Source organism: Mugil cephalus, chromosome 2 (assembly GCF_022458985.1).
Source record: "Mugil cephalus isolate CIBA_MC_2020 chromosome 2, CIBA_Mcephalus_1.1, whole genome shotgun sequence".
Taxonomy (NCBI): domain Eukaryota; kingdom Metazoa; phylum Chordata; class Actinopteri; order Mugiliformes; family Mugilidae; genus Mugil; species Mugil cephalus.
In genome coordinates this window covers 31,465,250-31,535,848 of record NC_061771.1, presented here as the reverse complement: position 1 = coordinate 31,535,848, position 70,599 = coordinate 31,465,250, and the positions used below count along the sequence as shown (strand labels likewise).

Genomic DNA, 70,599 nt, shown 5'->3' with positions numbered 1-70,599 from the left:
TCTGTCTGTCTGTCTGGTTGACCACAGCTCAGCATCTATAAGAGACATGATCAGCACATGACAAGATATAGCTTGAAACTATCTAACATTTCTATAAAAACCAACCACAGAGCTCACATTCTCACAGGACGTGTTCTCTGTGCATTTTAACCTTTGAGCGTCCACTCCTCCACCCGTGGAAAGATGAAGAAAGCAAACATGTTCAACAACAGGTTCAATTGTATGTGACTGGTCTTTAATTATTCAGCTCCTGTTTGTTTGAGTGGTTCACACACATAAAGTAGAGAACACATTTCACATTACATCACAATTCTGTGGACTTTATTACAGAGCTGTAAGTCAATTAGTATTTTAACAGGAAGTAAACACGATGATTGATTTAAAAATGGTGACTTTATAACTTTGATAAGGAATGACTTCACAGCACAGAGACAAAAATAGAAGCGAACCTTGTAGAAAGTGTTGTATGTTGATGTGTTGATGTAAAGTAGTGATCACTGCAGATTAGTTTTCTCTTACATTTAAAAAAGGTTGATTGTAAGAAAAAACAATGTCAAAAACTCTTGAAGGAGCTTCAGGTGCCGACTGTAGAATCTCCTCTCGTTCAGCTCCAACACTCTCCTTACATCTGATATTTAACAGCTGGTACTTTAACACCCAACAACTGATCACTTGGTTTCAATCTAATCAGCTCAGATTAATGGACTCACTCAGTTGCTCATCAGAGGTTCCTGAAGGAGCCTTGGGTTCATATAATAGACTGTTGTCAGATAACAGCAACTGGTCCAAGATGAACCTGAGAAATTCTCCCCCTGCAGAGAAAGAAACACAAAACACAGGAAGTAAGAGACGGTCCAATGTTCCTCAAAATCCTACATTCATTCATTCATTCATTCATTCTCCATCTGTTTATCTGAGATCTGGTCTCAGTGGCTACAGACCAAGTAAAGAACTCCAGATGTCCTTCATCCCAAAACATTCCAGTTGTTCCTGGTGGATCCCAAGGCGTTCCCAGGCCAGAGATAAATAATCCCTTCACTGAGTTTGGGTCTGACCCGGGGGTCTCCTCCTGACTGGCCTGCCTGGTAAACCTCCAAAGGGAAGCAGCCATGGGGGCATCCAAACGAGAAGCCAAAACCACCTCAGCTGGACCCTTTCAATGTGAAGGAGCAGTGGTTCTACTCTGAGCTCCATCTGAAAGTCCAAGCTCCTCACCCTGTCTCTAAGGCTGAGCCCAGTCAGCCTACAGAGAAACCTCATTTCAGCTGCTTGTAACCTTGATGTCATCCTTTCAGACACTATCCACAGGTCATGATCAAAGGTGACAACTGGATAATCCTCAAAAATTGATCAAATTCCAACAGAACTACAGAAAAAAGGGAAGGCCATCGACAGACTCCTTCATTACCGTCTGTACACGGGGGAAGCCACACCGTGTATTTATAGACTCCCCAAAATACACAAGGGAGGACTCAGACCCATTGTCAGCAGTATAAACTCTGTCACAGACTACATCGCCAAGCATTTGGCATCCATCCTGTCCCCACTGGTAAGCAACACCCCACACCACATCGAAAATTCCAAGGATTTTGTGATGTCAAAAACGTCACACTGGGCCCAGAAGAAACCATCGTGTCCTATGATGTAACCTCACTGTTCACCTTCATTCCCACCAGAGAAGCCACGGAGATAGTACAGAAAAGACTGCAGAAGGACGATACCTTGGCCTCAGGAACAAACCTCACCCCAGAACAAGTCTGTGTGTTACTCGACCTGTGACTGACAACCACCTATTTCCTTTTTAATGGAGGTTTCTACAGGCAGAAACACAGCTGTGCGATGGGATCACCACTGTCACCGATCGTGGCCAATCTCTACATGGAGGAAGTAGAGACCAGAGCCCTTGACCAGAGCCCCTGGTTCCACCCCACCCACTCGTACAGGTATGTGGACGACACCTGGGTCAAAATCAGGACAGAGGAGGTGGAACCCTTCACACAACACATCAATGCAGTGGACAGCAACATCAAGTTCACCTGGGGGGACATCAGGGGGGATAGCCTGGTCTTTTTGGACTGTTTGGTGCATGTTGAAGAAAACTGAAGCCTCAACATTGAAGTATATAGAAAACCCACGCACATAGACCAGCACTTATTATTTGATTCATACCACCCTCTGGAACACAAACTAGGAGTCATCAGAACCCTCCAGCACCGAGCACAGACTGGAACCACAAGACCAGATGGAAAGTACAAGGAGGGACAACACATCAAACAAACCCTCAAAACATGTGGATATCCCAACTGGGCCTTTGCCAAAGGCTCAAAAAGATATCCCAGGAAAGACAGGGAAGAGGAGCACAGCAGATGGAAGAACATCATCATCCCCTACATAGCTGGTGTATCAGAGAAACTGAGGAGAATTTTCGGAAAACACCGCATCCCAGTTTATTTCAAACCTGGCAGCACACTAAGACAGAAACTGGTCCACCCCAAAGACAAAACACCCAGACAAAACAGAGTAATGTTGTGTTGCTGCTCAGTGCAGTGAGGAATGTACAGACTTGTACATTGAAGAAACTAAACAACCCATCCACAAAAAGGAGAGCCAGCTCATCAGGAAATGACTCAGCAGTCCACCTCCACCTGAAGGACAAAGGACACTGCTTTGAATATACCAACGTCAAAGTCCTGGCCAGAGAGGACAGATGGTTTGGGGGAGGAGTAAAGGAAGCCATCTAGGTCGAAGTGGAAAAAACCTTCTCCAAACAGAGGAGGTGGACTGAGATTTAATTTACCAACTATTAATTATTCAGTTTTGATTTCTGTCCCCAAGAAGTTTCAACAACATTCACACTTTGAGCCTCTAGGCTCCCACTGACAATAGCCTCATTAGAGCTCCATTCATAGGGTAAGTAGCCTAGGCACACAGCCCCCCTTTCAAGACAGGTAAGTACCAGCCATTATGGAAATAGTGACCCCAGTTTCTGGTCAAGCAAGTTCGTGGTGAGTTGTACCCACAGAGTTTTTTCCTATTTAAACCTCAATTTCCAACTAGTCTCAGAACTGAAGAAGCTACTCGGATGAGTGGCGAAACGTCTTCAAGAAATCCTACAAGTCCAGTTGTCTTTACTCAACAGAATCAGACTTCAGTAGTTCCTGTTTTTAAAGTGGATGCGCAGTCAACTATCAGCAGGTTACTGTGACACTGAAAAAAACATCAAACTGTGATGATTCTCAGGTACGGTCTGAGTTAAAAGGAGCATTTTCTTCTAAATGACAGTGAGTGTAAACACATGTGAATCATGTCAGTATGTTCAGATTGGACTGGTTATCCAGAGGAGGCACTGACCTGACTGCGTCTGCATACGTTGACGTTGGTATACTGTACGTATGTCTTCATGTCCGCCCAATCTGTGAAGATACAAAGATGAAGTCAGACAAGTGCAACTTTATGAAGCAGTTTCTGTAGGTTCAGTATTACGATTACTCAGAGTTTGACAGTTACAATAAAGACAATAAAACATTTAGAAGAATGAGACTCTATTAGGCAAGAACGTCGTAATAAAAGGTGAACATGTATGATGGGTTTAAAAAAGATCAGAAATGTGACCAGATTTAGAAACTCAGAGAATAAATGTAGTCCAGACACCAGAGATATAACTGCATTATCTTACTGTGAAATATTATTACAACGGGATCAAACATATTCATTTAAAATCTAATCAGTGGTATTAAATAGTAACAGAGCTGAAACCTGCCTTGTGTTTGACTCATTGTCTTCTTTATGTGAGGATACTTGAATCTGATGAACCAGGCAGCCAGTCCAACAAGAACAACACCAACGATGACAGAGATTATAATGGGCATCAAATCTGTTGAATAAAGAAATAAAGTAAGTTACAACAAAAACCATTAAAAAATTGAGAGTTCATTTTTAGAATGACTCTTACGATGTCTTTGGTCTGGGTTGTCTGATCCTTGGCTCTGCTTTTCTCTGCAGAACATGGTCACATTGACTGGAAGAGTCTTGTTCTCTGCAGGGTTGGAAGCCACACATCTGAATGAAGAGCTGAAGTCGTGCTCGTGTACAGAGAGAAGCAGAGAGACAGCAGAGCTGCTCTGGTTCAGGATCTCCTCGTCTTTGTACCAGGACAGTGTGGTCTCTTCAGCTGGGTCCACAGAACACAGCAGGGAGCAGCTCTCAGAGCTCAAATTTAGTTTTCCCACTGCAGGAGATGGGACAGGGTCTGCAGAGGAAAGAGACATGAAGACCACTGACTTTACAAACTACACTTCACTCACTGCCTTTACTCAGGTTCATCAGGGAAAGGTCAAGAGGAAACGTTTTCACATTGATGTTTGTTGTCTGGAGGTGCTCAGTCATCCAAGTCATGGTGTGGGTAAGTGTTGATGGGTAAGTGGCACAAAGGGAGAAACGGTAGGAGGGCAGTTCGAAATGTATCACCATACACGATCAGGAATGTCGGCTAGGACACCGCTTCAAGGCCAGGATGTTCAGGCAGGAGGGAAGAAAGCTGGAGGTGATGCAGGAATGCTTATACCAAGATCGGGGATCAATAACAGGGAAGAGAGATAATGGGTCTTTCAGGATTTGTTTGTGTGGTTCTGAAAACAAAGGGAGTTGATAACAATGAGCACACGGCTACAACATAACATATCTGGATCTATGTCTCCATCTCCCACCACGGTGCCCATTCACACCTCTGCTGTGGGTTCTGCTTCCCTCCCCATTAACACCCCGCCTCCCTTCCCCTCCCTCCAACCATCAGCAGTCTCAGTGGACAGTCCCACCTCACCCCACCAGCCCATCCCCTTGGATATCACCACAGTCCCCCCATCATCCACCACCCATGGCCTCACCCTCACCTCCTGCCAGGGACAGAGAGAGATTTCCATCAGTCCCAGACTCCTCAGGGTGTGTGCTGGGCAGCTGGCTGGAATCTTTCAGCACCTCTTTAACCTCTCCCTGAGGTTGATGAAGGTACCCGACCTCTGGAAGACATCCTGCATCGTTCTAGTACCAAAGAAGGGACGTCCCAGTGCTCCCAATGACTACAGGCCAGTGGCATTAACATCACATGTCATGAAGTCATTTGAGAGGTTGGTTCTCCTGCACCTGAGGGATCTGCTGTCTGTTTTCCTGGACCCTCTGCAGTTTACTAACCGGCAACACATGGGTGTTGTGGATGCCATCATTTTCCTCACTCATAAGGCCTTGTCTCATCTGGAGAGTGCTGGAAGCACTGTGAGAGTCACTTTCTCTGACTTCTCCAGTGCCTTCAGCAGCAACCAACCCATCCTCCTGAGAGACAAGCTACTGGACATGCAACTTCACCCTGACATGGCTGCCTGGATTTTGGACGACCTCACAGGACGATCGCAGTATGTCAGGGTGGATGGCTGCACATCAGAGGTCCTGACGGGAAACACGGGGGTGCCCCAAGAAACGGTACTGGCACCATTCTTCTTCACCCTCTGCACCTCCGACTTCTACAACTCCGGCACCAGCCACCTCCAGAAGTTTTCCAATGACTCTTCCGTAGTCGGATGTATCACCAATGACGACGAGGAGGAGGACAGAGGACTGATCGAGAGCTTTGTTGAGTGGAGTGCCTGGAACCACCTACAACTCAACATCATCAAGACTAAGAAGGTGGTGGACCACAGGAGGAACCGGAGGAGTCCTGTCCCAGTCACCATCCAGGGTGATGAGGTGGAGATTGTGGACACGTACAAGTTCCTTGGGGTCCACATCAACAATAAACTGGACTGGTCTCATAATAGTGACGCCCTCTACAGGAAAGGACAACGCAGGATGTTCTTCCTGAGGAGACTGAGGTCATTTGGCGTCTGTACTAGACTCCTCAAGACCTTCTACAGAAGCAAAGCGTATATGAGGCTAACGAGCCGCCGCTAACTTAGCATGCTTATCATACAGCTGCTAATTCAATGTAACATCACCGTTATCCACAGATAAACATTAACAAGCGAACCGATGCATTTTCACAGACACAAACACTCACCTCTTTCACAGACGCACACTCTTTAAAGCACCGGTTCCGGGAATGAACGTAGACGAACGAACTGTGTATATCAGAGTTTGTGATTGCTGCGGGTGCACAGCACTGTGGAAACATGACCGCGCGCTGACACGTGACCACGCGGCCGCGCGTTATATAGAACATGCTGCGGACGCGTGATCACAGTGCCCCAACGGGATGTGGTGCAGAACACATACAGAAAATAACACAGCCTTTTGTACACATGGTTTATCCAGAACAAGCAGAAAACAAGACAAACTGGACTTGGAGAGTTTCTTGAAAATGTTTCATCCACGTCTTCAGGTCTTAGTCTGGTGGGAGTTTGGGTTTAAATATGAAGAGAAACTTATTTGACCTGTAGTTGGAGTAGACTGTTTTGATCTGGTCTTTCTCCAAAGGTCTTTTTAAGCCACTTTGGGAACATAGTGAGCAGCAGACTGGCTGATAATCCAGCATGAATTTATGTCAAACAAACGACCCACGAGCCAAAAGTGGCCCTCCAGAGAATCTGACCTGGCCCACAGCAGAAATTTACAAAATGTGAAAAATTTACATAGTAACAACTGTTATCTCTAATTTATCCACTGTTTCATTCAGAGAAGTGAACAGAACACATCACTGAGACTCAGGACTAAACAGCAGACAGACATGAGCCCAAACTACACTTATTTCTTAAGAATTTCATTGTTATAGTGCAGCTTATTAAATACCAACATTCTCTGTATTTACTTGTTCTTTTTTGTGCTCAAGTTAATCAATGTAAGTTACAGGTTAGAGAAACAAAGTGTGGATCTCCAGTGGAGAGTGGTGCATGGGGCACATATAGAACATAGAACAGGAAGTCAAACTGAAGAGACTCCTGGTTCAGTTGTCCCAGAGTGGCTCCTCTCTTCTCTTTACAGTGGTTCATTGGTTCAGGACATGTTTTAGAGGAAAGATTTTTAATTTATGGTGCAGGATATGAAACATCTTCTAGAAACTCTACAAGTCCAGTTGCTCTTGTTTTCATCTGTTTTTCATTAGTGACGCTTGTTGTTGGTCTGAATGTGATCACTGACATTAAAGTCTCAAAGATTTTCATTTGAATAAAAGTCTGTCAATCATCAAAGCATTAAACACAGAGATTAAAAAACAATAGACAGACAGATCTCTGCAGCAGTCATTATTAAGAACAGAGTAGAACTTGGCCTTTACAATCAACCAGAACCAGAAACTACAGGTGTCACCAAACCAACCAGGACTGAAGTGTTGACTCTAAGTGGAGGATTCCCAGATCAAGCAGCAGCATATGAACTGGATATGGATGTTATTAGAACAATCACAGCACCAAGACACACAAACTGGAAGAAGAAATGGAACTTACCAAACACTGAGAGTTTATAAGATGTGGTGGAAGTTCTTCCTTTTTTAGAGACATAATAAACTCCTGAGTCGTTCTTCTTCAGACCTGTGAGTGCAAAGAGTCCAGTGGTTTGGTCCCAGTGAAGTCTGTTCATGTAAATGTGCTCTTCTATCTCATATTTCCTTTCTCTCACTAAGGCAATAGGCTTTCCTCCATATAACAGAAATCTGGTATTGTGATGTTTCCTCCCACAGTTCCTGTCAGGTTCTTCTTCACCTCCTCAGTTTCAGACAATCTAATCACTGTAAAATATAGAGAGACACGACAGTAAACATCAAGTCTCGGCCTCTGATCAACATGAACATGAAGTCTGCTGCAGCGTTGTCAGGTTCTGTCTTTAGCAACGTCCTCGTTAGGTCTGACCAGTCTGAGCTACTTTCAGCCTCTTCCTGAATCTCTTTATTTCACCATGATGAACGATGTCTGCAGCAACAAGCACAGCTCCAGGTTCTAATAATCAGTCTAGTGTCTTGTTGCTTGTTGTTACTCTCTTTCTTTAAGATTAAAAACAAAACAAGTTATGAGACTAAAGAGAGAAATTCTCTAACTTTATTCAGTGATCATCTGATGAGATTTAACAGACACTGGCTTCATGTTTCATTCACATGTAGAGGAAGAAATGTTGATCAAGTTGATCATTGATCTCAAATCCCCAGTAAAGAGAAGCAGCAGAATGATCTGTGATGATATTTATTCTAAAGCCAGAGAAGCTCCTCATGTTTCTATTCTGTTTTCTTCCATCAGCTCAGGGAAAAGTCTCAGATCCTCCGTGAAGACTTACTTAAGAAAAGGAAGATGATGGTCCTCCAAGACTCCATCACTGGAGACATAAAGCACCATTAAATGGAGACAGACATGGTGAAGTGAAGCTGATCCGTGGAGCCAGTAGAGGACCGACTCTGTTCTCAGGTTTAGAGACAGGACTGAACCATTAGATCATTGTGGGCGGGGGGGTTTACTTCTGGCTTTTGAAACATTCTATTTAAAATAAAAAAAATATCTATAATATTTATTCAGTAAGCAGTTATGTATAACAGCTGATATTATTTAAATCATATTTTATTAACTGCAGGGAAAAGCCTTTTAATTCAGACTGTTATGTGGAGCGTCCTCGTGTTTTGGTGTCTTCCACTTCTTCTTTTCTCCTCTTATCTCACTGGGTTTTGTTTTTAACTGGTTCCTTCTTAATTGTTGACATGTTTCATGAAACAGCAAAGTCAGGAGTTGGTGACATTAGACCAGAATGTCTCTTCCACTTCTCTTTGTTGTTCCCATCATTTCTCTGTTTCCTCTGTTATTTTATCCAAAGCAGACGTACTTAGCAGCTGAATTAGTTTATTTCAGCTCATAATGGAAACAAGACTTCACATAGTTTGACTCCTCATTGATATGAACCAACGATTAAAAGCCTAATATTTCTCTTCCATGAGTTTGAATGGTTTCTTTTTGTTACTTTTAGGAAAACCTGATGCTTTGAGTCATTCTTTCTGCAGAAATGTTGACAAACCTGAGTTGATCAAATACGTCTGCAATGTATCCGTCACAGGACACATGTGGTTCATGACCGCTGTTTTGCAGAAGACTGAACAGAGGTGCAGAGGTTATACAGCAACAGGAAACCTACAGTCAGACACAGTTTAATGAGAAGTCTTTCAAAAGCTGAATGAGGCTGGTGAGGACTTTCAGGTAGTGGAGCACTTACATCATATCCACTGATGATACAACTACTGGATGTTGAAGAAGAAGTCCTGGATCACAATCTCTGTTCCAGCTCATCCCAGACGTGTTGACTGGGGTTGAGTTCAGGACTCTGTGTAGGTTAAGGCCAAGATCTAACACACCAACTCATGGATCCATGTCTTTATGGTTCTTGCTTTGTTCCCTGGGGCACAGTCGTGTTGGAAGACAAATGGTTCTTCTGAAAACTGTTGATGGGCCCAGTCTAAACCCTGAAAGACAAACACCACCAAATCCATTGAGGCAGGTACCGTTGTCTCAGCATCAGAGTTAGGGGTGTTTGTTTTTAATGCAAAGCGCTTTGCGTTGCATCTTTTAAGTATGGTTATGGTTGGGTAACGTTAGGGTTAAGGGTCAGATTCACAGTAATGTTATGGCTAGTATTAGGGTTAGGGTTATTGTTTGCACAGTAACTGATATATATATACATGAAGGCTGAGGGATGACAAGACACAGGTGAGATGCATGAGGACAATCACACCAGGAGAAACCAATTAACAATCACGAGACAAGGATCGTCCCAAAACATTTACTGTATATACGTGCTGCTTAGAAGTTTATGGACCCTTCACAACTTTCTATGTTTCTTCATAAAAATCATTCAAAACCTCAGCAGACTGAAAGTAGACAAAGAGAACTCAAACAAACACATCAATCAGAAATATTATACTTTAATGTATTTAATTATTCAAGAAAAGTAATGATTTGCTCCTATCTGTGAGGTGTAAAACTATGTGAGCTCCTTGTAACTACATGTTTGTGGTAACAGCTGATCAGTGTCATGTTCTTCTTTAACCGTTCTACTGGAGAACCACTGGTGTTCTTGGGCTCCTTGTCTTCCTCCATGACCCAGTTTCTCTTCACATTCAGCTCATGGACTCATGTCCTGACATTTTCTTTTAGAGTTCACTGGTAGAATTCACAGTTCATTGGTCCATCAATGATGAGCAGATGCAGCAGAACAGGCCCAAACCAGGACATTTGCGCCCCCATGTTTCATGGAGGGATGAGGTTCTGATGCTGGAATGCAGTGTTGGTTCATCTCCAAACATTTAAACCAAACTATTCTAGTCTGGTCTCATCTGTCAAAACAGTGGCACAAGTAGGAAGGAGTGGAAGTAACTGAATCAGCTTAGAGCTAACAACAGCTTGGCTGGAGAAAAGTGACTGTGCACAGAGAGAAATATGCTGAAAGTTGAGGTCGTCTTTTGAAAACAAAAGGTTGAAAATAAACTTGTTTTTGCTTTTTGTAATGTTCTGGTTGACAGACGTCTGTCTGTGTTAGTGGAGGAAAACCACATAGGTCTTCCTGTTCCATTTAAACCAGTACATGGCGGATGAAAGCAGCGCTGCAGTGTCTCTGTCTGTCGGTCTGGTCGACCACAGCTCAGCATCTATAAGAGACATGATCAGCTCATGACAAAACCTAAAAACTGTCTTATATTTCTATAGAAACCAACCACAGAGCTCACTTTCCCACAGGACGTGTTCTCTGTGCATTTTAACCTTTGAGCGTCCACTCCTCCACCCGTGGAAAGATGACGAAAGCAAACACGTTCAACAACAGGTTTAATTGTATGTGACCGGTCTTTAATTATTCAGCTCCTGTTTGTTTGAGCGGTTCACACACATAAAGTAGAGAACACATTTTACATTACATCACAATGATGTGGACTTTATTACAGAGCTGTAAGTCATTCAGTATTTTAACAGGAAGTAAAGACGATGATTGATTTAAAAATGGTGACTTAATAACTTTGATAAGGAATGACTTCACAGCACAGAGACAAAAATAGAAGCGAACCTTGTAGAAAGTGTTGTATGTTGATGTGTTGATGTAAAGAAGTGATCACCGCAGATTAGTTTTCTCTTACATTTAAAAAGGTTGATTGTAAGAAAAAACAATGTCAAAAACTCTTGAAGGAGCTTCAGGTGCCGACTGTAGAATCTCCTCTTGTTGAGCTCCAACACTCTCCTTACATCTGATATTTAACAGCTGGTACTTTAACACTCAACAACTGATCACTTGGTTTCAATCTAATCAGCTCAGATTAATGGACTCACTCAGTTGCTCATCAGATGTTCCTGAAGGAGCCTTGGGTTCATGTAATAGACTGTTGTCAGTTAACAGCAACTGGTCCAGGATGAACCTGAGAAATTCTCCCCCTGCAGAGAAAGAAACACAAAACACAGGAAGTAAGAGACAGTCCAATGCTCCTCAAAATCCTACATTCATTCATTCATTCATTCTCCATCTGTTTATCTGAGATCTGGTCTCAGTGGCTACAGACCAAGTAAAGAACTCCAGATGTCCTTCATCCCAAAACATTCCAGTTGTTCCTGGTGGATCCCAAGGCGTTCCCAGGCCAGAGATATATAATCCCTTCACTGAGTTATGGGTCTGACCCGGGGGTCTCCTCCTGACTGACCTGCCTGGTAAACCTCCAAAGGGAAGCAGCCATGGGGGCATCCAAACGAGAAGCCAAAACCACCTCAGCTGGACCCTTTCAATGTGAAGGAGCAGTGGTTCTACTCTGAGCTCCCTTTGAAAGTCCAAGCTCCTCACCCTGTCTCTAAGGCTGAGCCCAGTCAGCCTTCAGAGAAACCTCATTTCAGCTGCTTGTAACCTTGATGTCATTCTATCAGTCACTACCCACAGGTCATGATCAAAGGTGACGACTGGAAATTCTTCAAAAAATGATCAAATTCCAACAGAACTACAGAAAAAAGGGAAGGCCATCGACAGACTCCTTCATTAGCGTTGGTATACGGGGGAAGCCACACCGTGTATTTATAGACTCCCCAAAATACACAAGGAAGGAGCCCCACTCAGACCCATTGTCAGCAGTATAAACTCTGTCACAGACTACATCGCCAAGCATTTGGCATCCATCCTGTCTCCGTTGGTAGGCAACACCCCACAACACATCGAAAATTCCAGGGATTTTGTGAAGTCAAGAATGTCACACTGGGCCCAGAAGAAACCATCGTATCCTGTGATGTGACCTCACTGTTCACCTGCATTCCCACCAGAGAAGCTACGGATACAGTACAGAAAAGACTGCAGAAGGACGACACCTCACCCCAGAACAAGTCTGTGTGTTACTCGACCTGTGCCTGACCACCACCTATTTCCATTTTAATGGAGGTTTCTACAGGCAGAAACACGGCTGTGTGATGGGGTCACCACCGTCACTGATCGTGGCCAATCTCTACATGGAGGAAGTAGAGACCAGAGCCCTGGACACCTTTGCAGGTTCCACCCCACCCACTCGTACAGGTATGTGGACGACACCTGGGTCATAATCAGGACAGAGGAGATGGAACCCTTCACACAACACATCAATGCAGTGGACAGCAACATCAAGTTCACCTGGGGGGACATCAGGGGGGATAGCCTGGTCTTTTTGGACTGTTTGGTGCATGTTGAAGAAGACTGAAGCTTCAACATTGAAGTATATAGAAAACCCACGCACATAGACCAGCACTTATTATTTGATTCACACCACCCTCTGGAACACAAACTAGGAGTCATCAGAACCCTCCAGCACCGAGCACAGACTGGAACCACAAGACCGGATGGAAAGTACAAGGAGGGACAACACATCAAACAAACCCTCAAAACATGTGGATATCCCAACTGGGCCTTTGCCAAAGGCTCAAAAAGATATCCCAGGAAAGACAGGGAAGAGGAGCACAGCAGGAGGAAGAACATCATCATCCCTTACATAGCTGGTGTATCAGAGAAACTGAGGAGAATTTTCGGAAAACACCACATCCCAGTTTATTTCAAACCTGGCAGCACACTAAGACAGAAACTGGTCCACCCCAAAGACAAAACACCCAGACAAAAACAGAGTAATGTTGTGTTGCTGCTCAGTGTAGTGAGGAATGTACAGACTTGTACATTGAAGAAACTAAACAACCCATCCACAAAAAGGAGAGCCAGCTCATCAGGAAATGACTTAGAAGTCCACCTCCACCTGAAGGACAAAGGACACTGCTTTGAATATACCAACGTCAAAGTCCTGGCCAGAGAGGACAGATGGTTTGGGGGAGGAGTAAAGGAAGCCATCTAGGTCGAAGTAGAAAAAACCTTCTCCAAAACAGAGGAGGTGGACTGAGATTTAATTTGCCATCCATTTATAACTCAGTTTTGATTTCTGTCCCCAAGAAGTTTCAACAACATTCACACTTTGAGCCTCCAGGCTCCCACTGACAATAGCCTCATTAGTGCTCCATTCATAGGGTAAGTAGCCTAGGCACACAGCCCCCCTTTCACGACAGGTAAGTACCAGCCATTATGGAAATAGTGACCCCAGTTTCTGTTCAAGCAAGTTCGTGGTGAGTTGTACCCACAGAGTTTTTTCCTGTTTAAACCTCAATTTCCAACTAGTCTCAGAACTGAAGAAGCTACTCGGATGAGTGGCGAAACGTCTTCAAGAAATCCTACAAGTCCAGTTGTCTTTACTCAACAGAATCAGACTTCAGTAGTTCCTGTTTTTAAAGTGGATGCGCAGTCAACTATCAGCAGGTTATTGTGACACTGAAAAAACCATCAAACTGTGATGATTCTCATGTACACTCTGAGTTAAAAGGAGTATTTTCTCCTAAATGACAGTGAGCGTAAACACATGTGAATCATGTCAGTATGTTCAGATTGGACTGATTATCTAGAGGAGGCACTGACCTGACTGCGTCTGCATACGTTGACGTTGGTATACTGTACGTATGTCTTCATGTCCGCCCAATCTGCGAAGATAGAAAGATGAAGTCAGACAAGTGCAACTTTATGAAGCAGTTTCTGTAGGTTCAGTATTAGGATTACTCAGAGTTTGACAGTTACAATAAAGACAATAAAACATTTAGAAGAATGAGACTCTATGACGCAAGAACGTCGTAATAAAAGGTTAACATGTATGATGGGTTTAAAAAAGATCAGAAATGTGACCAGATTTAGAAACTCAGAGAATAGATGTAGTCCAGACACCAGAGATATAACTGCATTATCGTACTTTGAAATATTATTAAAACGGGATCAAACATATTCATTTAAAATCTAATCAGTGGCATTAAATAGTAACAGAGCTGAAACCTGCCTTGTGTTTGACTCATTGTTTTCTTTATGTGAGGATACTTGAATCTGATGAACCAGGCAGCCGGTCCAACAAGAACAACACCAACGATGACAGAGATTATAATGGGCATCAAATCTGTTGAATAAAGAAATAAAATATGTTACAACAAAAACCATTAAAAAATTGAGAGTTCATTTTTAGAATGACTCTTACGATGTCTTTGGTCTGGGTTGTCTGATCCTTGGCTCATTTTTCCTCCACAGAACATTGTCACATTGACTGGAAGAGTCTTGTTCTCTGCAGGGTTGGAAGCCACACATCTGAATGAAGAGCTGAAGTCGTGCTCGTGTACAGAGAGAAGCAGAGAGACAGCAGAGCTGCTCTGGTTCAGGATCTCCTCGTCTTTGTACCAGGACAGTGTGGTCTCTTCAGCCACAGAACACAGCAGGGAGCAGCTCTCAGAGCTCAAATTTAGTTTTCCCACTGCAGGAGATGGGACAGGGTCTGCAGAGGAAAGAGACATGAAGACCCCTGATTTTACAAACTACACTTCAATCACTGCCTTTACTCAGGTTCATCAGGGAAAGTCAAGAGGAAACATTTTCACATTGATGTTTGTTGTCTGGAGGTTCTCAGTCATCCAGGTCATGGTGTGGGTGAGTGTTGATGGGTAAGTGGCACAAAGGGAGAAACGGTAGGAGGGCAGTTCGAAATTTATCACCACATGCAATCAGGAATGTCGGCCAGGACACCACTTCAAGGCCAGGATGTTAAGGCAAGGAAGGAAGAAAGCTGGAGGTGATGCAGGAATTCTTATACCAAGATCGGGGATCAATAACAGTGAAGAGAGATAATGGGTCTTTCAGGATTTGTTTGTGTGGTTCTGAAAACAAAGGGAGTTGATAACAATGAGCACACGGCTACAACATAACATATCTGGATCTATGTCTCCGTCACCCCCTTGCATATCACCACAGTCCCCCCATCATCCACCACCCATGGCCTCACCCTCACCTCCTGCCAGGCACAGAGAGAGTTTTCCATCAACCCCAGGCTCCTCAGGGTGTGTGCTGGGCAGCTGGCTGGAATCTTTCAGCATCTCTTTAACCTCTCCCTGAGGTTGATGAAGTTACCCGACCTTTGGACCTCTTGCATCGTTCTAGTACCAAAGAAGGGACGTCCCAGTGCTCCCAATGACTACAGGCCAGTGGCATTAACATCACATGTTATGAAGTCATTTGAGAGGTTGGTTCTCCTGCACCTGAGGGATCCGCTGTCTGTTTTCCTGGACCCTCTGCAGTTTACTAACCGGCAACTCATGGGTGATGAGGATGCCATCATTTTCCTCACTCATAAGGCCCTGTCTCATCTGGAGAGTGCTGTAAGCACTGTGAGAGTCACTTTGTTTGACTTCTCCAGTGCCTTAAACAGCATCCAACCCATCCTCTTGAGAGACAAGCTACTGGACATGCATCTTTACCCTGACATGGCTGCCTGGATTCTGGACGACCTCACAGGACGACCGTAGTATGTCAGGGTGGATGGCTGCACATCAGAGGTACTGACGAGCAACACAGGGGTGCCCCAAGGAACGGTACTGGCACCATTCTTCTTCACCCTCTGCACCTCCGACTTCTACAACTCCGGCACCAGCCACCTCCAAAAGTTTTCCAATGACTCTTCCATAGTCGGATGTATCACCAATGACGAGGAGAAGGAGTACGGAGGACTGATCGAGAGCTTTGTTGAGTGGAGTAACCGGAACCACCTACAACTCAACATCAGCAAGACTAAGGAGGTGGTGGTGGTGGACTACAGGAGGAACCGGAGGAGTCCTGTCCCAGTCACCATCCAGGGTGATGAGGTGGAGATTGTGGACACGTACAAGTTCCTTGGGGTCCACATCAACAATAAACCGGACTGGTCTCATAATAGTGACGCCCTCTACAGTAAATGACAAAGCAGGATGTTGTTCCTGAGGAGACTGAGGTCATTTGGCGTCTGTACTAGACTCCTCAAGACCTTCTACAGAAGCAAAGCGTATATGAGGCTAACAAGCCACCGCTAACTTAGCATGCTTATCATACAGCTGCTAATTCAATGCAACATCACCGTTATCCACAGATAAAAATTAACAAGCGAACCGATGCATTTTAACAGACACAAACACTCACCTCTTTCACAGTCACACACTCTTTAAAGCACCGGCTCCGGGAATGAACGTAGACGAACGAACTGTGTATATTAGAGTTTGTGATTGCTGCGGGTGCACAACACTGTGGGGACCTGACCGCGTGACCACGCGGCCGCGCGTTATATAGAACATTCTGCGGACGCGTGATCACGTGATCACAGTGCCCCAACGGGATGTGGTGCAGAACACATACAGAAAATAACACAGCCTTTTGTACACATGGTTTATCCAGAACAAGCAGAAAACAAGACAAACTGAACTTGGAGAGTTTCTTGAAAATGTTTCATCCACGTCTTCAGGTCTTAGTCTAGTGGGAGTTTGGGTTTAAATATGAAGAGAAACTTATTTGACCTGTAGTTGGAGGAGACTGTTTTGATCTGGTCTTTCTCCAAAGGTCTTTTTAGAGCCACTTTGGGAACATAGTGAGCAGCAGACTGGCCGATAATCCAGCATGAATTTATGTCACAGGTGTTAAACAAACGACCCACGAGCCAAACGTGGCCCTCCAGAGGATCTGATCTGGCCCACAGCAGGAATTTACAAAATGTGAAAAATTTACATAGTAACAACTGTTATCTCTAATTTATCCACTGTTTCATTCAGAGAAGTGAACAGAACACAACACTGAGACTCAGGACTAAACAGCAGACAGACATGAGCCCAAACTACTACACTTATTTCTTAAGAATTTCATTTTTAAAGTGCAGCTTATTAAATACAAACATTCTCTGTATTTACTTGTTCTTTTTTGTGCTTAAGTTAATCAATGTAAGTTACAGGTTAGAGAAACAAAGTGTGGATCTCCAGTGGAGAGTGGTGCATGGGGCACATATAGTTCATAAAACAGGAAGTCAAACTGAAGAGACTCCTGGTTCAGTTGTCCCAGAGTGGCTCCTCTCTTCTCTTTACAGTGGTTCATTGGTTCAGGACATGTTTTAGAGGAAAGATTTTTAATTTATGGTCCAGGATATGAAACATCTTCTAGAAACTCTACAAGTCCAGTTGCTCTTGTTTTCATCTGTTTTTCAATATTGATGCTTGTTGGTCTGAATGTGATCACTGACATTAAAGTCTCAAAGATTTTCATTTGAATAAAAGTCTGTGAATCATCAAAGCATTAAACACTCAGATTAAAAAACAATAGACAGACAGATCTCTGCAGCAGTCATTATTAAGAACACAGTAGAACTTGACCTTTACAATCAACCAGAACCAGAAACTACAGGTGTCACCAAACCAACCAGGACTGAAGTGTTGACTCTAAGTGGAGGATTCCCAGATCAAGCAGCAGCATATGAACAGGATGTGGATGTTATTAGAACAATGACAGCACCAAGACACGAAGAAATGGAACTTACCAAACACTGAGAGTTTATAAGATGTGGTGGAAGTTCTTCCTTTTCTAGAGCCAACAGAATAAACTCCTGAGTCGTTCTTCTTCAGACCTGTGAGTGTAAAGAGTCCAGTGGTTTGGTCCCAGTGAAGTTTGTTCATGTAAATGTCCTCTTGTATATCAAGTCCCATTGTATTCACCAGAGCAATTGGGTTTACTCCATATGACAGAAATCCTTTCTCCATCACAGGGTCAGGTATTGTGATGTTCCCTCCCACAGTTCCTGTCAGGTTCTTCTTCACCTCCTCAGTTTCAGACAATCTAATCACTGTAAAACATAAAGAGACATGACAGTAAATATCAAGTCTCAGCCTCTGATCAACATGAACAGGAAGTCTGCTGCAGCGTTGTCAGGTTCTGTCTTTAGCTACGTCATCGTTAGGTCTGACCAGTCGGAGCTACTTTCAGCCTCTTCCTGAATCTCTTTATTTCACCATGATGTACGATGTCTGCAGCAACAAGCACAGCTCCAGGTTCTAATAATCAGTCTAGTGTCTTGTTGCTTGTTGTTACTCTCTTTCTTTAAGATTAAAAACAAAACAAGTGATGAGACTAAAGAAAGAAATTCTCTAATTTTATTCAGTGATCATCTGATGAGATTTAACAGTCACTGGCTTCATGTTTCATTCACATGTAGAGGAAGAAATGTGAAGAAGGGAAAAGTTGATCACTGATCTCAAATCCCCAGTAAAGAGAAGCAGCAGAATGATCTGTAATGATATTTATTCTAAGCCAGAGAAGCTCTTCATGTTTCTACTCTGTTTCCTTCCATCAGCTCAGCGAAAAGTCTCAGATTTTCCATGGAGACTTACCTAAGAAGAGGAAGATGATGGTCCTCCGTGGCTCCATCACTGGAGACATAAAGCACCATTAAATGGAAACAGACATGGTGAAGTGAAGCTGATCCGTGAAGACAGTAGAGGACTGACTCTGGTCTCAAGTTTATAGACGGGACTGAACCATTAGATCATTGTGGGCGGGGGGGTTTACTTCAGCTGCAGGAAGGAGTTATTTTCGTATTTCTCTTCATCAGAATGTTGCTGATACCACAAAGACTTGATCAACAGATATTTACTGTACATACGTGCTGCTTAGAAGTTTATGGACCCTTCACAACTTTCTTTGTTTCTTCATAAAAATGATTCAAAACCTCAGCAGACTGAAAGTAGACAAAGAGAACCCAAACAAACACATCAATCAGAAATATTGTACTTAACTATATTTAAATATTCAAGAAAAGTAATGATTTGCTCATATCTGTGAGGTGTAAAACTATGTGAGTCCTTGTAACTAAATGTTTGTGATAACAGCTGATCAGTGTCTTTTCTTCTTTAACCGTTCTACTGGAGAACCACTGGTGTTCTTGGGCTCGTTGTCTTCCTCCATGACCCAGTTTCTCTTCACATTCAGCTCATGGACTCATGTCCTGACATTTTCTTTTAGAGTTCACTGGTAGAATTCACAGTTCATTGGTCCATCAATGATGAGCAGATGCAGCAGAACAAGAACAAACCAGGACATTAACGCCCCCATGTTTCATGGAGGGATGAGGTTCTGATGCTGGAATGCAGTGTTTGTTCATCTCCAAACATGACGATGCCCAAACATTTAAACCAAACTATTCTACTCTGGTCTCATCTGTCAAAACAGTGGCACAAGTAGAAAGGAGTGGGAGTAACTGAATCAGCTGAGAGCTAACAACAACTTACCTGAACAACGTAACTGAAAATAAACTTGTTTTTGCTTTTTGTAATGTTCTGGTTGACAGACGTCTGTCTGTGTTAGAGGAGGAAAACCACATAGGTCTTCCTGTTCCATTTAAACCAGTACATGGCGGATGAAAGCAGCGCTGCACTGTCTCTGTCCGTCGGTCTGGTCGACCACAGCTCAGCATCTATAAGAGACATGATCAGCTCATGACAAAACCTAGAAACTGTCTTATATTTTTATAAAAACCAACCACAGAGCTCACATTCTCACATAACGTTTTCTCTGTGCATTTTAACCTTTGAGTGTCCACTCCTCCACCCGTGGAAAGATGACAAAAGCAAACATGTTCAACACCAGATTCAATTTTATGTGAACTTTCTTTAATTATTCAGCTCCTGTTTGTTTGAGTGGTTCACACACATAAAGTAGAGAACACATTTCACATTACATCACAATGCTGTGGACTTTATTACAGATCTGTAATTCATTCAGTGTTTTAACAGGAAGTAAACAAAGTGATTGATTTAAAAATGGAGACTTCCCTGACTTTGATAAGGAATGACTTCACAGCACAGAGACAAAAATAGAAGTGAACCTTGTAGAAAGTGTTGTATGTTAATATGTTGATGTAAAGAAGTCATCACCGCTGACAAGTCTTCTCTTATATTTAAAAGAGGTTTATTGCATGAAACAACAATGTCAAAAACTCTTGAAGGAGCTTCAAGTGCCGACTGTAGAATCTCCTCTCGTTCAGCTCCAACACTCTCCTTACATCTGATATTTAACAGCTGATACTTTAACACTCAACAACTGATCACTTGGTTTCAATCTAATCAACTCAGATTAATGAACTCTCTCAGTTGCTCATCAGAGGTTCCTGAAGGAGCCTTGGGTTCATATAACAGACTGTTGTCAGATAACAGCAACTGGTCCAAGATGAACTTGAGAAATTCTCCCCCTGCAGAGAAAGCAACACAAAACACAGGAAGTAAGAGACGGTCCAATGCTCCTCAAAATTTACATTAATTCATTCATTCATTCATTCATTCATTCATTCTCTGTCTGTTTATCTGAACTGGTCTCGGTGGCTACAGGCCAAGTAAAGAACTCCAGATGTCCTTCATCCCAACAAAACATTCCAGTTGTTCCTGGTGGATCCCGAGGCGTTCCCAGGCCAGAGATATATAATCCCTCCACTGAGTTCTGGGTCTGACCTGGGCTCTCCTCCTGACTGACCTGCCTGGTAAACCTCCAAAGGGAAGCAGTCATGGGGGCACCCAAACAAGAAGCCTGAACCACCTCAGCTGGACCCTTTCAATGCGAAGGAGCAGTGGTTCTACTCTGAGCTCCTTCTGAAAGTCCAAGCTCCTCACCCTGTCTCTAAGGCTGAGCCCAGTCACCCTTCAGAGGAACCTCATTTCAGCTGCTTGTAATCTTGATGTCATTCTTTCAGTCACTACCCACAGGTCATGATCAAAGGTGACGACTGGAAATTCTTCAAAAACTGATCAAATTCCCACAGACTCAGATTTGAGTATTTCCTGTTATTAAAGTGGATGTGCAGTCAACTATCAGCAGTTTATTGTGACACTGAACAAACCATCAAACTGATGATTCTCAGGTACGCTCTGAGTTAAAAGGAGCATTTACTTCTCAATGAGGTGTAAACACATGTGAATCATGTGAGTATGTTCAGATTGGACTGATTATCCAGAGGAGGCACTGACCTAGCTGCGTCTGCATACGTTGACATTGGTATACTGCACGTGTGTTTTCATGTCCGCCCAATCTGTGAAGATACAAAGATAAAGTCAGACAAGTACAACTTTATTTATGAGATAGATAGATAGATAGATGCTTTATTTATCCCAAACTGGGAAATTTGACAGTTGCAGCAGCATTGTACAGTCACTTAACACCATACATACAACATAACAGGAAAAAAATAACAATGAACTATTTACCCAATATTTACAAGAGTATGGAATAAGTGAGTTGAAATAAGTGAATAAAAAGGAGGGAGTAGAAATAATGTCTACAGTGTTATCTGTCACATACCGATGAGGAATTAAACAGGCGTGTAAATTGAGGCAGGGATGATTTCCTGTAGTGTTCTTTGAGACAACGGAGTTCTCTAAGTCTCTTGGAGAAGGAGCTCTGTTGTCTGTCTATCGTCTGGTGGAGAGGATGGCCAGGATTATCCATGATTGATAACAGTTTGTTTAGTGTCCTCCTCTCCACCACCACTTCAAAAGTTTCCTGTGTGTAGCCAATTACAGAGCCAGAGGGTGCTGGCCACAACAGACTAGTAGAAGATCTCCAGCATCTTACTGCACACGGTGAAGGATCTCAGCTTCCTCAGGAAGTAGAGTCTGCTGCAGCCCTTCTTGTACACAGCTGTACTGTTGGTCCTCCAGTTCAGTCTGCTGTCGATGGTCACTCCTAGGTATTTGTACTCCTTCAGCACATCCACATCCCTGCCAAGGATGCTGAGGGGCTGAGGATCTGTTCACTTCCTCCTGAAGTCAATCCCCATCTCTTTGGTCTTGTCCAAGTTAAACAGCAGGTGATTCCTCCAGCCCACTCCACAAATCTGTCCACCAGTCCTTTATACTCCTCCTCCACCGCTTATACACCCCACAACTGCAGAGTCATCAGAAAATTTCTGGATGTGTCATGACTCAGAGTTGTGTTGAAAGTCAGTGGTGTATAAGGTGAACAGTAAAGGAGTGAGCACAGTCCCCTGTCGGCCTCCCACACCACTCACCACCACGTCAGACAGGACACTTCCCAGACGCACAAACTGTGGCCTGTCTGTCAGGTAGTCAGTGATCCAGGAGACAGTGGATGCACCAACACCCATCAACTGCAGCTTCCCACCCAGCAACAAAGGCTGGATGGTGTTGAAGGCGCTGAAGAAATCAAAGAAAGTGATTCTCAATGAGCCTCCACCACCATCCAGGTGTGAGTGAGTGAGTGAGCTGCAGCAGATAGATGACAGCGTCATCCACCCCCAGACTCGGCTGGTAGGCAAACTGTAGGGGGTCTAAAGACCATCTCACCTGTGGCCTTAGGTGGACCAGCACCAACCTCTCCAGCACCAGTACATGGGATGTAAGGGTCACTGGACGGTAATCACTGAGGCCAGATGGAGATGACTTCCTGGCAACGGGAACAAGGCAGGAGGCCTTCAACAGATGCAGTACCCCCTCCAGGCTGAGGCTCAGGAAGAAGAGATGTTGGAGAACAGCAGACACCTGGCCGGCACTGGTCCTCAGTGTCCTGGGGCTGATGCCATCAGGTCCTGCAGCCTTTGGGGGGAGTGACAGGGGGGAGAAGTGTAGTGAGAATCTTCAGGTCGTTGGTGATCCATGGTTTATTGTTGGCGAAACAGCAGGCAGTGCTGGGGAGTATGACAGAGTTCTCACAGAATTTGATATAATCTGAGATGCAGTCTGCCATGCTGCTGATATCTTCCCCATGAGGCTGACAGAGGGCCTCCCAGTCGGTGAACTCAAAGCAGTCCTGCAGGGCCTCCTCAGACTCCTGTGTCCACTTCCTTATTCCTTTTGGACACAGGCTGCCGTTGGACAAGAGGGACGTACTGGGATGAGCAGGACAAGGTTGTGATCAGACCTGCCTAGTGGGGGTAGGCAGTTGTACTGTATGCATTGCGGGTGTCACGGGTGTGACAATCAACATACTGGGTGAAGTCTGTAAGTGTTCTGTCCAAGGTGACGTGGCTGAAGTCCCCATTAATCACCATAAACAAATTAGGCTGCTGCGCCTGCAGACGGGAGACAGTGGTGTTGATGACGTCAGCAGCCACCTCAGCGTCGGCTGATGGGGGGAAGTAGACGGTGATCACAATGGGGGAAGTGAACTCCCTCTGCAAATAATAAGGACGCAATCCTACAGCCAATAGCTCCACATTTGGGGTACATAGACGCAGATGTGTCCAGGGTTGCACCACCGCTCATTCACATACAGCGCAATCCCACCTCCCTTCTTCTTACCGCTAGAAGTCACGTCTCTGTCCGCCCACACAGGTACAAAGCTAGGTGTTGCGATGCTGCGGTCCGGGATGTGCGAGTGCAACTATGTCTCCATAAAACACAATAAGCTGCACTCGCGGAATTTGCTGTTGATCAGCGCTGCTAGCTCGTCCGTCTTGTTTGAGAGAGAGCGAACGTTCCCCATGATGATCCCAGGAACGGCTGGCTTGTATTTCCTCTTCTTAGCTTTCACCTCCCTTCCAGCCCTGCAACCACAGCGTCAACTCCCTAACTCCTCCGGGATTACAGGCCTGGCTCTGGGCGGCAGTACAGGTTTACTAAGCGCTATCAGCTGGTCGCGTGTGTAAACAATGGCCATGCCGCTCTGTAGGTAACCCTCCCTTACAAAGAGTTACGAAAGCAACTCTTTGTAAGCAATAAAAGTGCAAGGAAAAAGTTGAGACTCCCCAAAACCATCGCCGTGCCAGTTGATGTAGAAAGAGATAGAAGAAAAACGACAAAAAAGTAACAATAAAGGTGGATAAAACACAAGAAGCACGCACCCAGGAGCTGCTGCAACAAACGCTCACCATGGCGCCAAGTAGCTAGAGCAGTTTCTGTAGGTTCAACTCACAGGAATCTAATTCAGAGAAACACTGACAAACTATTTCTACTATTACACAAACATAGTCATTTAAAATCTAATCAGTGGCATTAAATAGAATCAGAGCTGAAACCTGCCTTGTGTGGGTGGGTCTGTGTGAGGATACTTGAATTTGATGAACCAGGCAGTCAGTCCAACAAGAGCAACACCAGCAATGATGCCAGAGATTATAATGGGCATCAAATCTGTTGAATAAAGAAATAAAATATGTCACAACAACAACAACCATTAAAAATGAGATTTCATTTTTTAGAATGACTCTTACGATGTGTTTGGTCTGGGTTGTCTGATCCTTGGCTCTTCTTTCCTCCACAGAACATGGTCACATCGACCGGAAGAGTCTTCTTCTCTGTAGGGTTGGAAGCCACACATCTGAATGAAGAGCTGAAGTCCTGCTCGTGTACAGAGAGAAGCAGAGAGACAGCAGAGCTGCTCTGGTTCAGGATCTCCTCGTCTTTGTACCAGGACAGTGTGGTCTCTTCAGCCACAGAACATAGCAGGGAGCAGCTCTCAGAGCTCAAACTTAGTTTTTCCACTGCAGGAGATGGGACAGGGTCTGCAGAGGAAAGAGACATGGAGACTACTGACTTTACAAACTACACTTCACTCTTTGCCTTTACTCAGGTTCATCAGGGAAAGTCAAGAGGAAACATTTTCACATTGATGTTTGTTGTCATCCAGCGTGAATTTATGTCAAACAAACGACCCACGAGCCAAACGTGGCCCTCCAGAGGATCTGATCTGGCCCACAGCAGAAATTTAAAGTAACAACTGTTATCTCTAATTTATCCACTGTTTCATTCAGAGAAGTAGACAGAACACAACACTGAGACTCAGGACTAAACAGCAGACAGACATGAGCCCAAACTACTACACTTATTTCTTAAGAATTTCATTTTTATAGTGCAGCTTATTAAATACAAACATTCTCTGTATTTACTTGTTCTTTTTTGTGCTTAAGTTAATCAACCTAAGTTACAGGTTAGAGAAACAAAGTGTGGATCTCCGGTGGAGAGTGGTGCATGGGGCACATATAGAACACCATACTCCTGGTTCAGTTGTCCCAGAGTGGCTCCTCTCTTCTCTTTACAGTGTTTCATTGGTTCAGGACATGTTTTAGAGGAAAGGTGTTTAATTTATTGTCCAGGATATGAAACATCTTCTAGAAACTCTACAAGTCCAGTTGCTCTTGTTTTCATCTGTTTTTCAATATTGATGCTTGTTGTTGGTCTGAATGTGATCACTGACATTAAAGTCTCAATAAATTTCATTTGAATAAAAGTCTGTGAATCATCAAAGCATTAAACACTCAGATTAAAAAACAATAGACAGACAGATCTCTGCAGCAGTCATTATTAAGAACACAGTAGAACTTGCCCTTTACAATCAACCAGAACCAGAAACTACAGGTGTCATCAAACCAACCAGGACTGAAGTGTTGACTCTAAGTGGAGGATTCCCAGATCAAGCAGCAGCATATGAACTGGATATGGATGTTATTACAACAATGACAGCACCAAGACACACAAACTGGAAGAAGAAATGGAACTTACCAAACACTGAGAGTTTATAAGATGTGGTGAAAGTTCTTCCCTTTCTAGAGCCAACAGAATAAACTCCTGAGTCGACCGTCTTCAGACCTGTGAGTGTAAAGAGTCCAGTGGTTTGGTCCCAGTGAAGTCTGTTCATGTAAATGTCCTCTTCTATCTCATATTCCCTTTGTTTCACTGAAGCAATAACATTTACTCCATATGCCAGAAATCCTCTCTCCATCACAGGATCAGGTAGAGTGATGTTTCCTCCCACAGATCCTGTCAGGTTCTTCATCACCTCCTCAGTTTCAGACAATCTAACTGTAAAACATAAAGAGACACGACAGTAAACATCACGTCTCAGCCTCTGATCAACATGAACAGGAAGTCTGCTGCAGCGTTGTCAGGTTCTGTCTTTAGTTACGTCCTCGTTAGGTCTGACCAGTCTGAGCTACTTTCAGCCTCTTCCTGAATCTCTTTATTTAACCACGATGAACGATGTCTGCAGCAACAAGCACAGCTCCAGGTTCTAATAATCAGTCTAGTGTCTTGTTGTTTGTTGTTACTTCGTCTTTATGATTAAAAACAAAACAACTGATGAGACTAAAGAGAGAAATTCTCTAAATTTATTCAGTGATCATCTGATGAGATTTAACAGTCACTGGCTTCATGTTTCATTCACATGTAGAGGAAGAAATGTGAAGAAGAGAAAAGTTGATCATTGATCTCAAATCCCCAGTAAAGAGAAGCAGCAGAATGATCTGTGATGATATTTATTCTAAAGCCAGAGAAGCTCCTCATGTTTCTACTCTGTTTTCTTCCATCAGCTCAGGGAAAAGTCTCAGATCCTCCGTGAAGACTTACCTAAGAAGAGGAAGATGATGGTCCTCCAAGACTTCATCACTGGAGACATAAAGCACCATTAAATGGACAAAGACATGGTGAAGTGAAGCTGATCCGTGGAGACAGTAGAGGACGACTCTGGTCTCAGGTTTAGAGACAGGACTGAACCATTAGATCATTGTGGGCGGGGGGATTTACTTCTGGCTTTTGAAACATTCTATTTTAAATTTAAAAAAATATCTATAATATTTATTCAGTAAACAGTTACATTATTTAAATCATATTTTATTAACTGTGGGTAAAACCTTTTAATTCAGACTGTTATGTGGAGCGTCCTCGTGTTTTGGTGTCTTCCACTTCTTCTTTTCTTCTCTTATCTCACTGGGTTTTGTTTTTAACTGGTTCCTTCTTAATTGTTCACATGTTTCATGAAACAGCAAAGTCAGGAGTTGGCGACATAAGACCAGAATGTCTCTTCCACTTCTCTTTGTTGTTCTCATCATTTCTCTGTTTCCTCTGTTATTTTATCCAAAGCAGACGTACTTAGCAGCTGAATTAGTTTATTTCAGCTCATAATGGAAACAAGACTTCACATAGTTTGACTCCTCACTGATATGAACCAACGATTAAAAGCCTAATATTTCTCTTCCATGAGTTTGATTGGGTTCTTTTTGTTACTTTTAGAAAAATCTGATGTTCTGAGTCATTCTTTCTGCAGAAATGTTGACAAACCTGAGTTGAGCAAATACGTCTGCAACGTATCAGTCACAGGACACGTGTGGTTGATAACTGCTGTTTTGCAGAATACTGAACAGAAGTACAGAGGTTACACAGCAACAGGAAACCTACAGTCAACCACAGTTTAATGAGAAGTCTTTTAAAAGCTGAATGAGGCTGGTGAGGACTTTCAGGTAGTGGAGCACTTACATCATATCCACTGATTATACAACTACTGGATTCTAGCAAAATCCACTGAGAGGTTTTTATGGTACAGATGTTGAAGAAGAAGTCCTGGATCACAATCTCTGTTCCAGTTCATCCCAGACGTGTTGACTGGGGTTGAGTTCAGGACTGTGTAGGTCAAGGCCAAGATCTAAAATACCAACTCATAGATCCATGTCTTTGTGGTTCTTGCTTTGTTCACTGTGGCACAGTCATGTTGGAAGACAAAGGGGTCTTCTGAAAACTGTTGATGGGTCCAGTCTACACCCTGAAAACAAATACCACCTAATCCATTGAGGCAGGTGTTTGTTTTTAATGTAAAGCACTTTGTGTTGCATCTTTTAAGTATGAAAAGTGACTCTTTTTTATAGTAAATGTTACAATCAGGTTTTGGTCAGAGTTAGGGTTACGTTAGGGTTAAGGGTCAGATTCAAGGTAATGTTATGGTTAGCATTAGGTTTAGGGTTATCGTTTGCACAGTAACTGGAGTGACTTTTCACCCACACATCTGTCGATACTTTGGTTTATAACACAGCTTTCATCATTATTGAGAATTTCAGAATGTCAGGTGTTGGTAGAGGTAGGAAGAGGTGAGGACCCAAATGCAGGACTAGGATGAGGCTGGAAGTTCAAACAAAAGAAGTATTTAATAATCAAACAAAAGTCGCTGCAAGGCAGGAAAATCCAAAATCAAAAAAGAATCATGACATAGCATGGAAATGGAACATAGCAAGGAAAAACAAGGACACAGAAAGATGGAACATGGCGTGGAGACATTAAACGACACGGGCAGGGAACACACACAAAGCTGCAACTCCCACAGTCGCCAGATAAAGCACTGGGTGGAATGTTTTTTTAGCAACTCATACATTCAGTTAGAAGATGAAAAAAATGAGCTCTGTGTTTTCCCACTCTGAGTCTGAGTTCCCCTGAGGTTGCATTTATTAAACAATCCCACATTCCTGACACATGCAGGACATAATTCAAACCGGCTTTACTTCTTGTCCTCATGAATTTAGGTTTGTACCAGGAAGTCAGTGAAGGCCGACTATACAAACAACAAGGATGAAGCTTAAGCTATGATTTGCCACAAGCACAAAGATGATGAATTAACAGAAGAAAATGAAAAACATTCTGGTTTTGAGGTAATGAGGAGAGAGCAGCTGCAGGGTGTGGAGGTGAGGAGGGAATACTGGGAGTAGTAGTGTAAACTAATAGGGGTGAGTTCGACTGGAAACTGGAGCAGAGTCAGATTTACAGCTTTATCAAGGAGGAGGAGAGAAAATAACACAAAATGAGCCAAAGACAAACGAAACGTAGCAGCATTTGAATGCACTTTAATGGGGACGACATGCAAGGTAGAACACAATGCAGTATTCGTCAGAAAAACACCTCTTTCAAGTCGACATCTTTGCTACTTTGTTCCCTGGCATCTGTCTAAACATTGATTTACAGAATATTCGTCATAATTAATAAGTGACAAGAGGCAGAAAAAACATACAAATCAGACAAAAAGTAAAACCCACCACTAAATCACAGAGACGTCGGTTCTCACTGGATTATTTTTATCTTAGAGTTCAGGAGGAGAATGTTATTCTCCTCCTGAACTCTAAGAACTATACGACAGTCACAATAACTTAAGTCCTCCTGTGTTACACTCAAGTGCAACATCACATGTCCTCTTGTGCAATACTGCTTTGACACTTTAACTACAATGTCACTTTAATTTTTTTAACCACACCTCATTTTATTAATTTTATTTATTTATTTGTCATACCATATCTACTGTTTTTTATTTATTTTTATTTTTTTACATATTAGTCTTGATATTATTTTCCACAATCCATCTCTCTTCTGTTACTGGCAGCAGGCCTGCCATTGTACATGATATGCTGTTTTGTTGTTGTTTTTGTCCACTTTTACAATTTTTATTCTTTTGTTATCTTATTCCCTTGCCCTTATTTTATGTACCGCTCTTCGCCCTCGTAATTGTCCTTCGGGGATAAATAAAGTTTTTCTGATTCTGATTCTGATTCTCAAGGCCTCTGTAATATCAATAATAGGGTTCAGTTAATTATCTGTTTTAGCTTTTCATACAACACCCCACACAACATCCCTCACAAACCCTCATTCACATTATTGACTTCACTGATGATCACGCTTGATTGTTGCCTTTTTCTTTTTCCATTATAATAAATATCACAGTTTTTATTTTCCATCTGTGTCATTCTACCTAAAGTGAAAGTGTGGAAGAGGACAGTACAAGTCAAGTCAACTTTATTGTCAATTCTGACATGTGCAACACAATACAGGATTGAAATGACCTTCCTCAAAGGCCTACGGTGCAGCAGCTAGACAAAAAGTGTAAACAAGAAAAAATAGGATGTTATACTGCCCACTACTGGCTGTTTTTTGTAACTGTAGTTTTAAACAGAGTGATTTTATCATGACCGCCGGGGGACTGAGGAGGCTGAAGCGTGGAACAGGTATAAACTACCTGCGCCCGGACTGAGCGTCTGGGAACGGCGTCCGCGGCCCGAGAGTCCCGCACCAGACTTGGACTCGGAGATGGAGACCGAAATAGCTCCGGATCATGACTACTGTGTAGTCCCTCAAACAGGAGCGAGGGCGAAGATCTACGTTGCCAGATTAGGGAGCTACAACAGCAGGTGGAAGTCCTCAAACTGCGCCAGCGTTTCGGGATACAACGTCTGTCTACATCAGATGAGGATGTGCGCTTTTATACCAGATTTAAGTCCTACAAGATGTTCATGGCATTTTGGAGATTATTTGAACCTGCTGTGGTCCACAAGATGGTGCGGATATCCTGCGCCAAGACAGCCTCTGCACAGTCCATCACTCAGCAATGGTAAGGAACAGATGTGGTAACATGACCTGCACATTAAGGGCTGTATGTCTAATGTAACTCTGAAATGGCGTACAAACTGTTTTGTTTTGTAATTGCCCCTGTTAGTTCGTGAAGTTGACATGTGACAATTAACTAAAAAGTAAAAGCCAACCAGCTGATATTGGTATTATTTTCTGATTTTTACTTTGTAATAGCAATGGACTGTACATACATTTTTTAATTTCTGTTTGTATAATATATTGTGGCAGCTTCATCCGTGTTTTATTCTTCAGTTGTATTTGTTTATTTATTTCTGTCCACTCGGTTTGCTGTGCCTTGACTTATTCTTACAATAATTCTTTTCTTCTGTTCTGTCTGATAAGGTAATTTTATTTTTTATTTTTATATCTCAACAGAAACTGAGACCCATTGACGAGTTTCTGCTGTTCCTGATGTACCTGTCAGTGGGGTTTCCTCTCAGGGACCTTGCAGAGAGGTTCAGCATTCACGCACTACTGCAAGTCGGATCATCTCCACATGGACTAATTTCTTTTACTGCCTCCTGGGAAGCCAGCGCTTTTGGATTCCTCCAGAGATTGTGAGAGCTCACCTGCCAACTGCAGCTTTTCCTGATACACAGGTGATCCTTGACTGTATGGAGATATTCTGTCAGACGCCATCCTCTCTGCTCCTTCAGAGTGAGGTTTTCTCTGCATACAAGTCATGCACTACATTCAAGGCCATGATTGGCATGGCACCCCACGGTGCTTTCACCTTTGTGTCTGGCCTGTATGCAGGCTCTATGAGTGATCACGAGATCTTCAAGCTGTCCAGGACCGTAAAGCTGCTGAAGTCAGGTATGGCGATCATGGTGGACAAAGGCTTTCTCGTGGACAACCTTGCTCCCCGTGAGGAACACCTGGGCTGCAGCTATTTGTTTTTTAGACTGCTGAAAACTTGTATTGTTGTTTCAGCAAGTTTCAGTTTTACAGTTACAGTTAGGGACCCTCCCTTGTAATTGAATAAATCAAAATGGCCCGTGTAAAAGCTTTTTCAAATGAAACAGTTCTCTTGTGAAATATTTGTGACCTGTTGACCTACACCTTAAAGAATCGGAATTGAGAATTCTGTAGAATAGAAATAGAAATTGAGAATCTGAATCATTCAAGTCCAAATGACGGCCAACCCTTTTTATATGTATATAGATCATGTTAATAGATCAAGTCATAGAACATTAAAACAAAATAAAATTACAGATAAATACTTGCAGCAATTGGTTATTTCAGCCACTGGAGAACCAGACAGATGTACAGACTCAAGGTAACTCCAGTCAGTACTGGAAAAACTCTTGTTAGCATTTATTGGCCGGAAAGAAGGTGAAATGAGTACCGTCAGGCAGACACATATATAATATCGTTGCCGAGCGACGATCAGTCACGTTAGATAGAAAAATTTAAAACACATGGACCATATGTCCATCCAGCCAATCAACAGAGAAATGGGCGAACAAGCCCACTTAGAGGTGTCACACCCAGACATTCACTCTTACCACACTGAACCACCCAGTAATGTATGACATAATCATTCCATAATGTTGAATTAATGAATCATGACACAAGTAATGTAATAATAAGTAAGTAATCACAGCAAGGGTTAGCATCAGTGACTCCCACCTCAGGGGAAGTTGGAAAATATTCAGTATTTGTAGAAGTAGCCTCCACTTTTTCTTTTATGAAGACCTGCTGCATCGGTCTATGCAGCAGGTCAGATCCTTCTGTCTGTCTGTCTGTCTGTCTGTCATGTGAGTTTTCTTGAAGACAATGTCTAGCATCCTTGGAAGCTGCAGTCAACAAGAGCCTTGTGTTATCTTTGTTTTTTGACCTGTTTTCCCTAGATGGAAAGGAGGCAGTCAAAGTAATGAAAAGTAAGACGGAAGCTGTCTTTGACGTGGCTTAGCAATAGTCTCGCATAACACTCAGGGCAGCGGACGTGAGAGCAACAGGTCTGTCATCATCGGACTGGGGGACTGGGATGATGATGGAGGGTTAAAGGCAGGGTGGGATGTTGACAAGTTCAAGTGACAGGTGGAAGATCACATCACCCAGCAGGTGAGAAAGAAAGCAAACAGGTAAGTGTTGGATTATTTTCCCAGAGTTAATGTGACTCTTGTTCATGAAGGCTGGCTGTGTTGAAACTGAAAACTTCTCAGATTTGTATTTCAAGTTGCCTGTGTGTAGTTGTCGGTGGACTCACTAAGGTGACTCAGTAACAGGTGAGGTCACTGCTATATTGTTGTTGTGAGTCAAATCCTAGATTGATTATTTATTCCTTAAATCCAGGACCAAGTGAATCTTAAGGTTTGAGATCACTGTTAAATGTGAGCTTGAGCTTCAGGGAGGGTGGGAGACACCCATCAATGTAAATGCAATGCAAATAAAGGGTTTGGCTGAAGGGAAGAGGATCCACCTTCACTTCAGAGTTACATTCACTCAGCATGCAGAGCAGTATTAGTAAAGATTAGTAGCACACAGGAAGAGCTAAAAGATACAATAGCAATAATAATGGTGATAAAAATAGAAAGTCAGCAGAAACCAATCCTATTCTCAATAGATACAGACCCGTTAGTGAGCATCACCATGTGATTGTTCTTTGTGACACAACAGGAGGTAAAACTAAAAAAAACTGGACATCAGGTTCAGGAATTAATCAGTCCCATTGATTGAACCAACAATAAATAAATAAATAAATCCCATAAATGTAATTCTTTGGTGAAATTACTGAGAAGAAAACAGAGAGGATCAAACTAAGGAGGCCTTCTCTCCTTTAACGGCAAAGTGCTGTTACTAGCTAGCTCACTGGTTCGTTGAAATTCATTCACCTGGAGACTCAAGCAGGTAAAAATGTCCTATAAGACACATCTGGACACAGAGTGTCTGAGGGGACACGACTGAACATGGATCACATTAGCTGGAGTCCCTGACATCGGTAGTTTTATTATTATTATTATTATTATTGTTATGACTGGCTATCTACGCAGATGAAATCTATGAAGAGTTTTGCTTTATTTTCTGTAAGAAGGAGGCGCTAATGTGAAAGTTTTTTCACCACGCCGCGTCCAATAGTAAGAATCCACGTGACTCGAAGCGGAGCTTAAATTTCCGCTCAGCGCTCAGTGCAGCCTTTTTTAACATGATGCAGCGGAAGATGAGGTTGTTAGTCGGGCTCCCAATGCGTGAGTAGCCAACTGAACTTTTTTAATGTGTAGTTCAGCGTGAGGCTTGTTTTGTTGGGTTATGCTTCTCTTTTTGGCTGCGCTTCCATGGGACATGGCTAGAAAAGGACCGGCGTCATGTAGCGGAACAGTTACGACATTGTAGGACAGTTACGGTTACTGTTGAGTTGGATTGTATCTGTTTTATCTTGTATAAATTTAAAAGGTTAAATTCAGTTAGTCCACACAGTGGGTACATATTCCTACAAATATACTAAATATTATGTTGATATTACTCATGTGACACAGTGCAGCTCTAACGATACGGTTTAATTGGTGTCTGGTCAGAATACGTTGAATGTGCACGTATTAGTTTTATCCATCATATTCATTCGTGTGATTCTTTCTCTCTGTCTGACCATCTCTTTGTCTCTCTGTATTTTTGTCTCTCCTCGTCTCTGTGTCAGTGTTGGGTTTTGTGCGACTAACAGAGAAAGCCCCATTCACCTGTAGAGTGCCCACAGATGAATATGTTGAAATGAATAAGACGTTGACGGCTGGAGACACAGTCACGCTACAGCCTGGACTCACAGGGCTACAGGGTGAATTCATCTTCTGGTGTCGACGGGATCCCTCACCATCCCCCACATCCAGAAAAGTGGCATTTACACTGGAGTGATGTTGAATGGAAACCGGTTCCACGTCTCCAGGTTTAATGTTACTGTGGGTGAGTGTTTAACACATCACATCATTTCATTATATTTACTGTGTGTTTCATTACCATGAGGACTCTTGAAGTACTCTTAAAGATTTCCAAGTAATAAAACAGCAGCACAGTGACTTTTAAATGAATCGTATTTTGTTGAATTTTCCTGTTCATTACCGTCTTTTCAATTACAGCATAAAACTTATTTTCCACTCACTAGCAGGGGGGAACTTTAGGGGTGCTAATATGCTTGTTAAAATATTAAAATGCATGAGGTTATTATAATTGGTATTACTACATTATTACGTTAGTGTTAAGGGCATCCATTAGTCAGTATGTAGTATCAGTAGTAGTATGTAGTAGTATCAGTAAGTCTCTCTGGAGATAACATGTTTAGATTTAAACAAATATTCGTACATCTTTTTTTCTAAACATGTATTTGAAATGAGGTGAGTGAGGACAAATAATACAGCTTCAAATTTACCTTGTGTCTCTTTATTAACGAACATTAACATTACAAAAAAACTAACACATGAGTCCATATTAGTTACTGACACTTAGAACAACTGTTGTAACATTGGAGGCTGGTAACTGGCTCTATGGTAAATACAATTCAGTTAACTAAACTAATAAGATAAGATGGCATCAGTCCTCTGCATATTAATGTTATTTCATTTAAATTTGGAAGCTGATGCAGTTCTGTAGTAAATCTGTATTTTGAAGCAGACTAGCTAACAGTAGCTCAACCTACAAGGAGAGACATAACACAACATGACACCAAGGAACATGCAGCAATCATGGTTGTGTGGTCACCCAGGAACCAGTTATATTGCTGTTCCTCTTCTGCTGCTGCTGTTTGACAGAACCTGATCCCATCAAGCCTCGTGTTAAAGACCAGCAGAGCCTCTTGGACTGGATCTATGCTGCTGGACGTTTTGTTCTGTTCAACACTGAAGACCAGCAGGTCAGTTCAAGGAGGTCAAGCAAAGTGTTTTTCCTCGAGCAGGAAAATGACTTCATGCATTTATTATATGTGTAATGAACAACTAAGCTCGGAAGAATCTCTGGACAAGTTTTATTTCCTCCTAACATCCATTCTCTTTTCCCTGTTTCATAGGACGATTAAAGGAGCCTGTGTTAACGTCTGCTGTAAACCTAAAGGTGGAGAAGACTATGTGTGTGTGTAGAATCATTTAACTGCTTGCTCTAAATGATCTAAATGCTTGCTCTTACTGCTTGCAGCAGTAAGAGCAAGTGCAAATTCAAACACAGCATTTGGTGTTTGTTGTCGTTTGGCTGCAGCTTTTGATTTCAGTGGATTCTATGGATTCTAGTCATTTTATGATGATGTTCTTCTGCCCCCTCACCAAACATCCACATTGTTTAGTCCCATGATTCTTCTTGTATGAGAATTACATTATTTAACATTTATGTCTAATAACAACACTTGTTGATGGGGGGCACCACTTACAGATGAAAACTACACTGTAAGAATTAATTAATAAATATTAGAGCAATATTAATTATTAGAAATTAATCTATTAAGTCTCATCATATCTGAGCTGTCAGCTCTCAGTACAGTGATCATCTATTTCCAGCTCACAAGAACCTTTCAGACGACTTAAGTGAAATATTTGGTTTATTTACATGGATACTGAATAATAAACAATATGATGAGTAACAATTGGTATAGAAAACGATGAGGAGAATAATGAAATTAATGTGTTTTGACAATAATGAGAAGTAACCGAACAACTAGAACGTAAACATGGAAATACCAAAGGACTACTAGAGCTGGCCCGTGACATACAGCACATGTATCGCTGATAATACAAATCCCAGAATGAATGCTCTGCTTGTGGCGCGTCAATCAGGACAGGATCCATTAACACCCTCCCCTCTGTTGACAGTAGTCACAGCATCTGCATTCTACTACTGACAAAGCGCCATCCCTCCAAAAAATGGAGAAAATAAACGCAGAGAAAGAGAACGTCTTCTGCCTCCATTTATCCCTTTACTAAAATATGTTAGATTCATGTTGATGTGGATTTAAATGTGGTAGAATTGTTTCCATTCTTTATTTTCTGGCAGATTTGACGCTAGCCAACTGCCACCAAAACAGAAAAGGAAAAACACGTTTTGACGCCACAGAGATACTGATTAATGCCAGACTTAAAATGAAAAACACTAGAAAAGATCAGGCTTGATTGAAGCCCAATACGATTCAATACAGGCCTGGATTGGCTCCGATCATGGGTGGCTGGTATAAATGGGGTAACAGGACTAAGTCCTCCCAAGCCAAATATTTTTTCAATAACCTACAACGGATTGTCGGTGATATCAAGGGTAGCAACAGCACCTAACAGTCAAAAGAAAAACATAGAATATGTAAAATGGGCTGATTCATCACAGCCCCAGCACCCCTCGGACCACTTCCATTCCTTTAGTTCTTGTAAGTGATTGACAGGTGTGATGCCACGCCCCGTCAGTTGCTGATCATTTGGCTACATCCAGTCAGGCGGCTGGTCATTGGTCAAAAGTGCTGCTGGTGTCAGAACGGAAGAAGGGAGAAGAAGTTCAGCTGTGGAGGTGTTGACATGAACGATGTGGATTACTTGATTTCTGATCCATTTTCCTCAATGTTGGAAGTCAAGATAATGAAATCACATCAGCCAAACGATGTTCAAATAACTCAAAGTGACAAACGACACGTAGGAAGTTTTGTGTTTCTTGGTTTGAAAGAAAGGACTGGCTAACGGCAAGTGTAGCCAAGAATTCAGTTTTTGGTTTTTGAAGGAGATACAGCATGGAGCCAACAATGAATTGTGGATTTGAAACATTTTCAGAAAAAAAATTAGAAAATATGGATCCAGCGCAAGTCACATCAATGTGATGCTGGTTACCACATGGCACATCAGGGTTCAGGTCCTGGTGAGCATCTGTAGACTTGGAATGGATTTTTTTCCCCATAGTGCGATGTCAGGTGTCATAGTTATATAAGTGAAGATTCTCAGATAAAGTCACATAAATAAAGTTCTTTAATGTTAATATGTTTTTTTGTTAATATTTGGTCCTGAAACCAGACCAGTTGAGAACCTGTACCACTGTACAGGTACAGTGTACCTGTAATTGATGGAACTTGTGTATTGTAAGTGATGTTCCTTTTACTACTGTGTTAATTATTTAATCGGTATTACACATGTGTTTGCCCACCCACTAAACATCACCACCAGCTGCCACTGGCTTTAGGGCAGCCGTAGCTCAGGAGCTCAGGAGCTCAGGAGCTCAGGACGTAGTGTGGCCATAGGGCCGCCATACCTTAGGAGGTAGGGCGGCCGTACCTTAGGAGGTAGGGCCGCCATAGCTTAGGAGGTAGGGCGGCCGAAGCTCTGGAGGTAGGGCGGCCGTAGCTCTGGAGGTAGGGCGGCCGTAGCTTAGGAGGTAGGGCAGCCGTAGCTCAGGAGGTAGGGCGGCCGTAGCTTAGGAGGTAGGGCAGCCGTAGTTTAGGAGGTAGGGCGACCATAGCTCTGGAGGTAGGGCGGCCGTAGGGCAGCTGTAGCTCAGGAGGTAGGGCGGCCGTAGCTCTGGAAGTAGGGCAGCCAAAGCTCTGGAGGTAGGGCGGCCGTAGCTCAGGAGGTAGGGCTACTGTAGCTCTGGAGGTAGGGCGGCCGTAGCTCAGGAGGTAGTGTGGCCATAGGGCAGCTGTAGCTCAGGAGGTAGGGCGGCCTGTTGCCAGATTCAAGTGATAACCATTTTGTGATTTATCTGGGAAAATCTGTAGAGGAAGAAACACAAAACACAGGAAGCAGGTGATGGATTAGGAGAGTGATGTTCACTGTAAACTGATCTAATCTGCCTCTCTATTCAAAGACCATCAACATTTTTCTGTATTGTTATCAACATTGTTATCCCAACACTTCACAAATTCCATGACTGCAGAAATAGACTTTAGCGGTTCCTGTTTTAAAAAAGTAGACTGTGTGGATTGGGAGTTTTTCTCCAAGATAAAGGGAGCATCTTTTTTTCTGAGCAGATTTCAGGGCATTTATTTATGATGAACATTGGGAAGGATGGTATTTGCATACTCTACAGTAGACAGGTTGGCATATATAGTGCCACACAAAAGCTTTTGCATCACAATTTTCTACATTTCTGCACAAAAAAATATGCAAAACATCTGCATCACAAGTCCTTAATCGAATTGATATGTTGTGGAAGGACCTGTAGCATCAGTTGATGAGAGGAAACCACCAACATCTCACAACTGAACTGGTTCTGTTCTGAGTTCAGTGACTTTAACACCTCACTGATGATTCAGTAAACACAAAAGCCTAATATTTCTGTTTTATTGGTTTTAATGGGTTGCCATTGTCTACCTTTAGGACTTGTGTGAATATTTGCTGATGATTTGAATCATTTTTGTGCAGAAATAAGAATAAGTACTGACCTGAACACGTCTGCATATGTTCCCATCAGTATACTGTACGTCTGACTCTTCGTCCACCACTGCAAAGACACAGAGGTTAAGTTAAATTTCAACAAGAAAAACAGATTTCTGATCTGATCCTAAATCTGTAAGGAATCAGTGTGACGAAGCTGGATGGAGTCCAGATGACAAGACAGATGAGTCTAGATATGACAAGTTCAAACTATGGGAGATAGTCTGAAATGCTGTCAGACCCCAGGAATGGTGGCTATTTTGATTTGACAACTGTTATAAAGAGATTATGAATGGAAGACACTGCTGGTCTTGAAATTCCTTGTCTGTGGGATCTGCCAATCCATATGTGCATGCTTAGTCAGCACAGCAAACCTTTTCTAAAGCTAAGAGACTAGTTTCACTCCATAGATTTGAATTTGTAAACCACTATGGAGGATGAAACAGGACATGCTCAGTGTGCAACATCAGACTAAATCCAGGAGCAACATTACAAGAGTGGTTGCATAAACCACTTTGGTTTGATTGAAAACACATGTGGGCTCTGCAACATCAAAAAAAGTCATGGATGGATCATCTCAGGATCATTTGACAACACCACAGAGGGAGGCTCATCATTATCCAAGTCTAACATAGAGAGGAACTGTTCATAAGCCTCAAGAAGAGAAAGACCAGATGAGATGTGGTCAAAGAAAAAAAAGTAAAAGAAATCTGGAGATCAAGTTCATCATGGCCTTATATCACCGCAACAATATCATGTGACCTCAGTCTGACGCAGCATGATAGTGACCTGAGAACATTCTGCTGTAAAATCACTCATCTTTCTGAGAGAAATAACATTTACTGTCCTGAACAGTAACATCTTTGATTAAAGATGCCTTTATGAAAGCAAATGATCACATCAAGATTCAAGGTTCAAAAAACAGAAAGTTCAAGGGAAAGGAAAGGAAAGGAAAGTTCAAACTTTCTACAGCCAAAAACAACATGGTGGCCTACAGCAAGCTGACAGATCACTTGTTCGAATACATACTCTACTCTGAATCTAAAAAAGAATCTGAAGAATCCAAAAATCTGAAGGGGGCAAGAGAGATTCTTCAGAGGATCGTCTCTCGGGATCTTTACAAGCTTGTTGGTGAAGCCATGGAAATGGACCACCCAGGAAGCCAAGTTCTACGAAGAAGTCCATGAACTGGAGAGAAAGTATGCCGCGCTCTACCAGCCCCTCTTCGACAAAAGAAGTGACATAGTGAAAGCAGCTTATGAACCCACAGATGAGGAATGTGAATGGAAGGCAGATGAGGAGGAAGAGCTGACAGAAAAGATGAAGGAGAAGGCCAAGTTGGAGGAGGAGAAGAAGGACGAGGAGAAAGAAGACCCCAAAGGCATCCCCGAGTTCTGGTTAACGGTTTTCAAAAACGTGGACCTGCTCAGTGACATGCTGCAGGAACACGACGAACCCATCCTTAAACATTTACAAGATATTAAAGTCAAATTCTCAGATCCAGGACAGCCAATGAGCTTCACATTAGAGTTCCACTTCGAGCCCAACGACTTCTTCACAAACACAGTGTTGACGAAAACCTACAAGATGAGGTCAGAGCCCGACGAGAGCGACCCCTTCTCCTTCGACGGACCAGAGATCATGTGCTGCACGGGTTGCACGATTGACTGGACCAAGGGCAAGAATGTCACGTTGAAAACAATCAAGAAGAAACAGAAGCACAAGGGCCGCGGAACAGTCAGGACGGTCACCAAGACGGTCCCCAACGATTCCTTCTTCAACTTCTTCGCCCCACCAGAGGTTCCGGAGAATGGAGAGCTGGATGAGGACTCGGAGGCAGTTCTAGCTGCTGACTTTGAAATCGGCCACTTCATCCGTGAGCGCATCGTACCTCGGGCCGTGCTCTACTTCACAGGAGAGGCCATAGAGGACGATGACGATGATTACGATGAGGAAGGAGAGGAGGCTGATGATGAGGAAGGTGAAGAGGAAGCTGATGAGGAGAATGACCCCGACTATGATCCCAAGAAGGATGCAGCCCCCCCAGCTGAGTGCAATCAGCAATGAAGCCTGGCCCGGCTGCCTTGAGGATCAACTGCACTGTAACGGCTTCTCAAATTAAAAGAAAAGAAAAAAAACGGATTTAAAAAAAAAAAAAAATAGTTACTTACCGCCTTATAATGTTTTGTATTTTTCTTGGTAGAGAATTTGAAGAAAAAAAGGTTTCAAGATTTTTGTTACAAAAACTCATGGTAATATACTGGGAGCTGTGTGGCTCAATATACATAGTATTTTACTAGACCTGTTTTTTCCTTCTCTTCCTTCTCTGTACAATAGCTAGACTACAGGAAAAATACCTTCCTCAAAAAGCATGAACTTGTTTCTTCACTGCTAAACTAGTTTGGGTTCTTGTGAAGTCTTTTGTTGTATTTGCTCTTAGACAACAGCTGTGGTTTAGACTTCATTGGCAGTTTATACCCCCTCCTGCCCTTCCTCTTCCTCTATTCCTCCCACCAAAGCTCCAGGTTGACAGTTCTGGTTGTTCCAGGAGATTTTTTTTTTTAAATTTTCTTTAGTGGGGCCTTTAGCACTTGAAAAAGCACTGTAGCATTTCCAGCTCTAGAGAAGGAGGACAGATGGGTGACCTACAGCTGGGTGTCCATTCCGGTTTATCTAATCTCACTGAGCGTGGGATCCACAGTTGGTGTTTTTTTGGCCACTTCCTGCACCACTTGTGATCAACCGCTGTCCACTCTCAATACATTCCAGTAAGCAGACTGGCTGGCACCATGTTACGCCCTCTGCATTTTCACTGGCTATACAGGTGTGTTTGGCCTGTGCCTAATCACCTTAATCAGCCACACCTGAGAAGACTGACTAAAAGGCCTGTTGAAGAAGCATGGGGAATGACTTTTCCACTGCAGAAGCTCACCATGGCTCACCTGTTTTTCTGTCCCTTCTTGTAAAATAAATACTTTTTGAAACTCCATGTGTCTCCACTTTTATGTTGCGCCTCTCGAGCCGGGACGTAACATAAATGGGAGCTCGTCCGGGATCATTTTTGGACTTTTTTTTGTGGAGACCGTATGCCGGAGTTTTTTCTTGGGGTGAGAATAGAGATTACCTGAAGCTTAAATTGCTGTGGCTGTAATGTTTTCTGAGAGGTCGGTTGTTGCTCATGTTGACACATGAACTTGTCTGGTGTAGGAAGCCTCCGGGTGTTGGTGGGACCATCACCACTTTATTATTTTTGTGCGGTAACCCTGGGGTGGCCCCTGGCGTGCCCGGGAAAGCCGACGAAGACTAGGTGAGGACTAGTTAGGTAGAAGTTAAGTCTGAGGTAGAGAGGAAACCAGTTAAGTTCTGGGAAGTCAATCCATGAGCAACGACCTCTGATGTTGCGGTGGCCTGTGGTAGAATTCACTGGTCTTGGTTTTACTGTGTTCTTTATCAAGATTGGAATATTTTCGGTGAGCTAAAAGGAGCAGTTTTGTGTGAACATGCCCACTGTGTGAAACTCAGCAAATGCAGGTGCTTTGTTTTGTGTTTGTGACCTTTTAGTGTTGAAGTCAGCCCAATTTTGGTGGCTACTGTTGTGATGTTACTAGCTGGGTGAAGGCAGTAACTTTGTTTGAGGTGCCACATTCGTTGTGTTGGGTCATTTGGCTTTTTTGTATTTGTAAATTGCGTGTGTGACCATTAGGCGGTGGTGAGGACAGTTCATTGTGTTAAGATTACTTGTTGCTAATCTTAGTTCAAGTTAGTAACTTGGTTTAAGTAATCATTTGGTTTGTGACTGTGCGCTATGTTATGGGTCACAGTGTGTCTTTGTATTTGGTGTAGAATTTGTGACTGTAAGGGCATCGATATTTTCTTTTCTTGAACCATGAGGCATGATTGCAGAGGGGCTTTTGTTCATTTTTAGGGCTCCTGGAGGATCCCTTTTTGAGGGTGGAGGTGTTACGCCCTCTGCATTTTCACTGGCTATACAGGTGTGTTTGGCCTGTGCCTAATCACCTTAATCAGCCACACCTGAGAAGACTGACTAAAAGGCCTGTTGAAGAAGCATGGGGAATGACTTTTCCACTGCAGAAGCTCACCATGGCTCACCTGTTTTTCTGTCCCTTCTTGTAAAATAAATACTTTTTGAAACTCCATGTGTCTCCACTTTTATGTTGCGCCTCTCGAGCCGGGACGTAACAAAAGTCTTTATCAACACAACTGTCCTTTAAAGAAAGTTACACACACAGGAATCTAATTCAGAGAAACACTGACAAACTATTTCTACTATTAGACAAACATATTCATTTAAAATCTAATCAGTGGCATTAAATAGAAACAGAGTTAATACCTGCCTTGTGTTTGACTCATTGTCTTCTTTGGGTTAAGATACTTGGATTTGATGAACCAGGCAGCCAGTCCAACAACAACACCAGCAACGACAACACAGATTATAATGAGAATCACATCTGTTGAATAAAGAAATAAAATATGTCACAACAACAACAACCATTAAAAGATGAGATTTCATTTTTTAGAATCACTCTTACGATGTCTTTGGTCTGGGTTACCTGATCCTTGGCTCTTCTTTCCTTCACAGAACATGGTCACATCGACTGGAAGAGTCTTGTTCTCTGCAGGGTTGGAAGCCACACATCTGAATGAAGAGCTGAAGTCCTGCTTGTTTACAGAGAGAGAGACAGTAGGGCTGCTCTGGTTCATGATCTTCTCGTCTTTGTACCAGGACAGTGTGGTCTCTTCAGCTGGGTCCACAGAACACAGCAGGGAGCAGCTCTCAGAGCTCACACTCAGTGTTTCCACTGCAGGAGATGGGACAGAGTCTGCAGAGGAAAGAGACATGAAGACCACTGACTTTACAAACTACACTTCACTCACTGCCTTTACTCAGGTTCATCAGGGAAAGTCAAGAGGAAACATTTTCACATTGATGCTTAGTCTGAAAGATTTTCATTAAAATAAAAGTCTGTTAAAATTAGATAAAGCAAAGTGGAACACATTGTAATACTGGCATATTTGTATAGTGAACTGTCTGTGAAAACATTTCTGTATCAACACTATTATTTACTATAATCTCTATTAACACATAAGTGGATGTGAATACTTCAGGCAGTAATAGAAGAAGGAGGAGCAGCAGTGAGCTGTTAGATGAAGAGCTGCACAGCCTGGAAACCAACTATTCTCAGACAATATCACACTTCAATGATTCCCAAGTGACAATGTGGATCAAAGATGGTGCCAGTGCTTTTTGCTTTCATTTTTAACTTATTCAGCTCACCTTCCCTGTGTCACATCGCTTATATCAGGGATTTTGTAGGATCGTAGACGCAGTGGTCGACCAAAGTGCAGCAGATGAAAAACACATCAAGATTATTTCCCTTCAAAATCAGAAGATGTCCAGCAGAGCCATCAGCTCAGGACCGTCAGAAACCAATGAGACCCAGGTTCACCATCTACTGTCTGGAAAGGTTTGGCCATAAGTGGTCTTCATGGAAGAGCTGCAACCAAAAATCCATCCCTCTGATATGGAAAAAAGACCAAGAGACTCAACTATGAACCAGAACATAGGAACTGGGCTCAGAAACATGGCAGCAGGTGCTCTGGATTGATTAAATAGTTGTCTGTAGCAGGAGGCAGTTTGTTGAGTGAAGGGCTGGAGAGAGCTACAATAACAAGTGTCTGCAGGCAACAGTGAAGCATGGAGGAGGCTCCTGGAAAGTTTGGTCAGAATGAATGGTCCTCAATGCTGAGAGAAACAAGCAGATACTGATCCATCATCAACACCATCAGGGAGGAGGATGATTGTCCCGAATTTATTCTGCAGCGCGACAAAGAGCCCAAACATCCAGCCAAGGTCACTAAGAACTATCTTCAGAGTAAAGAAGAACAAGAAGTCCTGGACATGATGGCATGAACCCCACAGAGCCCTGATCTCAACATCATGGAGTGAGTCTGGGATTACATGAAGAGACAGAAGGATCTGAGGAAGATCTGTGGTTAGTTCTTCAAGATGTTTGGAACAAACTACCGGTCGAGGTCCTTCAAAAACTGTCCAAGTAGAAGAACTGATGCTCGTTTGAAGGCAAAGGTTGATGGGATTTCTATTTCTTTTCTGTTATTTCACTGCATTTTGTTACCATCTGAAAATAAACTATTAACTTTTCCATTTTTGAAACCATTCTTAGTTTACAGCATTTGTTCACACCTGCCTAAAACCATTTTTAGAGCACTTTTTATGCAAAGGATGCACCCAAAGCACTTTAAATAAAAACAAAACAAAAACAGAAAACAATACACCCAAGAAACCACAGACACATGCACAGTGCATGCATACACACACAGGCACGAAAATTTTAAAAACACTGAGGAATTGAAGAGCAGTGAGGAAACACTGTCACTAGAAACTGAAACACTAGAGGCACAAAAATAACTATAATAAAACTACAACTATAATAACACGTATGTACACATAAAAATAAAAAAATCAATAAATAACCAGACTAAAAGGAAAATAATGTGACAAATACAACTTACCTCTCATCTTAGGAATTATAGGACGAAGCAGAAGAGTACAGAAAATACAAGTTAGATAAAAAGAGAAAATATATTAAGGGTGTAAAACACATTTCCGTTTTTTGTTGAGTCTGTCTAATGAAATTATTTCTACACTAACACACAATTCTGATTCTTTGGTACGAGTTTTTCTACAAAATGTTAATTGCACTGATGAACTTTAACAAAACAAAAAAACATTCAAATGGTCATTCAAGTAAACATAAAAAACAATGAGATTTCCTTAGAGCATACGTTTTTGTATATATAGGTATTATTTTCGTATATAATTACATGTTCACACCGAGTTCTGAAATCAAATCTGAGGATATTTACAGCTTGCAGATTGAAAAAAAAAAAAAAGTGTTATCAAGATGAAATGAAGAAACAGGGACAATAAGTTTTGAATTTAACTTGGAGTGAGATTTTTTTTTCTTGGGGGAGGCGGCGTGGGCTGCTTAAAGTACCCACCATGATTCATAAGCACATATCACACATAATTCCTAGACTTTATAATAACAAATATCAACAAATAATATGTCTGTGATGTCAATAGAAGCGTGACAGGGTACCCTAATAACTGTTGCTGAAATTGTGTATTTTGCAAAGCGGAAGTGGAAACTATTAGACACCTTGTTTTTTTAAATGTAATTTTTCTCAGATGTTTTGGAAAAAAATTAAAGACTACATCTCCTCACACTCCAACCTTCAAATTAATCTGAAAGATAAAGATATACTTTAATACTATAATAATAAAGAGAAGAAAATTCAACAGTTAATTAATTTGATTAATTTACTCACAAAATTTTACATACATAAAACCAAATTTTCCAAAGGTCGTCCTTTCTTTTGTGTTTTTAAAACTGAATTTCAAAACTACCATGAATGTGTTAAAAGAATTCATAACAAAAAAGTATACAATTTCTTGGAGAAATGTAATAGCCTATGTCATGCCTGTTTTTCTTCCTTCCCGTCTATTATTTTTACTATTATGTGTAACTCTTGTACTGACATTTGCACTTTATCTACTTTCTTTTATATATTTGTATTTATTCTTTACTTGAGATGCCAGACTTTATTTGTGTTATTTGACTGTATTTGAAACTTTTCAATAAAGTTGGAAAAAATAAATAATAATAATAATAACTTTTGTTGTAGTCCACATGCCACATTCTTTTCTCATTCATAAAACGCTAAAATCAGGGACATTTTCAGGGACAGGTCATTCAAAACAGGGGCTGTCCACAGAAATTGGGACATCTGGTCACCCTAAAAAAACAACAACACAAAACAAATATAGCACTTTTGAAACAAGTTCTTACACGTTTTCATGGTCTTCTCATTCTGCTGCAAACGTTAAATCTTCACCACCTCACAGTGATGCAGTCGCACCATGGTGTTTAGAAGCTACATTGGAAATGTTCCAGTATGAAGGGGAGGAGCTTGAATAAATCCAGGAATTAATGGAGCATTTGTTTGTGATGCCACTCGTGAAGTAAAATGCTCAAGAATCGTTGTGTTTCAAAATGAGATCACATGTATGTCTGAATCAAGATTGCGGTTTTTTAACGATTTATCGTGGAGCCCTAGTTATCATTGTGCCTTTTTTGTGTAATGTAAATGGAGGGAGAAAATCCAGTACTGGCTCCAAATATCGGCAGCGTGTTATTGGCCATCAGCCAATGCTGATGTCAAAACAATCAGTATCGGCCCTAAAAAAAAATCCATATCCATTGATCTTGTCACAATATAAACAAAGAGCAGCAAAACTAAGAATAGTTTAAAGTACAAAGATGGTTCTTTAACAGAAGAGAATAAAAATATATATATTGGTGTGAAGGTAATGACTGAATGAGGACTAGGGAGCCAGGAGGGAAACATTAAGCTTTTAACTGAGCTGACTTTTAGAGTTCTCTAAAGAGTTCTTGACTGTTCCATTAAAACACATTTACTGTTACAACCAGAAACTACAGGTGTCACCAAACCAACCAGGACTGAAGTGTTGACTCTAAGTGGAGGATTCCCAGATCAAGCAGCAGCATATGAACTGGATATGGATGTTATTAGAACAATGACAGCACCAAGACACACAAACTGGAAGAAGAAATGGAACTTACCAAACACTGAGAGTTCATAAGATGTGGTGAAAACTCTTCCTTTTATAGAGTCAACATAATAAACTCCTGAGTCGTTCTTCATCAGACCTGTGAGTGTAAAGAGTCCAGTGGTTTGGTCCCAGTGAAGTCTGTTCATGTAAATCTCATCTTCTATCTCATATTTCCTTTCTCTCACTGAAACAATATCATTTTCTCCAAATGCCAGAAATCCTCTCTCCATCACAGGTTCAGGTATTGTGATGTTTCCTCCCACAGTTCCTGTCAGGTTCTTCTTCACCTCCTCAGTTTCAGGCAATATAATCACTGTAAAACACAAAGAGACACAACAGTAAACATCATGTCTCAGCCTCTTCTTTCCTCCACAGAACATGGTCACATTGACTGGAAGAGTCTTGTTCTCTGCAGGGTTGGAAGCCACACATCTGAATGAAGTGTGGCTCCTGCTTCCCCCAATCCTTAATGCACCACAACCAGGGTCACAGGTTGGTTGGGGTCTCCCCTTGCTTTTTCAGCCAACCACGTACCTACCCTACCGTACACATTTCCTTTCAAGTCATCTCATCCCTCCCCTCTAGGTACCGCAGCTGAGGTGACACAGGAGTACCACACCGTCAGACACAACCTTTGCCACAATGTTGTACAATAAAGAATGTGTTCAGCATTTCAAGCTTTAAATACAAATAATTGATTTCTTGATCGCCCCTTAACTAAAAACACCTACAAAATAAAACATAGGTCGACCACTGCTGCGGGCGCCCCATCCCACGGGAGTCCGGCCCGTGGTGGTCATGGCCCCAATTTCCATTTCTGAAAGGTGGTGTCGTGCCAAGATAGTTACCCCCGATAGAATTTGTAGCGCACATTCACTCAGGGAGTGTGGAGTTACGTTTCTTCGCTTCGGTTTATCAAGAATGTTTTTATTCTGCTGTATGCTACTACGTGTTAACGTAAATTTATACTATTCAGTGTTCTACACTGACAATGTCGTATCCTTTTCCTCCTATAATCTGACAGTGGTATTTAACCATTACAGGCTGGACGATTACTTAAACTGTGAATTCAAGATGACATTGACTCGAAATGTCATGACTAGTGAATATGGAGAAGTCTACTTCTACGCCCCTACGCCAGGGGATACAAATTCTATCGGGGGTAACTATTTTGTCAACCCTCGCACCACCACACTTCAACTCCATGCCGGGATCTTCGAAAAGGAAGTTTCTTTGTTCAGAGAAAAAAAGAAAAAAAAAAGAAGGAGATCAGGATAACGGTAAGAAACTGTCTTTTAATTATCATCCAATGAGTGTGATATGCTCTTTAAGGCGTAATTTGTGCTATTTACAAATGCGATGTATCGAACAATTACAGTGTCCTGTCTCTTGAAGTTTGTTTTTCTGGTCCAGGCTAACGTTAGCTTAGCTCCTAATGAGCATGAGTCAGCAATTATGTTGCCACAGCCATAGACATTAATACGTAGACGTCCTATAGAACACTGAACGTCTATGCCTACGTCACCGCCATCTCTGTGGAGTCAGGAAGCGGAGATGGTAAAATGCATTTCAGCCATATTCTGCATAATTGTTCACCTTTATAACAGTGTTTTCGGAGCGTAAGTTATCAACTTTATGGAAAATACCGTGGATTCATTTATTCGTTTAATGGTATTTACTTTAGTCTGCTCATGGTATTATATCTAATAATCAAAATATAACGTATAGTTAATAACAACTAGGGTTGCCTCTCGTCCCGTAAAATACGGAATCGTCCTTTATTTTGCATTAAATGTTGAGTCCCGTAGAGGACGTGATTTGTTCCGTATTTTCATAAATGTCCAATACACGTGTCTGTCTCACACATATAAACACTAAATCTAACAATAATGAACAAAATAAAACAGGAAATAGGGTCTGCACCACGTCCTCAAAAGCGAGTAACAAGAAGTAGACTTGGAAAAAGAAGTGAGGGAAACATGTTGACTGTTTACATCTGGTCCACTCCACAGACAAGAGAAACACAACAGTGTCTGATGAACCTAGGACTGTTGAGGGAAGGAGTTATGTTTTGCACTTTCTTGTTTTCTGTATTCTTGAATAAGCAGACACATGTTTACAAGTGCTTTTGTTGTTTTTTGTTTTCAATTTAGTTAGTTTATATTTTCAAAGTTCAAATTAAGGCTTTATGTGGGCTAATTAACAGCACATTGTACAAAAATGTTGTACAATAAAGTATGTTTTTTGCTTTTCCAAGTTTTTAGATGTAGAAAATTAGTAGATAGAAAATAGATAATAATAGATAGTAGAAAGAAAAAAATGAAAATGTTTTTTTTTCTTGTGGGAGAAGTTAATCAAATTTTATCGTTATTCATATATTTTTTAAAGTGTAAAATACACTTTTTTGGGGTGCACTACTTTACCTGTAATTACTGATGGTGGGGTCAAAAAAGTTATTGTACTGAAAAAGATTTTTTTAAAAAAAATTGTTTTTGGTACGTGTTTCCCATTAACTTTAGTGTGTGTGTGTGAATTAAATAAGCTGAGACATTGACGTAGAATTCACCGTTAAAATGTGCTTTAAAATAGTATTTGTATGACTTCACAGCGCAGCTTTGCCTCCTCCAATATGGCCTAACCCTAACTCCTAACCCTAACTCCTGACCCTAACCCTAACTCCTAACCCCTAACTCTAACCCCTAACCCCTAACCACTAACCCTAACTCCTAACCCTAACCCTAACTCCTAACCCCTAACCCTAACCCCTAACCCTAACTCCTAACCCTAACCCTAACTCCTAACCCCTAACCCTAACCCCTAACCCTAACTCTAACTCCTAACCCCTAACCCTAACTCCTAACGCTAACTCCTAACCCCTAACCCTAACCCCTAACCCAGTCAACAGGCGTCTACGTATTAATGTCTATGGCCACAGCGACCACGTCCATAGCGTTGCTAATGAGTGGCTGTAATGTTTTGACAGAATTCTTTGAATGAAGAATAACAGAAAGAACAAAAGAAAAGTCTTGACCACTGTCGGCCATCTTGGGAGGGTTTCAGCATGGGATTCACTGCAAAGACCCGTATGTTAAGGCTACTTAGGTTAAAAGTTCGTCATTTATCACAAAGGACACGGTGGAGGGATTATATCGCTCCTCTGGCCTGGGGATTGTTTCGGAGGAGTTAGCGGAAGTGGGTGAGGCTACGGCACCGCGACTCGGACCTGGAGAAGCGCAAGAAGACGACGACGAACTTCCATCAGCTCAGGGAAAAGTCTCAGATCCTCCGTGAAGACTTACCTAAGAAGAGGAAGATGATGGTCCTCCAAGACTTCATCACTGGAGACATAAAGCATCATTAAATGGAGACAGGACCTGATGAAGTGAAGCTGATCCGTTGGGAGACAGTAGAAGACTCCGTGCAGCGGTCGCGCGGACTGCATGGGAGCTGCTGTTTGATTTCTGTCACACCCGAGGGAGGTGCGAAGGTAGGCGGGGTCCTAAAAGACACATGAAGCCTTCGTGCTTTTACTGGAGAAATGTGGAGAAAACCACTTCAAAGATGACTCAAGTTATATTATATTATATTATATCACTGCCATAATGTACAGAACAATCAGATTCCATGTACAGTATGCTGACCTTTATAGGTAACCAATAGGTAATTAATACTCTTTGACAGATGTTATTGAAGACCCTGCCATTTCTGTGTTTGGCCCCTAAAAAAATGTTTTTGGTTTGTTTGTTCTGAAGTGGATTGTGCACTTTCAGCTATTTGTACATATGATTTAAACTTAGCCTAGATTCCGCAGCAATGCCATTCCAAAAGTTGTGCCACTTAAATTCTCATACACGTAGCGTTTCATACACGTCAGTTTTTTTTTATTTAGTTTGCTTTGAGCAAAACGAAAAGTAGCGAGACCACTTTTGAGTGTTCTCATATTTTAATTAAGCCACTTAAACGCAATAGCCAGTATTGCCCAGCAGGTGTCTCTGGTGTGCCTATGAAAGCAACCATTCAACACAACTGGTTCAAACATCAGAAAGATTTATCCTACCCTCACACATCAATAGTATTAATGAGATTGTAATTTAGTAAAAATTAGTAAAAAGAAGGAAAAGTAGAAAGTGTATGATTTAAGATGCTTTTCCCAAAATTTAAAGTCCAATCTGCTGGTTTCACCTTCTCAAATGTGGCTTTGATGCATTTCTGTTTCACTTTTTTTTTGTATCTGACCATTAAAGTTATTATCTACCTACTCTATATCTAGGTTTCAGAACAACTTAATGTGTTCTTTTAAATTAGTTTAGCCCTATTTCACCAACTCTTATTTATCTTTCCAATGTTTGCTTAACGTCAGTAGGAAAGGTCTTCCTTACTAATAACTGTCCCCATAAAATGTTTTGCAATGGTATCCCAAGAGAAAGTGATGAAAAGCAATGGAATATTTTTTATTTTATTTATTTATTTTTTTTTTTGCTTTTGTCAAAAAATTTGGCACATCAAAATGTAAAAATCTCTAAAGTCTTAAAAATAGGTGAAGAAAAGCAATAATAAAAACACCACCAGACCACTGAACAACACATCAATGTAAATACTTATTGTCATCATACAAGGGAAAGCTGTTTGTCTGCTGAATTACATTACATCCATCTTCTCTCTTTACCCTGGTCTCAGATGCTCTGTGTTGACATCATTAACTGTCCACAGAATCATATCAATCAATCAGCAAACACAAATATCCACCCCCTCCCAATTACATACTAAGGGAACTTCTTGCCCATCCAGTGATGGGAGGCCCTGGGCTGGGTGGGTTTGTAGTTGCACACAAGGCACAATGTTCCTCTGTGTCAAACACTGAAATAGAAATAAAAATTGTGAATGTTGCGTAAAACAGTATCTTTTTTGATTTAATATGATTTGATTAAAAAAAAGAACAAGCACCTGTGCTTCTAAAATAGGGGTCCCTTTTTGGCATTTTTTTTGGTGGCTTTTTCCGGGAATGCCTCCAGGAATCCCTTTATCCAAAAATAGACATATTTTTTCATGAAAATTGGTTTGGTCCCTTTTTAATTTATGACTTTAAATCATTTTAAACCCCAAAAACTAGGGGAAGGGGAATTACAAAAGAGAGACTGAAACTAATTTCAGAAAACATGTTTCAATAGATTAACATCTGTACCTTGATAACAATCACCCCACAGCTGTTTCCAGCCTTCTGCAATGGATGTTGCAGCGTGGCTCCTGGGAACTTGATGTCCACCCAGTCCGTCTTGCCGTGGCAAGTCCTTCTCATTTTCAAGTAGTCACTGTGTGAGAATCATTCGTTAAATACTAAATGGAATATAAAGACATTAACAGCAGTCATCGTCTTCCTGAATCTACAGTTTGACTTTATTTACATGTGGATTACATCAAAAATCAAATGGGATGAATGAATGCAATGTATGTAATTTGCCTGAATATATATGGTATATAATTATCAGAACTGTGTGCTCATGCTCATTGCGTGCTGCATCAAGGAGGTAGAAGTAATTGTTATTTATGATTTATTCACCAATATATGAGTAAAATCAAAGACAATGTAGGTACATTCATTAGGGCAGGACCAACCAGGAACTTCCAATGTACATTTCCAGCGTTTGCAAAGAAGATGACAGCTTTATAATCTTCACAATTCACCTGCAGACCATTGAAAAAGAAATGAACTTCACAATATATCAACACAGAAATGATTGGTGGTGATAAAAAGGTCGTCATACTGTTCACACTCGCGTTAACTTTTTTTTGTCACCTAACAAAGCAGTTACAAATTTCACCAAAGAGCACTTATTTCCCTTTTGACAGCTTCGCCTTCTCACTTCACCCCTTTACCACAGAGGACACCCCGGCTGTGTGGAGTCACCCCCCAATTCAGTTAGCCCCTGTGGTGTAACAGGCACTCTATGGTCTAAAAAGATACTCGAGACACAGACAGTATGTCAGACTTATATTTTACATTTATTTAAACTAAAACATTATTCATTGCTGTGTAATAAGGCAAAAAAAAAAAAAAGTTTTGGTTTCAGCCTTTAATATAACTAACGCCTATCTCCTGGTTTGTATCTGAAAAATGAACATTACAAATGAAATTGTGGACACATGTTAACAGACGTCTTTGCAAATACTTGAGGACAGTGTAGCATGGATATGCCATTCATTTGCTGACTGAGTTGACATTTGATGCATGTTGTTAAATTTATTACATCAGTTTTATATTTCTTTATGCTTTCGTGATCATACTTCCATTGGTATGGATAACATACTTCTCCTATCAGCCAGTTGTGTGGTACGAGTGATCGGAGCTCACTGTGGTGAATTACAAAACTGGACCAGAGAAACAAACACTTCTGTATCCGGTTTCTTCCACAATGCAGCAACTAGCTGAGGATCAACAAAGACTACTTGACAGAAATTGCAATTTATAATTCATGTCATTACCTTTAAATAATGATCCTGGCTTTGTATTAGCATTTTCCTTGTATCATAAGCTTCATAACCATGATTCCTTTCCCATAATAAGAATTATGTTCACCATCCTGGATTTCCCTTTCGGCAGACCATCCATATAAATCATCACTTGAAATTTATTAAACAGAGAAATGTTAATCCCAACATTCAACCATCGATAAACATCTTTCCAAAACGGTGTTGTGACTGAGCAAGAGAAGAATAAGTGTTCAATTGTTCTGTCATACAGAAAACACACAGACTTACTTCAAAATTAAACCTTTTCCTTAGGGTTTCAGCAGCAGGAAAAATATTGTTTATTCATTTTAACTGCATTTCTTTTCCCTTGGTAAAACGGGCCATTTAAGATATTACAATAAGTTTTTTTTTAGTGTCACTCATATCTTTTTATCTTTTTTTGTTGACTTTGTGTTATCATGGAACATTTTTTCTTAAAAACACATTTCAAGTACTTTTTGTTACATTTTCTACACCAAATTTCAATTCCCCTGTTTTGAAATCGGGCATTTAACAGACAATTTGAGTTTGTGGGGATATTTTTTTTCATGTATTTTCGGGGAAGGGGAATAGCTGTACATTTGATTAAATTCTCCACGGGAGCATTTTAAATCAAATATTCCTACAAATGAATTATACTGCAATAAGTTGCCATTTTCATTCATCAAGTCAGTTATATACAGAACCTTTTAATCATACCATTCTTGTTTAAATAAAGTCCTCCTGTTAATTGATATGGTTCCACAAGGTGGAACTATGTGCTGTGAAGTTGTGAGTGAACATCATTTTCCAGTAGAGCAGTATTTGTTTATGGAAGTCAGACAATTTGATTGGTAGTTTAGTTATTTCAAAGTCACACCTTAATAAAAATTCTAATCCTCCAATATTTTGGAAAAAATGTTTTGGTATGTGGAACATAGGAAAAGGTTGTGCCAAAATACGCTTTTATCCAGTTCAACTTTAATACACCTATCATGGATTCAAAATCAGCAGCTTTTAACCCACCATGTTTATAGTCTTTAACCATCACAGATTTTTTTTAAGGTAGTGGGTCTTATTTTTCCATATGAAATTAAAGATGATGGAATTTCCATTTTTAATCATTTGGGGAGGAACATAAAGACACTGACAAGGATATACTAATTCTGATAAACCTTCTGCTTTTGTCAATAATATTCTGCTTAGAATAGAGAGATCTCTCATAAGCCAATGCTTGAGAGATTTTTTCATACATCTATTTTCCCTTCAATGTTTATTTGTTCTCTCTTATTTTTATCTTTACATATTATTAAACCTAGGTATTTTAATTCCGTTTTGACAGGAATGGAGTCTATATTTGTCTCAGCACATGGATGAGGAGATAGTATTTCACATTTTTTCAAGTTTAGACATAGCCCCGAAGCTCTGGAAAAGATTGATATTATGTCCAAGGCTTTTTTAATTAAAGACTTATTCTTTAGAGAGATTACTGTGTCATCTGCGAATTGACTTATTCGATATACATAATCAAATATGTCAATTCCTTCAAATTAAGGATGCTTTACAATTAGATATTCTAGCATTTGTGTACATAAAATAAATAGTTGGGGCCAAATAGGACAACCTTGTCTGATTCCACGTAAAATCATCTAATTGAGATCGCAATGACTTTAATTCAGTAATGTTGTCTAAGGATAGTTGTGAATTACTTGTTAGCGAATTGATTTTATCGATTAGATTCTTTTACTTTTGTTTCCTTAGACGTCTAGACTAATTATGCAGTGGTCTGGACAGGGCGAAATATCATTACAAAATCATTTTTGGGTCACCAGTAATCTAGCCCTTAAACGTTGCCATTTCTTGCAGATTATCCCATGTATATTAAAACAATGTTGGTTAAATGGTCCCAAAATAATCTTTACATTTGAGTTGCACAAAAGACAGTCATGTAACGGGTTGAGAATTTCCCTTGAGGAAAACTGTCCAACCATGAATCTGGGTTGGGCTGGGCAGTGGTGTGTGGTTATGAAGCATTTTCCGGCTTCTTCCTCCTCTTATTTCTTGAAGTTCCTCCTGGTCACATGCCTCCCCCAGGGCCGTCAGGTCGTAGTCGTGGTCTGTGAGCGTTGGAGTGTTAGCCGCTTTGCTAACGCTAGCCATCACACGTTGTAGAAAGAGCAAAAGTCGTCAGTCTCGGGAAAAAAGCAGAATTCCATGGGGCTCAGAAGTTGTTTGTGCAGTTCTTTTGTGCAGTTATTTATTTATTTATTTATTTTTGACGGATAACTGTCGAGGACAGTTTGAAAACGTTACTGGCAGAGCCTGCAAAAAAACCGCGCCGCTACTCCCCATTTTTAATCCTCTAGGCCTCTATCCTGGGATAGCTTTGTTTTTTGACGTACAATATGATGACGGTTTGGGGGCGGCCAGTAGGGTGGGTTTTTTTAAGATTTTTTCGATACCCAAAAATGAACCCTTTTTTATTTTAAAGGAGAACAAAATATTAATTTTTAAAATAATCAAATCCCTCAAAGAAATAAATGCCCCCTTAAAAATTAACTGTCATAATTCTCCTAATAAACCAGTGGCATGGGGCCGTGGGGCATTCGTTGTCCTTCAGGCTCTGACACCAGTTTGATGAACTTTTTGACCAAACTTCCTGCAAATATCCTTCAGAAACACGATGTTTGAGGAGTTTCAAGGTGATTGTTCTTTGGTGGATTTGTTGGGTGTTAAGGACTACTACCTTCTGAAGCCCACCTCAGTTCAACCTCAACCCATGATCTCACATTATCTTCATCCCTTTGATGTGACCAGAGGTGGGTAGAGTAGCTCAGAGATGTACTTGACTGCTGCTAAAACTGCTCGGTCACCTGCAGATCCTCCGTTGCTCTTCCTGGAAACTTATTTTTGAGTCCTGGGCTGATCTGTCCTAGATAAACTGACTTTCATTTTAGATCTAAGAGCTCTTCAAAGTCGCCGGGTGATACCACACACTTCAGTATCTAAGAGCAGCACAGCTTCAATTAAGGAACTTTTAGCATGAAATATGTGTCTGAGACAAAGTAAGGCAATTTCTTTATATGCACCGATGGTGTGTTGTTGAATGACAATAAACTTCTTTGAGTAGTTTACATTATTACTAGGTTCCGTTTAACAGGGGATCAAATGTCAGGAGTCTACAGTTTCTATTGGGTGTTATTTTTTGTTCACAGTGTATGCACTCTCTCATCTGAAAGCTTCTGTTTTGCATGCTCTATTTTTTTATTGAGGGGTGAGTCAAAGGGTTTCTACAAAGAAAACATGGGAACCACTGTCTTGGCCCAAATTATATTTTGACTTGTGCATATGGCAAAAAAAAGATAAGTAAGCACCCCTGGAGCAAAACTCTGGGCTTTTCAAGATGCGGTGTGCTCTGTTAATTGCAGTGAAATGTGGTTGAGTTCATAAATCATCTGCCTGTGGGGGGGGGTTATTTTGGGGCAGCTTATTTGCATAAACCTCTTGGTGCAGCTTTTCCGGTACATCAAAAACATTAATGCTTTTATGTCAGCCCATGGGGGATTGGATTGTAAAACCCCCCTCCCTCCCTGTTTTTTTCCCAAAAATTTGGACTGCAGAGTTAATCAAGGAGGAATCAGATGAGGGAGGAACACAGGACAAAAGACTCGTCCTGACAGGATGTGTTTAGTCACAGGCCTTACAGGCTGCTCTCAGGTATTTAAGTAGTAGTAGTGAAACAATGCTCAAATATCCTTATTAAACTGGCATAGAGACCAACAATAAAATCATCAACCGGAAGGTTTTCATCAGGTGGTGTGGAATAAAGAGTGTTCACTTGTTATTGTGTCCTACATTTATTGTAGCAGCAGTTGTCCAAGAAAATGCAGTCCCCCTCCTTCCCTAATTTACCCTCTTCTCCTGTTGGCTTTTGAATTGGTTACTGTTGTGCCACCTATGTACAAATCATAGAAAGAGATCTCTTCCCGTAGTATTTTTTTTCCCTTTTTTAGGGGGCGAAATTTTTGATAAATTTAGACTTTTTTTCCCTGGTACGTATATGAGGGGCGCAGGGGGTAAGGCATCTAATTTTGGCCATTGCCCCTACTTTTTTGGTGAAATTGTGTGATCCTGCTAACAGGCTAACAAACAAACAAACAAACAAACAGACAACCCCCCACGCGGAATGACAGGGAAAAATATGATAATCAACTTTTTTTCCCTCACAAAATGAACTTATGAGCTTTTATTACATTCAAAAAAAAAATTTTGGCACCAGAAAGGGCCAAATGTAAAAAAGTTATTACATTATTAATTATGTGCAAAGTGTTTTTTTCTTTTTGTCCCAAAGATTTATAACATTATGATAATAGATGGTCTGGTCTACCACAGCTCAGCATCTAAGAGACAACAAGAAACCAACCACAGAGCTCACGTACACACAAGACACGCGCAAGTACGTTTTGTGAGAAACTGAGCTCTGTGGTTGGTTTCTGTAGAAATGAAAAACTGTTTCTGGGCTTTATCGGGTGCTGATCATGTCACTTATAGATGCTATGGTCGACCAGACAGACGGACAGAGACACTGCAGCGCTTTTATCAACCATCTAGTCTGAGTTTAAATGGAACAGGAAGACCTATAACAGACATGACAGACCTCTTCTATAACGGACGTAGGTCAACCAGAACATTGTGCTGCTGCAAAGAGATGAATGCAGTATTTAAAAGATACACATACTAAAACAAATGTTTGTGTGGAACCTCTGCAGAGATGAAGGTCTTCAGCTGAACATTTTCCATCAGTCATTTATTCTTTGTTTTTACCTGTTGGGAAATGACTGCTTTTCATCAGTACTCACTAGGGTTTAACAACTTCCGATTTTTAAAAGTCAAGTATTGTTCCTCGAAAGTCAAGTCGATGTAAAACCGTTGATGACACATAAAGACACAATAGAAAATAAAGCTTTAGCTGCCTACATCCGCAGCTGAGGAGTTTGACACACTTTTTTTGAACCATTTAGAGTTTCAAATATACTTCCTTTTTATTTTTTAACATAAGTAAATATGCAGTATATTTTTGCCTCAGTGAACTCCCAGATATCTTCAAACTGGTGGTTTTAGACTAAAAATAAGTAGATGAAATAGAATAATGCTTGAAATAACAGACAAAAACATCCTTGACTTTTTTATATCATGTTTCTCTCTGTGCACAGTCATTATTTTCCAGCCAAGCTGTTGTTGGCTGTCAGCTGATTCGGTTACTCCCACTCTTTCCTGTCTGAGTCACTGCCTTGAAGGAGGAGACCAGAGAATAGTTTGGTTTAAATGTTTGGGCATCGTCATGTTTGAGATGAACCAACACGCATTCCGCATCAGAACCTCATCCTCCAGACACATGGGGGCGCTAATGCCCCGGGTTTTGGGCCTTTCTGCTAAACTGCTCATCATTGATGGCCCAAATGAACTGTAATTTCACCAGTGAACTCTAAAAAAAAAAAGTAGGACTGATCCATGAGCTAAATGTGAAGAGAAAGGGTCAGGAGGAAACAAGGAGCCCAAGAACACCAGTGGTTCTCCAGAAGAACAGAGAATTTTTTAGGAACAAGTCAAAGTCCTGACCTTCATCCAGTAGAAATGTTGTAGCATCAGTTGATGAGAGGAAACCACCAACATCTCACATCTGAACTGGTTCTGTTCTGACGGATGGGACTCACTTATATGAACTGAAATGAATGATTAATTTTATTGAATAATTAAATACATTAAAGTATGATATTTCTGATGTATGTGTTTCTTTGGGTTCTCTTTGTCTACTTTCAGTCTGCTGATGTTTTGAATAATTTTTATGAAGAAACATAGAAAGTTGTGAAGGGTCCATAAACTTCTAACCCACACGTAGTAAAGTAAATACCCTGTTGATCAAGTCTTTGGGTATCAGAACATTTGAGAAGAGAAATACAAAAATAACCCTTCCTGCAGCTGAAGAAAAACCCCCCCCCAAATGATCTAAGGGTTTCATCCTGTCTCTAAACCTAGCCCAGGTGGTCCCTACGTCTCCAGGGATCAGCTTCACTTATCAGGTCTGTCTCCATTTAATGATGCTTTACGTCTCCGTGATGGCCCCCGGGAGGCTATCCCCCTTTTCTTAGTAAGTCTTCACGGGGGATCTGAGACTTTTCCCTGCTGATGGAAAAAAAAAAGGTAGAAACATGGGAGCTTCTCGGGCTTTAAAATAAATATCACACAGATCTTCTCTGTTTCTCTTTACTGGGTTTGAGCAATAAAACTTTTCTCTTCTTCACACTTCTTCCTCTACACGTGAATGAAACATGAAGCCAGTGTCTGTTAAATCTCATCAGATGATCACTGAATAAAATTAGAGAATTTCTCTCTTTACTTTTCTCTTCTTCACATTTCTTCCTCTACATGTGAACAGTAAATAGAGTAACAACAAGCAACAAGACACTAGACTGATTATTAGAACCTGGAGCTGTGCTTGTTGCTGCAGACATCGTTCATCATGGTGAAATAAAGAGATTCAGGAAGAGACTGAAAGTAGCTAAGACTGTCAACTAAAATGACGTAGCAAAGACAAAACCCTGACAATGCTGCCAACTTCCTGTTCATGTTGACAGAGGCGAGCTTGATGTTTACTGTCGTGCTCTTTATGTTTAACAGCGATTGATTGTCTGAAACTGGGGGGTGAAAAAGAACCTGACAGGAACTGTGGGAGGAAAACACAAAAACCCTGCCCCTGTGATGGAGAAAGGATTTTTTAAAGGGAACAAGACTATTGCCTTTAGTGAAAAAAAAAGGGAAAATATAAAATAGAAGGAACTTTTTACATGAACAGACTTTCACTGGGCCCAAAACCCATGGACTCTTTACACTCACAGGCTGAAGAAGACGCCCAGGAGTTTATTTGTTGACTCTAAGAAGGAAGATTTTTCTATACATTTATGAACTTCAGTTTTTTGGTAAGTTCCATTTTTTCTTCCAGTTTGTGTGTTTTGGGTGCTTCATTGTTCTAAAACATCCATATCCATTTCATAGCTGCTGCTTTTTGGAATCCTCCATTTAGGTCAAACTTCAGTCCTGGTTGGTTTGGTGAACCTGTGTTTCTGGTTCTGGTTGATTGTAAAGGTCACTTCTACGGTTCTCAATAATGCTGTTTGCAGAGATCTGTCTGTCATTGTTTTTAATCTGGGGTTTTAATGCTTTGTGATTCATAGATTTTATTCAAATGAAATTTATTGAGACTTTAATGTCTGTGATCACACCCCAGACCAACAATATCAATATTGAAAAAGAGATGAAAACAAAAGCAACTGGACTTGTAGAGTTTCTAGAAGATTTTTATATCCGGACCTAAATTTAAAAATCTTTCCTCTAAAACATGTCCTGAACCAATAAACCCCATGAAAAGAGAAGAGAGGAGCCACTCTGGGACAACAAACCAGGAGTCTCTTCAGTTTGATTTCCTTTTTATGACATATGTGCCCCATGCCCCACCTCCAGGGAGACCACATTTTGTTTCTCTAACCTGTAACTTAAAATTGTTTAAACTTGAGCAAAAAAAAGAACAAGTAAATACAGAAAATGTTTGTTTTAAAAAGCTGCACATAACAATGAATCTTAAGAAAAGTGTAGTGTTTGGGCTCATGTTGTCTGCTTTTAGTCCGATGTCGTGTTGTGTTCGTTCACTTCTCGAATGAAAAATTTGGATAAATTAGAGAAACAGTTGTTACTATGAAATTTTTTCCCATTTTGAAATTCCTGCTTGGGCCAGTCAGTCCTCGGGAGGGCCACGTTTGGCTCGTGGGTCATTTGTTTAAAACCCCTGTGACAAAAAATTCATGCTGGATTATCGGCCGTCTGCGCCACTATGCCCCCCAAAGTGGCTCAAAAAGATATTGGGGAAAAAACCAGATCAAAACAGTCTCCTAAACTACAGGTCAAATAATTTTTCTTTTTTCTACTAAAACCCAAACCCCCACCAGACTAAAAAATGAAGACGGGATTAAACTTTTTTAAAAGAAACTTCCAAGTCTTTTTGTCTTGTTTTCTGCTTTCGGGATAAACCATGACCTGATGACGAGAACCTCCAACAACAAACATAATGTGAAAATTTTTCCCCTTTGACTTTCCCCTGGGAACCTGAGAAAAGGCAGTGAGTGAAGGAGTTTGTAAAGTCAGTGGCCTTCATGTTTTTTCCTCTGAAAAAAAACCCCTGTCCCATCTCTGCATGGAAACACGGTGTGAGCTCGAGAGCGGGGCTCCCTGCTGTTTTCGTGAACCCGCTGAAGAGACCACACTGTCCTGGTACAAAGCGAGGAATCCTGAAACCGACCACTCTGCTGTCCTCGTTCTTCTGTACAAAGCAGGACTTAAACCCTTCATTCGATGTGGGGTTTCCCAACCCTGAGAGAAGAAGACTCTTCCATCGAGGTCCCCATGTTCTGTGAAGGAAAGAAGACCAAGGACAGGTAACCCAGCCCAAAGACACGTAAGAGTCATTCTAAAAAATAAATTCATCTTTTAATGGTTTTTTTTTGTTGTGACATATTTTATTTCTTTTTCAACGATGTGATTCTCTTTATAATCTGTGTTGTCCTTGCTGGTGTGTTGTTGACGGGCTCCTGGTTCTCAAATGCAATATTTTAAACCCCAAAGAAAACAATGAGTCAAACCCAAAGGGCGGGTTTCACTCTTTTCTATTTGACACTGTTTAATTTTTAAATGAATATTTTTGTCAAATGGGTAGAAATAGTTTGTCAGTTTTTTTCTCTGAATTACATTCCTTTTGTGTTGAAATTTTCTTTAAAGGACATTTGTGTTGAAAAGACTTTTTTCAGGACAGAAAAATGTTTTTTCTCTCGAAAGAGGGTGATTTTACAGCAGAATGTTCTCAGGTCACTATCATGCTGCGTCAGACAGGACTCTTTGTGTTGTATGAGCTCACGGTACTTTCCACATTTGACTGAGGCTGACAATAAAAACACAACCATTGGGTTTGATCTGGGCTTTTCTGAGACGATCAAACTCATAAGACACTTAAGAATGATCTGGATCAGACAGTCATGTAGCTACCTACCCGTTAGCCACCGTCTGATTTAGACAATACGTCCTCATTTCTAAATAATAGATCACGTTTTAATAACATTTCACGGTAAGATAATGCAGTTATAACTCTGGTGTCCAGACTACATTTATTCTCTGAATTTCTAAATCTTGTACATTTAGATTTTTTGTTAAACCCATCATGCTGTTCACCTTTTATTACACGTACTTGCCTCATAGAATTTTCATTCTTCTAAAGTTTTATTGTCTTTATTGTAACGGGCAAACCTTAGTAACCTAATAAACCTACAAAAACTGCTTCTGAAAAATTTTGTACTTGTCTGACTTTTTTTTGTATCTTCAAAATTTGGGTGACATGAAGACATACGTACGTATACCAGTCCCGTATGCAGACGCATAGTCAGTGCCTCCCTGATAACATCCAGTCTGAACAAAATGACATATTTACATGTGTTTCCCTCAGTCATTTAGAAGAAAATGCTCCTTTTAACTCAGAGCGTACCTGAGAATCATCACAGTTTGATGGTTTGTTCAGTGTCACAATAACCTGCTGATAGTTGACTGCACATCCACTTTAAAAACAGGAATTACTACTAAACTACTAGGCTGACTCTTTCAGGGGATAACAGTGTCCAAGGTGGGGTGTCGGTCAGGACACAAGTAGGAGAGAAGACTGGCGTATCTTCAAGGCTTTATTCTGACACACCCGTGGTACACGGTTCTGAAATAGTATTATTTCCACCGTGGTCATTTCTTGGATGCATCTAAAATGAGCAGTACACATAAGTACATGCACAATTACTAATATGTATTAACATAAACATGAGGAACGTGACTCATCCCCGCCCGCTGCTGGCTAAATGGGGCATAAAGACGAGCGCCCGACAAATCCGACTGTAAACGAGGATCTGAACAGTAACAACCATACAGCAATGCATGAAAAGCTTCACAGCTGCATAAAATGTCCCCTGTCCCTTTAAGAAGGAGAGGACCACAGCAGGGCAGGTACAAATAAACACATCTCTACCCCGGCATTTTAAAGGGCAAATTTAAACACCGTGACATGAATCATACTCACGTTTGTGTCAACCAAAGCCCACTTCGAAACCAACATTAAACACAAGTCTCTTAGTCCTTTCAGGTGTACACCAGCAGCTGGATAATTCTTTCTTCCGCCTTCTGTTTCGGTGGGAAACAGGGGCTTGGGCAAACTTCAAAAATGGCCTTTTACAAATGGATGAACGAATGAATGAATGAATGAATGAATGTAGGGGTTTGAGGAACATTGGGAGTTGATTTAGAGAAAAACTTCATCCCAAAGCTCACAAGAGTCAGTTCAAAGTAATCTTGTTAACTCTGATACCTTCAACCATGTTGTTATTTTTGTAATTTCTATTAAATATCATGTTAAATTCATTATTATTTCTTATATTTATTCTTTTTAAATTCTTTTCTACTGTCACAAGGAAATTTCCCATACGTGTGATAAATAAACAGCGTCTTATGTCTTTAAATGTTGGCTACATGGAGTGAAAGGAGTCAACCACACAGGTTCCTGCAGATCAGCTGTTTCATGATGAACGTCTCTGACTTGATGCCGTCTCTTACTTCCTGTGTTTTGTGTTTCTTCCTCTGCAGGGGGAGAATTTCTCAGGTTCATCTTGGACCAGTTGCTGTTATCTGACAACAGTCTATTATAAAGCCAAGCCTCACTGCATAGTGACAGACCCTGCTGAGGATGCTTAAGACATTTCTGTGTAATTTCCACCTTTAATGAGAAACTGAGTGAGTCCATTAATCTGAGCTGATCTGATTCTCACATAGAATCAGCTGTGAACTGATCCCAGACCTGCAGAGCCAACAGCCAGACTTCAACATCTCCCTCAACAACTTTAGAAACCTCCAACCAGCAACCAGACGTCAACATGGAGCAGTTAACTGGATCAGTCACAAACTGTTCTGATGTTGGCGTCTTTGTGGCTTGTAAACTCTTAGGGTTGGATGATGATTAAGACCATGAATTTGTCAAAACACTTGTGCTGCCACTGTGCAGATGAATGCCACAAAATGTTTAGACTCAGTAGAAAAGCAACATAACACAGTTGGTGGAGATTCTTTAAACCTTTAATATTTTTTGTTTTGTTTTTTGTAAATAAGTTACTCACCAATCAAATCAAGCTTCATTGTCATTTTGACAAACATTCAACTGCACAACACACAACAGACAGAACGAAATTGTGTTTCTCTCTGAGATCCGACCAGAGTTAACAAGAACAGATAAAAGACACGATTCAAGTCAAATTACTGAATTTAACAACCAGAAGTTAACCTATATAAAATATTTGATTTAATTTGATTGGTTTATTTGCACATTGAGGATAGAAAACATTAAAAATGATATAAAAATGATTAGTTGTTGTGCAGGAAAGATGGAAGAAAAGCTTGTGAAAAACCTCCCCCATGTAAAGCAAAATGTATTTACAAACGAAAAGTAAAATTAAACTACAAATAAGATGGAAAGAAAAAAATCCCAAGGTACAAATCGCCGTGTACAAATTTAGAGGGAATTAAAATGAATGGAAGTTAATTTTGCACAAAATCAGGAAGAAGAAAGAAAAATTCATCATGTAAAACAATATTTAATGTAATATGTAGATGTTAACAGAATAAAAAGCTACAAATGGCTGGAGATGGATATTTTCAACAACACCATTATGTTATGTTATGTTATGCTTTGTTATGCTATGCTATGCTATGCTATGCTATGCTATGTTACATTACGTTACGTTACGTTACGTTACGTTACGTTACGTTACGTTACGTAATGATATGTGTTATGTTTAGTTACTTTGTATGCTAGCAAAGCTATGCTATTATGCTATCTCTTACGTTCGTTAGTTACTTACGTTACATTTCATCGTTACGTTTACGTTTTCGTTACGTTACATAAATTTTGTTTATGTTGTGTTATGTTATGTTATGTTATGTTATGCTACGTTATGTTACCTTATGTTATCTTATGTTATGTTATGTTATGTTATCTTATGTTATGCTGATCAGATACTGTTGGAACCTGTGTTTGTCGTTGCAACATGAAATGATTGAAATAATAATAATGAATAAATTCTCAGTCTTTGTTGGCTGTTTGTATAACTTGGTGCTCGTCCGTTGACATGCTGTGCCTCTCCTGGGGGCTAAGCCTCCCCTGCCCCTAAAACGTAGTGACGCCCCTGGCTTCACTGATGTGTCATATTGGCTCATTTTCCTAAATAGCAAAACACATACGTTTAATATTTCAGGTTCTTTGTCTACTTTCAGGACGTGGGAGAAAATCATCAGTCATTTTTATGCAGATGTATAAGAGTTGCCACCGTTTCTAGTGTAAAATATGAATGTATGACCCATGACTCAATACGATTTTCTCACTTTTTTAACAAAATGAGCTCGCAGACAAATTGTGACTGAAGAAGATTCAAAAACACATTTGACTATAAATATATAAATAAATCAAAACCAGAAAACGTTTTATCTGCTGAGGTTATGGAGACAGTATAGTCATAGTCATGGTTATTCTCTGGTAAAATTTTAATGGAGACCTGGTAAGTGGTGAAACATCTACAAGAAACACACAAGTCCATTTATCTTTGTTGCCCTCAGGTTGTTTTCTTCTTGGCAGAGGTCTGCAGCTCTTATATATTATACCATGTCATAATATATTGTAGTAGAAAAGTAGAGTAGAGTGGTAGTATTTGTAGCAAAGTGAGAGGAAGACGTTTTTTTTCTTTCATGTCTTCTTCAACAGGAACAAATGGGCCCGAAGCACAAATGAGTCGCAAACACACTAATGATGGATTAAACATTTTATGTTTCAGTTTACGACGATATATAAACCTACTAACTGGCAGAATAAGACTACTATTTCCAGTCATGTTTGCTGCTGCTGCTGGAGTCGTTCAGACACGTTAACTAAAACCTCGGGCTATGGCCCAAAAAACTTTCAGCCTCGTTTTGAATCTCTTTTTTTTTCAAACAACCGCGCAGTTTTTTGCACCAGTGAACAGGGGGAGTAATGAAGGTTTACACCGTTTAACGATTCTGCAGCAACAAGCTCCGTTACTAATAATCATTTAGTGTCTTTTTGCTTTTTTGTTATTTATCTACTGTTTACATGTAGAGAAAGAAAAGTTTTATCACTGATCTCAAACCCCAGAAAGAAAGCAGCGAATGATCTGTTGATGTTTTTTTCAAAACCAAAAAAAGCTCCCATTTTCTACTCTGTTTTCTTCCACACCCAGGGAAAAGTCTCAGATCCTCCGTGAAGACTTACCTAAGAAGAGGAAGATGATGGTCCTCCAAGACTTCATCACTGGAGACATAAAGCATCATTAAATGGAGACAGACACGGTGAAGCTGATCCGTGGAGACAGTAGAGAAGTTGAGTCAATACTCGGTTGTGAATCAGGTGAGCGGTGAGTCAGTAAAAATCCAGATTTGATACAGAGGAAATGACTTTTGGCACCATGATAGAAAACTATCACTTCTGAACAGATTTGGCCTGGATTTAACTAGTTTAGTGCTCACTGATATGTGATGCTATGTAATATTGGCTCATTTTCCTAATTTAATAAAACATATTCCTTTAATATTTGTGTTTTATGTGTTTGATCAGGTTCTCTTCATCTACTTTCAGGACTTGTGTGAAAATCAGATGATGTTTGGAGTCATTTTTATGCAAAAAAAATTAAGGAACAAACCGCTCAACTCACAATTTGATATGATTTTCTCACGATTTTCTTTTTTTTTCTTTTTTATATAGGTAGAATGTAACTACGAAACACAAACTATGCAATGAATGCATTTTTTAAAAAAAAAAAAACATATATATTTAGATATATAAGAACTCTTTAGCAACATATTTATTTATGTTTTGATGTGTGATGTCAATTCCTCAAAGATCAAGTGATTACGCTCTCTGCTGTTTAAAAAGCACATTGTGATTATTGATACATAGATATATCTTGTCATACACATGTACATAGATGTATGAAATATATATGTATACATTTCCACCTCCAAAGACGTGCTCCTTAGGCTCAAGTGACCCTGTGCGTGTGCGTGTGAATGGTTGTATGTCTCAGTGTTAGCCCTGCGATAGGCTGGTGACTTGTCCAGGGTGGACACCACCTCTCACCCAATGCCAGCTGAGATAGACTCCAGCAACCCCTGCGACCCTAGTGAGGGTAAGCGGTACGGAAGATGAGAAGAGATAGATAATTTAGATTATTACCTAGATCTCTGACATTTATTATCCGTGTGATAAAAAGTTTTCGCTCATCACCCAGAAATTGATAAAGAGCCTTTATTTTGAAAAATGACCATTTAAGAAGAACCAGTTGTGACTGCCTTGAACATGTTTCCATAGAGAACCTCACCTCATCTCATCTTCCATACTGCTGGGATAGGCTAGAGCATCCCCTGCAACTCTAGTGAGGAGAAGAGGTAGTAGAGGATGAGATGAGATGAGACCATGACCCCTTACATCTTACATTTTACAGTCGACAGACGGTATGAACGCGTGAAGGAAGGAAACATTCTTTTAAATTTTGGGGAAGCACTGACGCACTGGATGCATTTACCAAACAGGGCCACACCCCTGGGGGCCATGACAGTGGAGGAATTTGATTATACGAGCACTTTTTTTTTGGTAACATTGTTTTAGACAGCTAGTGTGAACATTTTAAAACCCTTTTAGCACTGAACTTTAAAAAACCCGAAATAGAGAGAGGGAATGAAGAGGATCAGTCTACAGAGGGGTAAATGGGTGGCTGAGCCTTCCTACGTCAAATTTTCACTCTTTGTTTTTTTGTTTGTTTGAGAGAAAAATTTATGTGTTGCACCAAGTCATCAGAGTCTCCACCTCATCCCTGTAGGCTGATTCATCTTCATTAGTGATGACGCCCACAATGGTTGTGTGGTCGTGGCTGGTGTGGTGATTGGCAGTACAGTCATGTGTCAGCAGCGTTAAGAGTAGTGGGCTCAAAACACGTCCTTGTGGTGCTCCAGTACTCGCTGTGATGGTGTTGGATGGTCTGCTGAAGTGTCGGTGCTCATTCCTACTCTGCAGCTTCTCCACCAGCTGCTGTGGCAACATGGAGTTAAACGCTGAGCTAAAATCAACCAGTAGGATCCTGGTGCAGGTTTTCTTTTCCTGCAGATGAGTGAGGTTGAGGTGGAGCAGGGTGGATACAACATCCTCCGTGGACCAGTTTGCTCTGTATACAAACTGTAGATGGTCCACGAAGGCGGGGAGATGGGATTTAATGTGGTCCTTTACAAGATGCTCAGAGCTGGACGTCAATGTGTCCAGATGAAATCTACAGAGACGTCACTAGGTGGCGCACTAGTCCACTGACAGAGTTGTGCATGCTGTGTCTTCAGTGTATCTGTGAAGGATCTAAGTCATGGTTGAATTAAATGAGCTGAAATAAACAAAACTGGACTCGTGGAGTTTCTGGAAGACGTTTCATCCAAGTAGCTTGTTCAGTTCTTAAAGACTGGTGGAGACTTGCTGTTTCTATTTATTTTACATTTTCTCTCTAATCCTCACACTGGCACACAACACAGGATCTGAAAATCCTCCTTGATCCTTGATGCACCACCTCACAGGATCTCCACTGTCTGGCTTCATAAATATAGTTATTAATGTTCATAGGATTATTCTTTATAATAAATACACAGATTACAACAACAAAATAGCAAGTTTACGACTTTTAATTTGAAAAACTGACTAATATTTAAATAACTGATTAAAATTGATGATCAGTAGTGAGAACTGAAGGATTTTGAGTTCTACACCAGAGATTTACTTCTGTGCAACAAAAAAATGGACAAACGTATGTATTCAAAATGAATCAACCAAGTTTTTAATTGTCATTGTCAATAAGTATTCTTAAACTGCATAGTAAGAATAAAGTGCCATAAAAACATCATCATAACCCACTGTGTAAAACAAACCCAACAATTGAAATCATTCAGTGCAGACACAAATATAATAAACAGTACCAGTAAACATGTCGACACATAAACATATAAATATAGACATATAGGGGGAATGTACATACAGCTTATTTGATGTTTGTTTGGTGCAAACACACAGTTAACAGATATTGTATGAGATTCATAAAAGTACAATCAAAGAATTGATCTTGGCTCGTCAACAAGAAGGCACTTCGTTAATCTGGATCATTCACACTATGTGTGAACACAGGTTGTTAAACATGGGCAAGATGTGACCAGATGCTGATGACAGGACTGATACACTCTGATACTAATGATAAATGAGATCACAGTTTAACAGTTTAAGGATGTTTCAATGTTTCTGTTTGGACCAAGAACCAAGAACCATAGAAATATCAAAAAGCTTTGTTCTAAACGTTCTCCGAGTAGTCAGACATGAATTCCCTCTAGTCTGAATAAAGCAGCACTTGTCAATACTACATCAGTAAATACTAACATAGCACCAAACTGTTTGGTTTAAATAATGCACTGTAAAAAATAAAATAAAAAATAACATACTGACAGTGATCAACATCCCCAG

The 70,599-nt window shown here is 40.9% G+C and overlaps 3 protein-coding genes and 1 long non-coding RNA gene across 5 annotated transcripts; 1 reads left to right on the top strand and 3 right to left on the bottom strand.

Annotated features, from left to right (window-relative positions):
- Positions 1-18: 18 nt before the first annotated feature.
- Positions 19-7,634, bottom strand: LOC125000762 (CD48 antigen-like). 2 transcript variants are annotated; one of them, XM_047576424.1, is made up of 6 exons: positions 7,428-7,634; positions 3,953-4,249; positions 3,761-3,874; positions 3,352-3,413; positions 711-812; positions 19-35 (listed from the first exon to the last, which is right to left on the bottom strand). In XM_047576424.1, exons 1-5 carry the CDS (start codon positions 7,558-7,560, stop codon positions 711-713), a joined length of 708 nt encoding a protein of 235 aa, XP_047432380.1. In that variant the 5' UTR covers positions 7,561-7,634; the 3' UTR covers positions 19-35. The 2 variants fall into 2 exon arrangements, with proteins under 2 accessions (XP_047432380.1, XP_047432372.1); XM_047576416.1 differs by lacking the exon at positions 19-35 and having other exon boundaries at positions 216-812; positions 7,428-7,633.
- A 2,539-nt stretch (positions 7,635-10,173) lies between these two features.
- Positions 10,174-26,754, bottom strand: LOC125000755 (CD48 antigen-like). Its single transcript, XM_047576403.1, has 6 exons — positions 26,634-26,754; positions 25,791-26,090; positions 24,503-24,793; positions 14,303-14,416; positions 13,894-13,955; positions 10,174-11,369 (listed from the first exon to the last, which is right to left on the bottom strand). The coding sequence occupies exons 1-6, from the start codon at positions 26,680-26,682 to the stop codon at positions 11,328-11,330; spliced, it is 858 nt and encodes a 285-aa protein (XP_047432359.1). The 5' UTR covers positions 26,683-26,754; the 3' UTR covers positions 10,174-11,327.
- Positions 20,245-23,662, bottom strand: LOC125000790. The gene is made up of 3 exons (XR_007111387.1): positions 21,637-23,662; positions 21,306-21,367; positions 20,245-20,536 (listed from the first exon to the last, which is right to left on the bottom strand). It is a non-coding gene; the product is annotated as an uncharacterized LOC125000790 (long non-coding RNA).
- A 12,987-nt stretch (positions 26,755-39,741) lies between the features above and the next one.
- Positions 39,742-41,436, top strand: LOC125003932 (nucleosome assembly protein 1-like 1). The gene is made up of 2 exons (XM_047578200.1): positions 39,742-39,773; positions 39,883-41,436. The coding sequence occupies exons 1-2, from the start codon at positions 39,742-39,744 to the stop codon at positions 40,823-40,825; spliced, it is 975 nt and encodes a 324-aa protein (XP_047434156.1). The 3' UTR covers positions 40,826-41,436.
- Positions 41,437-70,599: the final 29,163 nt, after the last annotated feature.

Coding starts and splice junctions, on each gene's coding strand:
- LOC125000762 (XM_047576424.1), bottom strand. CDS start 7,560: ATGAACAGACTTCACTGGGACCAAACCACTGGACTCTTTGCACTCACA. Junction 4,250..7,427: donor TTATAAACTCTCAGTGTTTG/GTAAGTTCCATT, acceptor TTTCCTCTGCAG/ACCCTGTCCCATCTCCTGCA. Junction 3,414..3,760: donor GACAATGAGTCAAACACAAG/GCAGGTTTCAGC, acceptor GTATCTTCACAG/ATTGGGCGGACATGAAGACA.
- LOC125000755 (XM_047576403.1), bottom strand. CDS start 26,682: ATGTCTCCAGTGATGAAGTCTTGGAGGACCATCATCTTCCTCTTCTTA. Junction 26,091..26,633: donor CATCATCTTCCTCTTCTTAG/GTAAGTCTTCAC, acceptor TATGTTTTACAG/TTAGATTGTCTGAAACTGAG. Junction 11,370..13,893: donor ACGTATGCAGACGCAGTCAG/GTCAGTGCCTCC, acceptor CTTTCTCTGCAG/GGGGAGAATTTCTCAGGTTC.
- LOC125003932 (XM_047578200.1), top strand. CDS start 39,742: ATGGTGGCCTACAGCAAGCTGACAGATCACTT. Junction 39,774..39,882: donor AGCAAGCTGACAGATCACTT/GTTCGAATACAT, acceptor GATCTTTACAAG/CTTGTTGGTGAAGCCATGGA.